At 42.4% G+C, this 71,789-nt stretch overlaps 2 protein-coding genes across 3 annotated transcripts; both read left to right on the top strand.

The window, feature by feature from the left end:
• Positions 1–3,098: 3,098 nt before the first annotated feature.
• LOC100757746 (rho GTPase-activating protein 11A) lies at positions 3,099–20,612 on the top strand. Of its 2 annotated transcripts, XM_035446233.1 has the most exons (12): positions 3,099–3,253; positions 5,835–5,905; positions 7,818–7,914; positions 8,217–8,470; positions 9,360–9,523; positions 9,684–9,830; positions 11,333–11,407; positions 12,427–12,594; positions 14,888–15,014; positions 15,465–15,570; positions 17,777–17,915; positions 18,224–20,612. In XM_035446233.1, the coding sequence occupies exons 1-12, from the start codon at positions 3,125–3,127 to the stop codon at positions 19,750–19,752; spliced, it is 3,006 nt and encodes a 1,001-aa protein (XP_035302124.1). In that variant the 5' UTR covers positions 3,099–3,124; the 3' UTR covers positions 19,753–20,612. The 2 variants fall into 2 exon arrangements, with proteins under 2 accessions (XP_035302124.1, XP_027278068.1); XM_027422267.2 differs by lacking the exon at positions 12,427–12,594.
• Positions 20,613–47,402: 26,790 nt separating this feature from the next.
• On the top strand, positions 47,403–70,596 carry LOC100758036 (neuroendocrine protein 7B2). The gene is made up of 5 exons (XM_035447051.1): positions 47,403–47,412; positions 55,955–56,140; positions 59,005–59,117; positions 66,500–66,553; positions 70,234–70,596. The coding sequence occupies exons 1-5, from the start codon at positions 47,403–47,405 to the stop codon at positions 70,327–70,329; spliced, it is 459 nt and encodes a 152-aa protein (XP_035302942.1). The 3' UTR covers positions 70,330–70,596.
• Positions 70,597–71,789: the final 1,193 nt, after the last annotated feature.

Below are 71,789 nucleotides of genomic sequence, written 5' to 3' on the forward strand. Positions count from 1 at the left end.
AAGTCCTTGCATAGTCCTCCCCAAAACATGATCAGGTCTATCACAGCAAAACCCACTACACTACTTGTTTTAGTTAGTGTTTCTATTGCTTCAGTGAAACACTATAACCAGAAAAGCAAGTTGGGAGAAAGGGTTTATTTGCCTTACACTTCCATATCACTGTTCATCATTGAAGGAAGTCAGGACAGGAACCTGGAGGCAGGAGCTGATGCAGAGCCCCTAGAGGAGTGCTGCTTACTAGCTTGCTCTTCTTGGCTTGTTCAACCTGCTGTCTTATAGAATCCAGAACCACCAGACCAGGGATGGCACCACTCACAATAGAAAGGGGCCTCCCTCATCAGTCACTAATTTTAAAAATGCCCTACAGCTGGAACTTGTGGGGGTATTTTCTCAAGTAAGGTTCCCTCCTGTCAGTTAACTCTGGCTTTTGTTAACTCTCAGTCACCAGTTGATGGCTGTCTGGGGAAGAGGGAGGTGTGGACTTGCTGGAGGAAGTATGTAAGTGGAGCTTTTTGTCAGACTGCCACCTTCCAATAAACACACAGAGACTTAATATTAATTATAAATTCTCAGCCAATAGCTTAGGTTTGTCTCCAGCCAGCCCTTGCAATGAAATAAACCCATTTCTGTTCATCTATGTGCTGCCCTGAGGCTGGCTTATCTCATCTGTGAACTTTCCATATTGCTTCTTCTGAGACTGGCCTGTGGCTCTTTAGACTCTGCCCCTCTTCTTCCCAGCATTTTCTCTGCCCTGAAAATGCTGCCTAGCTATCAGTCAATCAGATTTTTATTAACAATGAGAGCAACACATTTTCACAGTGTACAGAAGGGTTATTCCACAGTAGAAGTATGAAACTGGAGACAGAGGATGAGGTTTCAAAAGATTTGTGCCAGTAGGAGTTAGCTTTCTCTGTTTCCTGTTTGTGGAACAAGATGTGCGCTCTCAGCTACTGCTCCAGCACCGTGCCTACAAGCCTGCTGCTATGCTCACTGACTTGACAGTGGTGATGGACTCCCTCTGGAACATATCTAGCACATTTCTTTGTTGCTCTTATGTAGGTGTGTTCCAGCAGACCACTTGGGATTGGGTAACCTATGGGAGAGCTCATCTCTGGAGAAAACTGATTCTCCGTCTCTCGGTAGTCACGGATTGCTGGTTGCTCTTTGCCTGCCAATGTTTCTCAACCTATGAGTTGCTTTGAGTTGAATATCAGATATTTACATCACAATTCATAACAGTAACAAAGTTACCGTTTTGAAGTAGTAACACAGTAATTTTCTGGTTGGTTATGTGAGCCCCTGTCACCATAACATGAGGAACTGTATTAAAGGGTCACAGCATTAGGAAGGTTGAGAACCAGTGGAAGCCTTTATTATTTTTTATCCTCCTATTCCCATCAGCTCCCCAAGGTTGCTCGTACCAAGTCCTCATCCCTTTTCATGTTTTGTTTTTGTGTTTTTTTTTGTTTTGTTTTTGTAACTCATTGGAGAAACAAAATAACTGTTCGAAAACATTCCCTACCTAATTTAATTAACTAGTCAGCCCTTAACACTACACTGTTAGGTAACAATCTAAACACACATACACACACACACACACACACACACACACACACAGTGATTAAAAAAAAATTCCGTCGCTGTTTTGAGCTTGAATGGGGCATAAGTAAATGTATATATTATGCTATGTATTTGAGCACGTTTCCTGTCCTAAAATAATTACTTCCTCAGCAACAGAACTCGGTGGTGGGATTACTGGTGTTTGAAAAATGGAATGACAGCTTGGTAAACAGAAGCTGAGAGGGTGACGTCCTGCATGTAAATCAGACAGCCGCGGTTTCAGTAATGGCCATGGCAATGGAAAACAGGGCTGCTAGTCCTTTAATCAAATCCCGCAGATATTGCAGCAGCCGCCTTCTGAAGACTCCGTCTTCCTCCGCTACTCTTATAAGTCATCTGTGTTGTATTGATCTACGCAAGAAAATTTAACACTACTATCAATCTTCCAAATAAGGACCAATGGCTTAAGGTTCCAATTCCAAACAAGAACCTCGGGGCCGGGTCTCAAAAGACGGGCGTTTGTGATTTATAACTAAAGTAGATTCACCCCGGCTTCCGTACGAGCGGTTTCTAGGTAACAACGGGTCCTTCCGTTTCAGCCGAGAAAGGAGGAGGGGGAGGAGAAGCTATGAGGCGTCTACTCGAATCCCCGAAGTATATTGTCTAAAGAGCAACTATAGCCAGACACGCTTTAGGCATTTTCTTCACCTAGATATATTGGCAAAAAGAATGTGAAACTCACTCTCTTTCCACAGTTCTTAAGCCCGCGCACCACGCACGTTGTGCTCTCCGCTTCGCCGGAAGCTTTCAGTCAGGCAGCTCCTAGACGCCCGGAGGGGGTCCTCATTTTGAAAACAGGAGCGGGCCAATCAGATGCGGAGCGTCGTTTGGCGCTGGCGTTTGAGCAGAGCTGGGGCTGCCGAGGTGCGGCGGTGGCGGCGGCGGCTGGGTGTCTGCGGAGGAGGTGGGGCGGCGGCATGCACTGAGCCACTGAGCTGCAGCAGGCGGGGGCCGCACGCGGCCTGATGGGCTAGGGGAGAGGCAGCGTGGGACACGGGGTGACGGCGGGGACCAGCCCGGGCGGGGACCGGGACTGGGGGATCCCTGAGCAGCCGGCTGGCCCGGCTGGGGGGGACGGGTCTAAGGCTGCGGTTCCGTCTCTAAGATCCGAGCGGTCGGCGTCGTCCTGAGTGGAAGAGGCTAGGTGGGAGCGCCCGGAAGCGTGAGAAACCCGTCGGAGGGAACGGAAGAGTCTGAGAAGGAAGGGAAGGTTTGTGTACGTAGCTGACAGGGCCGAGTGACCCGGGAAGAAGGTCGGTGGAAGTGAAGCCAGAGGGCCGTGTGGCCGGAGAGAAGAAGAAGGTCTGTGTACGTGGATAGAGAGAGGGTCGAAGGAAAGCCGTGGAAGTGGCCGGGGTCTGGGGCCGGAAGAGAACCAGACGCGGTGGCCGGAAGGCATCGGGGGCAGAGCTCAAGCCTGAAGGTGTTTGGAAGTTGGAAGAGTTGGTGGCAGACGAAAGTCAGGACCCGGAGTCGGCCTCGGAGAGTGGGAGACGCGTTCGGGATGCGGGATCAGAGGGTGGTCAGATTGGCGCTGCTGCAGCAGCTTCGTGCCGTCTATGGCATTAAGGTCAAGGGTGGCCGCGGGCAGTGTGACCGCAGGAGACACGAAACTGCAGCCACGGAAATAAGGGTAAGTTAAAACGTGTCAGGAGGGGGACACACCTGGCTTGTTCTGGATAAGAAAGACACGTGGTCAGAAGTGTCAAATTCAGTCTGTGTGGTCGTTTGTCTATGTTTAAGTCCCCACCCCCCAGCAACTTTTCAGCACTGAAAATTGCTCTATTTCTCGCTGTAGCACCATTTTGGATCGGGACGCTACTAGATGTCAGTAGTATCTCTCCGTTGTGACAATCATCACGGCTCCTTATAATGCCGATCTATTTTTGCGACGCTAGGAATAGGATCCTGGGCCTCCAATTTAAACGCTGTACTACTGGCCTGATAATCTATTGTGTTTTAAACAAGCAGTATGTGGGGAGGGAAACAAACTACCTTCTGCCAGGCTGGGGTGGGCAGTCAGTTCATTGCAAAATGAATCAGTAGATGAGAAACTCAGCCTAAGCTTTAGAAATAGGCCTCATGTGGTCTTTCTGTATTCAGCAACTTATGAAAACAGGCCTGCTGCCTGACCATATCATACTTCCTGGTCTCTTTAGCAGTGTAAGCATTAGCCACAAACACCAGTCCTACACTGAAACAAACCTGGTTTTTGTGGGGTTTTTTAGTAAACAAATTGAGAATAGTGAGTTGTAGGTTTGTTTAGTGATTTATCACTGAGTTATATTTCTAAAGTTTCACGATCCCTCCCTCCAATTACTTCTGTGTGTGCACAGGCCCACTCATGCATCTAAGGGTCAGAGGACAACATGAATGAATTAGTTCTCTCCTGTATGTTATGTGGGCCTTGAGGCTCAAACTCAGGTTGTTAGGCTTGGCAGCAAATGCTCTCTACTCAAACTATTTTACTCCTCCCCCTCCCCTATTAATTTAGTGGTAGGAATTTGGGGTGAGATTTTATTTATTGAATATTCAAGACTTTAAATGTGAAGAACTGAATACAAGTCATTTTAAAAGTATGTGGGAAATTTATTAGTACTTCCGTAGTATTTGAAGACAAAAACTAATACAATTTGTATAATTGTGTTGTTTGATGAGTATTATGTAGCCCAGACTGAACTTGAACTCACTAGCTAAAGCTGCCTTGAGTTCCTGGTCCTCCTACCTCCACCCCCTAGTGTTGGGACAAAAGAGATATGTCACCACACCCATTCAATGTGTTTGTTTTATGGTTAAAAATTACAGTGGTTACTTGGGTTGGTAAAACTGCCTTTCCACAACCTTTAGTATAGGTATTTGCTTTTTTTTTCTTTCATTCCTTAACAAATCCTGACACTTGCCTTTCAGGCCCCAGTGGACTGCTGGTTAGGTTCTCAGGGAGTTTTAGTACCTTATTCTGTAAAGTGGTAATTCCTGGTAAGTTCTATAAGTTGGCCTAGCATAGTATCTGTCACTTGCCACATTTTCAACTGTGACAATTATCCATGTTCTAATTAATGGTTGTGTGATATAAATTCAGCAGTGAATGCTACTAACATTCTAATGAGATATAATTCTTTCTATAATACAATGACATAAGATTCAGGTTCAGACATGAGAGACAGAGAATGTTATAATGATTCCATTAAGGTTGCACAGCTAAAAGTTAGGAAAGCCAGGGTTTGAAAAGTGTCAGTCTTGCCAGTGGGAACCTAATTTCTAACTGTTCTCCACTGGGTGGGCTTTCTTGCTTGGAATATTTGTCAGGATAAGCCAGGTGGTAGAAACAGTACTGGTGAAATTTCATTACTGTGTTGAATCATTTGCCTAATGATCCCAATCAGAAGTGCATGGAGAGCAGGTTCATCTGAACTAAATCAGCACAAGAGAGATTAGTGTACACTGACTTACTTTTGAGTATGCAGGCCTATACAGGCTTGACTTTCAATCCACTGGAAAGCCACGGTCTTCATACTCATTGACACATTTTTAGGAAATTAGTTATCATGTAGGAAGAAATAGTAAGATAGTGGAAATGTAGAAAAAAATACCCAAACACGAGTGTACTTTTGGGATCCTCACTGTTTTAAACTGAATGAATGTCGATTCTTCAGAGTGAATCTCAGGATAGCTAAATGAAAATTGTCTGAAATGTTTGCAGTCTTGGCTTGATGTACCTCAGGATACAGGTGAAAAGCATGCTGCTGTACAATGTGGAAGAATTATAAGGTCTAAAAATATCCACATCTGATTCATTTTAGGAAGCACTCAAATGTGACAAGAATTCAGGAGTTACTGTTTTACTTACCAACTGATTTAGTCTTTTGTGTGAATTAGTAGGCTATAGAGACAAGTATAAATAAGGTCACTGAAGAAATGCATAGAGTAGGGAGGTATTAGTATTTGGACTAAATTTGGTCTAAGAATTAACCACTCATTGTATCAGTTTCCCATAATGAAGTGAAAGACTGACTGAAGGAACAAGATTTTATCTTGGTGTCTTCGTACTCAAAACATTTAGCTTCATGTCTGTAGGAGATACTTGTTTTGTGTTGACTGATAGCTTGGAATTCATTTCTGGTAATGTTTTCATTCCTGAAATCTTTTTTTGCCTGATGTTAAAGATTTTATTTTATGCCTAATACTGTGTTCAGTAACTGAGTTTGTCATTTTAGGGTAAGGTATTTGGAGTTCCTTTTAATTCACTGCCTCATTCAGTTGTTCCAGAATATGGACACATTCCAAGGTAAGCAGTCTTCAAAATGAAGAGAATATTTCAAACGGGTTTTAAAAATAGTTTCAAAGGTTTCAAAGTGGTTGATTGATGCATACATTTGCTTAAACCCACATTATTTCATCTCTGAACATCGCCTATTATAAAAAATAAAAACATGGGTCTAAAGATGACTTAGTGACTAAAGATGCTTGCATCATAAGCCTGGTGCTGAACCCATGTATAAAGGTGGGAGGAGAACACCCAGCTTCACAGAATTTTTCTCTGGCCTCTAATGTGGGTACTATGGCTCACTCGCACACACATACACATCATACATTTGTTGGTATAGCAGTTTCAGGGTCTTAGATCCAGGAGTAATGACTGAAAGTTTGTTGTAATCTCTGGACTACCTGTAAGTAAACAAAAACAACTGTCTTTACCCTCTTCTAGGACTGACATACAGGGACTCGGTGTCAGCACAACCAACTCTCATTGCTTGTAGCTGGCATACTTTCTAATTTCTTGATGCCAGCTGTTGAATCTAACATTGACATTGGTTGAGATCAGTTCATAGGTAAAATTGAACCTTCACCCCTTAATGTGAGAATGATTATAAGGACAGAGAAGGATTCTACTTTTCCAAGGAAAAAATGTTAGAATGGGAAAACCTTGGTGTTGTTTTGGGGAAAATGTAAAGCTGTGCATGCTATACCAGTTCACTACTCATGGAGAGACTGTGGATAGAGAAGCCTTGGGCCGGGTAGGCATGGTGGTGAATACTTGCAATCCCAACACTTGGCAGATGGAGATTGGAAGTCACCCTGGCTACATAGCAAGTGTGAGGACAGTCTGGGCTACATGAAATTTTGCCTTCAAAGTTGGACAAAACTCAAGTCATTCTACATGTAGACACTAGGTAGAGGGGAACATAAAAGGAGCTTGAGAAAGAACAGTTTAGGGAGATAGCAAAAAAAACAGGAGGAATGGCGAAAGGAACATTTTGGATCGGGGGAGCAGTCAGGTGTGTCACATGTGGATGAGTTAAGCAATATGAGGAGAAAATGAATTGACAGTTGATTTGGTGAGACAAAGGGCATTGGTGTCCTTGGTGGAAACTGTTTGACAGGAGTAGTGAGGGTGAATGTGGAGATGGGGATGTGATAAACAAGGCAAGTCTTGTGTTATGAAGAGAGACAGAAGAGTGCAGACTCGATAGTCTCAACACATTTGTGTTGAACAGAGAGAGCCTGGAGTATGTGGAGTCCTAGTGAGTGTGTGCTGTTCACATGGGCACAGTCATGTCAAGTCAAGGCCCCTAGCAAGGAATGGAAAGGCCTTTCCCACAGGGTGAGGCTCAGAGGGAAATGACAAAGCCTTCTTTGGGGGACTGAGGACAGGTATTGACGGAAAATGTCCACCATAGCCCTCTACCACCCAGAATGGAAACTGGTGTTCTTCAAAGACTGCTCTTTGGACAGTAGCTAAACTTGTCTCCCTTGATCCAGCTGTAGACTGCAAATCCTGCCTCTTTGTTTTTTTCTATGTAGTAACCCTGCCTGCTTATTCAGCAGGATGCAGTAACCTCACCTCCCTGTTCAAGTCTGTATAGTAATAAACACTGAGCCTGAGGGGGTTAGTCCACCTGACCCCACCTCTTTGTGTCTGCCTTTTCTTCATTCTTTTGCTACCCTTTGTTAATTCTTTCCCTGGAGCCTTGCTGGATTGAGCCTTTACTCATTGCCTTTGCCATGAGTAAAGCTATAGACCTTAGAGAAAAAGTTAGGAAGCAAGGAGAACAAGTAAATATTTTGTTACAAGGATCAAGTGCAATTTTGGCATTGGAGCTGGAAAAGCATAATGCCTGACCTGCCTATGTATTAGCAGTAGAATGAGGTTATTGAGGTGGATACCTGGACCCTTGAAAACATGGTTTCTCTTTCAGCTTTCTTGTTGATGCATGTACATCTTTAGAAGAGCATATTCACACAGAAGGGCTTTTTAGGAAGTCGGGATCTGTAACTCGTTTAAAGGCATTAAAGGTAAGCATAGTTTTGAACTATACTTTTTCCTTAGTACTGTTCCTGATTTGATTTTTACAGTTGAAACATTTTTCTAAAAGCCACTTAATACTGCTTTAAATATACAACATGCTTTCACATTTGTGTACTTCATTATTATGAAATACTAAAGTGAAAAGAAAACCCAGCTTTATTGTTTTTAGGCTTTTAAGGGACTAGTATTTTAAACAAAAGTTAGGAGAACCTTTTAGATATGACAACTATTACTGTATTTAATACACTCGTAAGTTTCTAGAGTGCCCCAGATTCCTGTGTCTTTTCAGAGTAAGCTGGACCATGGTGAAGCCTGCCTGTCTTCTGCACTTCCATGTGATGTGGCAGGTCTGCTGAAACAGTTCTTCAGGGAGCTGCCAGAGCCAGTCCTCCCAGCTTATCTGCATGAAGCACTGTTCAAAGCGCAACAGTTAGGGGCGGAGGAGAAGAATAAAGCTACATTGTTGCTGTCCTGTCTGGTGGCAGACCCTATAGTTGATGTATTAAGATACTTCTTTAACTTTCTCAAGAATGTTTCTCTTAGGTAAGTGCTAATTAAAAGCCTCAAGAATGAGTTTCATTTCTCAGTTACCTGAAGTTGTTCCTAGTAGTCAATAAATTTAATCTGGAATGAAAAAATTTTTAATGGGTCTTTACTATAGGAAATATACTCTGTCATTTAAGAAATAGTGTACCAACTGATTTAATATTTTGTTATCATTAGAGTCTTAATTAGGGATGTTTTAAGGGATTATTGGTATATATATATATTTTTTTTTTGGTTTTTCGAGACAGGGTTTCTCTGTGTAGCTTTGGAGCCTATCCTGACACTCTCACTGGAGACCAGGCTGGTTTCGAACTCACAGACATCCGCCTGCCTCCCAAGTGCTGGGATTAAAGGAGTGTGCCACCAACGCCCAGCGGCTTATTGGAATTTACGAGATTCATTTTCCACTGGATGGATTCTGATTTGATTACTGTGCTTTTAAAATATTTGTCTTTTGTTTCTTAATTTTCCTCCTCCTGCTTCCAGTGTACCTACTTGTTTTGTTTATACTTGATGCTATCTTCTAATACTTTATTTTCTATGTGTGGCTCTAAAAAGCAGATAAACAAACACAATCTGTGTGAAAGAATGAAGTGTGAACTGATTAGTGTGGTTTATATTTAAATCTGCGAGACCATATATTTTGGATTCTCATGTTCTTTTGTTTTGTGGTGCCTTCTGCATAGTAGATAGACTCTACATTTAAACCATACCCTTAGGGTTCCTTCTCTCTTTCCATTGTCCCTTGCTTCTTCTGGCCACTCTGGATGGATAGATGAGGGCTGTTTTTCTTGTAGGTGACAGGTAAAGTAAATATGTTCATATGTTATTTTAACTTCCTGGAGTTCTACCCTTTTCGCCATTTAATAAAGCCTTCTGTTATCAGGGCAAGTGAGAATAAAATGGATAGCAGCAATCTTGCAGTAATATTCGCACCAAATCTTCTTCAGACAAGTGAAGGCCATGAGAAGATGTCTGCTAACACAGAGAAAAAGCTACGATTGCAGGCAGCTGTAGTACAGACTCTCATTGATTGTGCATCGGATATTGGTAAGGGGTAGTTGCATTGTCAAGTAGTAGAACTGATTTATTTAAATGAGGGAGATCCTGGCTTCCAACTGAAGACCACTATTAGCAAGGGACTATATTATTACCTATACTTTAGGATGGGGAAGGAAAAAATAATTGTCTTATGCACATTTTGACTTAGGGCGTGTGCCAGATTTTATCCTGGAAAAGATACCGGCCATGTTAGGTATTGATGGTCTATGTAATACTCCATCCCTGGAAGGCTTTGAAGAAGGAGAATATGAAACTCCAGGTGAATGTAAGAGAAAAAGAAGACAAAGTGTTGGAGGTAATTGATGCTCTCATTTTAGGGTGGTACCGAGACTTCATCTAAAATGCAATTCAGCATTAGGTGTGGTGTGTGTGTCTTTTGAATGCCTAGTTGGAGAAATAAAACACAGGCATATTAGAAATTCAAATGATGATACAATTTGATATTAAGCACTAAGTCTTTAGCAGAAGATTACCTGGACTGTAATCACCAAGGACTTGTCAAAGAGAAGGTCAAACTAAGCCTTATTTATTGTGCTGGGAATTGAAACTAGGCCCTCATACAGGCTAGGCAAGCACTAAGCCTCTGAACTATATCCTCAGCCCTCAACATGGGTCTTCTTGAAGGGTCGGTAGAATACAGAGAAATTGAGTAAAAGAACAGAAAACTTGTATTTTGTATTAGTTGAGAGATGTAGAATAGACACACATCTATCCTAGGAACAGATCCATGTACTTGGAGTGATGTTCACTTGTGTACATTTGATGATATAATGTGGAACTAGAGTCCAGGCCAAAGACTGTTACCTGGGTGTTGGCTAAATGTTGAAGGGTTATAATTTGAGGTATGATGTGATTGAAGTATGTTGTAAATTTAATTTGCAAAACTGACACCCGCAGGTAGAGAATAGTAAGGTATGGCAACAATATGGGTACCAGATCTTTGATGCACTTAATTGTGTGAATGACGAGTGTGAAGTTAGTAGTGAAGGAAATGCTACTAAAGCAGATTCAAAACAAGCAAAATTCTATGGTGGTGATAGTAGTTCCTGTCTCCTCTCAGTCAGGAAGAGTAAGGCTTATCTCTTCCTTGGGAGACTCTCCCCAATGTGTTGTGCACACGTGTGTGTTTATGTGCAAGAGTAGTTATGGGGAAATCAGGACAACCTTGGAAGGCAGTCCTGCTTTCTACCTGTTTTGAGATGGGCTCCCCTGTTTACTGCTGTGCACTCCAGGCTAGCTGTCCCACAAGCTTCTGGGGATTCTGTTGTCTCTGCCTCCCAGTCGCCCCAAAGGAATACCAAGACAATAGATACTGCCTACAACCATAACCAGCTTTAACAGGGGTTCTAGGGATTTGAACTTAGATCCTCACACTTACACATAGCATGCACTTTATCCACTGATCCATTTCCTCACCTGATTTCTTATCTTTTGATTATCATTCCTTTTGGAATCTTTTGGCTCAGTTATTGCTTTCTTTCTGTTAGTTTTGTAGGAACCTTTTATTCTCTGTTATTTTCATAGGGCTGCTGTGTTGCAGTACACAATTTCAAAGGACACAAATTGAATGGCTTAGAAATCACAGTTCAAGAGGCCAGTCTAAAAGTGTCAGTTGGGCTCTGCAATCTGTAGGGCAGATAGCTTTCTTTCCTCTCCTGGCTTCTAGAACACAACTCTATCTATAAAACATCCTGCCACAAATGTAAATATTTCTTAGACATGGGTCATCTTTACTATTGGTACAAGGCAGATTAAATTACCTTTAATTTATGTAACTATATTTGCCTTGCATTTCAGATTTTGTTAATGGAGCCCTAAATAAATTTAAATCTAGCAGAACACCGTCTGTTACACCTCAACAAGATAGAACTGGTAGGTGTTTGTTATTTATAAACATTTAAATGAAAATGTATTTAGTACTGTGTAAAAACAATTATAATAACTGCCTAATTTTAATAATCAAATCTCAGTACTAATTTCCTTAAATTAGTATTGTACTTTGTATACTATGTTATGATATTATTAGTTACATTGCGTGTGATGACAGCAAAATTGTAAGAATGTTAGAATTTATCTGTTGTCTTGTTTTTGTTTTTTGTTTTGTTTTTTGAGACAGGGCTTCTCTGTATTGTTTTGGAGCCTGTCCTGGAACTCTCTGTAGACCAGGCTGGCCTCGAAAACTCAGAGATCCGCCTGCCTCTGCCTCCTGAGTTAAGGTATGCACCACCAACACCCAGCTTGTTGTCATTTTTAAAATAATCCTAATCATTTTCATTTGCTTATAATTTAGAGCATTTGAAAATGGTTCAACCTCACTTTGTGTCAGAATAAGAAAGTTATGCATCCTATATTCTGATGTTTATACCAGTTTGCTTGCTGGTAAATGTATTCAGCCAATACAGACAACATGATGCTTTGTTTTTCAGTGAAATGAATTGGTTAACATTCACTTATGAGAAGCAAATAGCAGAGTTAATTTTATCTTTATATCTAGAATGTAGTTCTTTTCCCTGTATTGATATTCTTTCATCTGTGTTATATATGTCCTTTGCTCTATTTAGTTTAAGTTACTGCTGCTTATTAAGAGCCTTGCCAAGCTCAATATGGTTGCTTCTGTCCTTCACCCCCAGTACTTGGGAGAACAAGGCAGAAGAATCTGATGTTTAAGTCCTGTCTAGGCAACATAGTAAGGAAGCCCCATCTCAATAAAGAAAAAAAAGAATCTTGCCTTTTTGTAGCTTTGCTATTTTTATTTTAAATAATTGCAAAACATTAATTTAGTTATCATGAAAATGTATCACTCACATTGTTTTGTTAACCTCTAAGAAATCAAAGCTTTTGTGTGTTTCCATCTGTGTGGAGAAGCAAGTTGTTTCTTGTGTGGTTTTCAGCCCAGGCCTCTGTATCACCATTGATTCTCACACCAAGTATTAAACGTAAACTGCCAGGAGAGTCTTCTCATGCCTTCTCAAGTAAGAAAAGGAAGTCCATCAAACACAACTTGAACTTTGAACTGTTGCCAAGTCATCTCTTCAGCAGCAATTCTACACCAGTATCAGGTAGCAAAGAGAATCTTTTCTCATTGGGTTGTAAACATTAACATGAGAACCTGGTCTCAACAAATAACTACTAAGATTAATACGACCCACAAGAGCTAGAAGTTACATTTTTCCTAGTTTCTGTATTTAATAAGGTCTACTCTTAAAATAAACATTAATTTAATAAAAATAAAATGTTTATGTTTTATGGGTAAGTCCAGTGAAGTTATGTGAATAACTGAGTATTTGGGCGTCTGCAGATGGCATGGGTACTCAGAGTTTATGTCACCAGACATGCTGGATCCTGTTTCCTCTGGATCTATATGTAGGGCTAAGCTAAGGTCAGAAGTTGCTCCAAGTAGGTTTATAAGCCTTAGTACTTGGCAAGACAATTAGCATATCATTTCAGACATTTGTTCTTTCTCCATTTCAGGTTACCAAAATCCTATTAGCTATTGGATATACCTTAGACTTAGTTTGTTCTTGAACACACAATATAAATTGGCTTATGTTAACTTTATCATCAACCAAAAGTGAAATGAAACCTAAAACCTAGGGGTCCCCTATCTCAAACTTGTCACATTTAGTCAATCTTAGTCTTTTAGATTTTAATAATTGTTTGTTTCAGGCACTATTGAATGTTTCATTTTGAGCTCATTAAGAGCTGACTTATGAGTTCTTCCCCAAAGTCTTTTGGAATTGTTTCTTTTGATGGTTCATACTTTGCTTAAATTGAACAGAATAGCAAGTTATGGTTTTCCAGAAGGAAAACCCTTCCTTAGGGGTTCTGCAGGGCTCATTACAGTAGAACAACAGGAAGGTTGATGACAAAGTGTCTTCAGTAATCACAGGTTGGAGACTTAAACTCTTTTTTGGTTTTTCGAGACCAGGTTTCTCTATGTAGCTTTGGAGTCTGTCCTGGCACTCACTATAGGTCAGACTGGCCGCAAACTAACATAGATCTGCCTGTGTGCTACCAATTCCTGGCACAGGACTAAAACACTTAAAGAAACTTCATACTATGTGATATTTAAAATCCCACCCAGAGTGCAAGACTTCCCAGTGGCCACTGGGAACTGTAGTCTTTCTGTTAGCTGCTCTCCAAAGTGGAAATATTCTTGTGTTACTTTGAACTGAGTTTGAGTTTGAATCACCAGTGAATTTTTTATGAAACATTCAGCAGTAATTCTATTGCTAGTAGCTTTGGCCTGCTTACTTAGTAATCAATAGGAAATATCTGTAAGGATGAAAATAGGTTGGTTTCTTCATTTGAGTTTTTAAAAGACCCTCTTTTTTTCCTCAGTGCATAAAGACATTATTCTACAGTTCATGTGCTACTATTTGTAACTTTGTGTGTGATTAATTTATATTATTTTTCCTATTCCAACTGCTTCTTGTGACTACATACCTTTTCAAGATGACTAAGTCACATTGTATGTGTTATATTGACTTCTGAAATGTTCTTTGTCTGATGCATGCAGAAGTCACTAAGATCATTATTTTTGTTAATAAACAAACTCATGAATGCCTCTTTGGACACTTTATGGATTTTTTTATTAGTAACTAATGAATTGATAATTTGTGTTTGTTGGAAGTTTACTGTATAGGACATAAGTCAAATGTACCTCTGTTTGTATTTTTTGTATAACAGATTGTATGATATAGGTAAGATTGAATAATGAAATTGAACATTGTTGTAAACATGAACTACTTACCTAGAACCTGGCAGGCAGAGCTTTAGATTACTAGTTTTTTGTTTGCTTGACAAAAATTATACTTGTAGATGTTTGGCTAGCAATTGTATCCTGAATGCCCACATTCAACATTTGCAAATAGATTAGTTTTTTTGTTTGTTTTTTAATAGCATATATTATGCATAATGGGTTCTATTATGTAATTTCCTTTCGTGTATATATCCCTTCCCACGTCTAACAATCCCTGACTAATATTTATGTTCATCAAGAAACCATATTTCCAGAGTCTGAAACCATTTAGCAAGTGATAGGTAAATTCTAATCTGTTTCCACAGCTTGCTCTTCAAAGTTTGGCAGGGTGTATCCCTCCCTTATTACTAAGTGTTTAAAGCAGGACTCATTTAAAATTAATAATCTAAACTTTTAATTGGCAACTGTTAAATAGGAGATTAATAGTTTCCTTTTTGGTCCGTCACTGATACCTGACACCTCTAACCCAGAAATTGTGTTTCTTGTTGCAGCTTTGGTGATAGAAATTAGACTTAAATCTACTTGCTGCAGTTTTATACTTTGAAAAGAAAGTAAGTATGTGTGATACATTGCCTGTCCTTCTTTTCTAGTTCACTTTGATACAAGCCCAGAAGGGTCATCTCAGAATTCGTTCTCACCTATCATCATGAGTGGAAACCACTTGATCAATACAGGCCTAAGGCGAAGTAAAAGGATTGCGAGCAAAAAAGTTTATAGGTAATCTGTCCGAGACATTGTCTTTTCACTGGGTGACCAATGTTGTGTGTGCTGTCATTCTACCAAAAATTACAGTTTAATCATATTTTTTAAATCCCTTTTTCTATATGTTCTTATTAATTATAGGCCATTTTTATACCATCAGAAAGAAGAAAAAAAGGAACTAAATTGAATTCACTGTCCTTGATAAAAATCCTTGTCTGTGTTGATTGTGTAATTTTAAATTGTTAGTTTTGCAAGTAATATGTTCTACTGACTCTGGTTTATAAGTGACTAAGGATGATAAGTCATTTTCATATGTAGATAAGCATTTATATATAGTATGTTCAAGTTTAAGTCATTTTTAAAATTTTTATTTAGTTAATAACATGATTTTGAACTTAGATTTTTATCTTGCAATAATTTCTGATATTTATGCCAGAAACTGACATTTTAAATTTCACTCTTCAGGGTAGAATCAGGAAAAGCAGGCTGCTTCTCTCCTAAAGTAAGTCGTAAAGAAAAGGTCCGAAGATCTCTTCGTCTGAAATTTAGTCTGGGAAAAAACAGAGATTCAGTAAGTGTCTTGTCCTTGGGACCGAATACCCAACAAGCTGCACAAAGGAGAAATTCTTTTGATCCATGTTTTTGGAAGTGTCAGTTCATTCTGGTGGGAAGAATGTGGCAAGCCCTTTACATCATGGTGGCTAGGAAACAGACAAAAGGAATGCAGAAAGGGGCCAGGGTGTCATCAAAATCTAACCACGTATCCTTCCCTCCAGCTCCCATTTTTCACCATTTCCCAATTATGCTATCAGATCATGAATCATTAATGGATGCATTCATTCATTGGGCCAGAACCCTCTTCTAATAACCTCTGGAAACATCGCAGATACCCCTAGAGGTGTGCCTATCTTATGTTACAGGCATTTCTTATTCAAGTCCACAATTAAGAACATCATAGTGGCATATGGCTTTATTAGTATGTTAGCATAACACATCATAGTAACATAGAGTTGTAGACTTAGAATACCCTCTCACATTTGCCTTCCTTCCAAAATAGTGAACCATGTACTACTACTCTTTATCGCCATTTTAATCTCAGAACTCCACTAAAACTGCTTTCATTGAGATGGGGGGCTGCACTCCAATTTCAGAACTTAGGAGGCAGAGGCAGGTAGATCTCTGTGAGTTCATGGCCAGCCTGGTCTTCAGAGTGAATTCTGGGACAGTCGGGGATACATAATGAGACTCTGTCTCAAAAACAAGCCTGGTGGTGGTGGTGCATGTCTTTGATCCCTGCACTCGGGAGGCAGAGGCACTCGGATCTCTGTGAGTTTGAGGACAGCCTGGTCTACAAAGTGAGTTCCAGGACAGGCTCCAAAGCTACACAGAAACCCTGTCTCAAAAAAACAAAAGCTAAACAAAATAAAGCAAAGCAGGATCGCCTGTGAGTTCAGTATTCTCAATCAAGCAGTCAAGAATTGCTGACTAATAGGCCTTCCTCTCCCCTCCTGTGGGCCTGTGGGCAGCATTTGGCTCCAGGCCCCTTTTGTTTACTTTCCTAGTTTCAAATTCCTTTGTAACAATATCCAATACTATTTGTCTAAGACATCCACATTAAGATCTCTGGATCACAATACTCTCCTAAAGTATTTGCTTGCAGGGTTTTTTGTTGTTTGGCTTGGTTTGGATTTGGGAAGTGTTTGTTTTTTTATCATGCTTAAGCATGAATTGTGGCACTGAACTCTGATTTCTGCTTATTCCATCCTTGGATATCTGTTTAGGTAAAACCTATTCTGCACACTGTTCCTTGTTCTGCTGTCCCTACAACCAAGCCCCCTTTTCCCAACTGTCACCCATTGCAGCTATGCAGCTTGCTCTTCCAGCCACTCAAGCCAGACTGCACGCTCTTGGTTCCTCTCTCACATTCTCATGTGCCACATCTTGTCTGTTAGAGAAGCCTGCTTCATTGCTGCTCTTAGCTATCTTTAAATTGTCTTTTCTCCTGGATAACTGCAGTTAATCACCTAGTAGGTCTGACTGTTTTCTGTGCACCACCACCACCCAGCTCAATGGTACTTTTTATTCTGATTGAGACCCCAACCTCCTACATTAAGCTGCAAGCTCCACATGATCTGTGCCCAGAGCACGTCTGGCGCTCTGCTCCTGGCATTCTGCCCCCTCACTCTGCTGCTTTCTTCCTGACTCGCTCCAGCTGTAGAGGCTGCACTGGTAACTTCTCCCTAAAATGCAGTTGTCCAAAAGGCTTTTATTGCTTTTGCCCTTTACCTTCTCATCACCCTGTGTGAAATTACACTCCCTCCATCACCAGCAATGTCCTCCTTACTATTTTACTGTTCTCCATATCACTTTTGACCTTGGATTATATTGATGTGATGTAATGAACTGTTTTGATCTAAATCTCATCTTCAAGTGTAAATACTGTGAGGGCAAAATTTTTACCATCCTAAACCCCCCCCCCACCCCACCCCACACACAATTTGTCAACAAGCCCTGGCACAGAAAGGAAGCAATACAAGAACTTATGCTTTTATAATAATGGCTATGTTGTGCTGTTTTTATTTTACTTCATAAAATATCGCCTAATGTTTACACATTTCACCAGCAGACAAGAATATTTGTGTTTCTTACGAAGTTATCCTTCAGTTACATAAGCCTTTTTAAGTTAGTTACTAATTTTAATACTTAATTGGTTTTAATATTTTTAACTAACTGGATTTACTTAACTAAACCATTTTCAAATTTTCTTTTCTGTACAGAATGGATGTTCTGTCACCAATAGATATGAAAATGTTGGTCGACGACTAGCGAATCAACAAAATCTAAAAAATAGGATTGAATCTGTAAAAACAGGTCTGCTTTTTAGCCCAGATACTGATGAAGGATTGCTAAAGAAAGGTACATTTACATGATACTGTAGAATTTTGTCCAAAATTTTAGTAGCAATTTAAGATAAAATATATTACTTTATGTTCTAGAAGTTTAAAGTTCTTATTTGAATGGTGAAAATATTTGACTTGACAGTGTAGTTTTCTGTCAACAGTTGGAAGATGCCTATAAATGTCAACATTGGACATTTCTTTCTTAAATTATAACATCTTCAATGCTTTGGAAATAATGCTTAGTACCTTTACTTGTGATGTGTTTGGATATTTCAAAACTAGGTAAGACGTAAAGTATTAAAATCATCAACTGGTTTATTTTAGATGCAGAAAAGATGAGCAAATCTGAGGAACACTTACTAACTCCAGATGGACTAGCTGGAACAGGTTATAGGATGTCTTGGACAGAACCCGGTAATTCAAGTTTTCAAGACATGGGTGCAAATGGAGCTTCTCCAGTCATGAGAAATCTTGAGGTGAAGCACTTTTCTTTGGAGTCCGATGTTACTGTTGAAAACTCACCGGCTGTGTCATGTGAGCTCAGACTGTCGACCTTCCCCAGCCAATCTGACAGCAGTGTGCTTGGGACTTCCCTCAGTGGGGATGAAGGTAACCTGACCTCTGAGACCTTGCTGAAGATTCAAAAAGCGTTTTCCGAATCGGGGAGTGATCTTAATACCCTGATAAGTCATGGGCAGTCGTCAGTAACAAATATAGGGGAAGAAAGTGGAGCCAGTGATGTGACTGTGAGAGAATCAAGAGAATCAAAGGAGAATGTTGGGAGCTACACCGAGAAAGATGAGAACTGTGTTCCAGAAAGAGATTTCTCATTGTATCAAAGTCCAAAATGTGGTGGAGAAGCAAGCATGAAGGTGGAATATGAAGAAGATATCCATTCACAAGTTCCAAAAGCTGACTTAATCCAGCAAGAGTTCCCCAGTGAGGAACAAACAAAAGGACCTCAGTCCCCAAGGAACCAACTGAATAGTCAGTCAGCCGGGAAGGAGACTGTGGCAGAGGAGAACTCCGTAGGATGTGAAGCCCCTGGGGAAGATGAGGCTCACTCTTCTTTAGAGCAGAGTACATGCAGTGTGGTAGTCCTTCCAAAACCTCAGCCCCAGAGGCTCGCTAAGCAGCAGTCAGTGGCCGGAAAGTGTGATGATGCAGTTCCTGGAGGTTTACAAACGACGGAGCATGGAAAGGTTTCTGATCACATACAATGGTTTAATAAACTTTCCCTAAATGAACCAAACAGAACAAAAGTGAAGTCACCTCTAAAATTTCAGCGTACTCCTGTCCGCCAATCTGTCAGAAGAATCAATTCTTTGTTGGAGTATGGCAGGCAGCCTGTGAGGCAGAAGTTGTCAATCCTTGGTGATGCAGCTTCTCCTCTGGTAAAATCAGTCAGCTGTGATGGTGCTCTTCCCTCTTGTGTAGAAAGTACATCAAAAGATTCCTCTGTTTCATGTACTAAATTAGGTCGTGAAGCACAGAAGTCTATGTCATTCGATAAGTCAAGTAATGCAATTTCAAAATCCAGTGTTGAATTAACTTCTAAATCTTTCTCAAAAGTGAAGACATATCCAGATACTCTGCATGCTTCTCTTGGAACTACTAGACTTTGTAAACAGGAGAGCAAATCTGATGGTCAAATTAAGTTTCCCTTGGATGATCTCACTAATCATGATAGATTAAAATTTGTTGTAAATAATAATACGGCCTTTTCTTGTGAAGTAAAAAGAAGAGTTCTTAGGAAACCACCAGAAAAAGAAAGGGTCTGGTACAAAGGTTCTCCCAAAAATCCTATTGGAAAAACTCAACTACTACCAACAAGTAAACCTGTAGACTTGTAACTGACAAATGTAGTGTTTGTCCTTAGTGTAAATAGTTAGCAATTGGTGGGATGACTTGCAGGATAATTGTGTGCTGTGTGTGCCTAAGGATGCTTGTTAAGCCGGTTTTCTCTGAAGCAATCTCACTGCTGGAACAATTTGGTTTTCATACTTGTACATAGGGCTACTTTGTCTTTGTTACAGAAACATTTAAACTTTATTGTGATTTCTTGAAGCAAAGGTTATAACTAAATTTTAAAAGAAATTGTTGGCTAGATTTATTTAAGTGGGGGGGGGTCATGATTTTTGTTTTGTATGCCTAATAGGAAGTTGTGCTTGTTTTTGGTTATTCCTCCAACCAAGTCAGAAATATTGTCCATTGTAAATCTGCTATGTAAAGGGATTGGGTAGTCCCTGCAAATCTTATGTCTTGAATTATATTCATGTTTGTTGTCTAAATCCTAAAAGTTGATTTGCTTCTACTCCTGCTTAGGGAGAGGAATTTGGTTAGTGTCTCCTGTAGGTGTATACATATACAAGGTTTCACTTGAATTTTGAGGTAAGGGCAGTGATTAAATCAGAATGATGACTAAGTTGCATTCATACATCATGGTATTGAAGTAATTTATTAATTTTAAGCCATACTTCATTTTGAAGGTAATTTTGGTCTATTTTGTCCAATATGAAAATGAAATTTTTAAGGAGGAATAATTAAACTTGAAAATTTTAATCAAGGTTTTTATCCTATGAAGAGGGTTGATTTTAGAATTTGAATTGTTAATGAACCTCTATACATTTTGCTTAGATAGTTTATCTGATAGTTTATCCTGTGTTTAAATGTTATTTATTTAGCATACACATTAAATGTAACTTCTGGAAAATGTCTTGCCTTAGAGTGTTGTGTTTTAGGTGCAAAGCATTGCATGTGAGGAACTTCAAGTCCTTAAGTTTGCTTGAAACTTCTACTTGAAGATGTGTCTATTGTTTAGACTTATGTGTGAGTGTTTTGTCTACATCTGTGTATGTAAACCCATATGAGTATAACACATGTGTGCCTGTTCTCCTCTGAGCTAAGAGGGGGTTGGATACTCTGGGTGATAGTTATTATGTCAGCTTCTGAGAACTGAACCCAGGTCTCTATATAGAGCTGAGAACCAAACATGTGTCCTCAACAAGAGAACCATGTGCTACAAGTGCTCTTAGACCATCTCTTCTGCCCCAAATTTCTGTTTTATTTCAAGGTTATTTCCTGTGTTCCTTATCCTTTCCCAGAACTAGTATATGGTTTACATAAAACTAAAACTCTCCAGCCTTAAACTTCATACAGTCTAGCCATACATTTTAGCTATGGCAGGAATAGGTTGTGGATCCCTTACCTAAAATTGATGAGAAGAGAAATCTCAGATTTTTTAATATTTGCTTTACTGATTAAACATCCCTGAAACAGAAAGCTGAAACATTTTGAACTAAAATCTCAACATATACTAAGAATTCCGTTATGATGTTAATATCTGTAGTTCCTGAGCAGTGCATGGTGGAGTATCCCTGTGAGACTAACACTTAGGAGATGAGATGTACGATGTGGAGCTCTTGTCTCAATTTTTTAAATGGAAAAAAAAATCTACAAAATCAACATTTAACATTCTAGATCATTTCATAATTGGGAGTTGGGAAAATTTTAAAATGTGGTTTCATCTTTGTATTTTTTTAATACATAATAAAGATGGTTAGTAATTTCATGAGCTATATGAACAGACAGTATACATTTGTCTTTTCCAAAGTGAAAAGTGATGTGTACAATAACTTTAAGAATTATTTAGTTAAGTGTACCAGCACATGTCTTTAGTGACAGTCTCTCAGGAGGCTGAGGTAAGTTAAGATGATTTAGATCAGCCTTGGTAAGAATCTTGTATTCCAGCTTGAATGTGAGATGTCACCCACAGGCTTTTGCTGAAAGCTTGGTTCCTATGTAGTGACACTATTCTGAGGCTGTAGAACCTTCAGGGATCCCCGGGGGTGTGCCTCTGAGCACATGTGTGCTCCCCTGACTCCATGTGCTCCCACCATCATGTTCTGACTCACTGGGTTCATAAACTAGTGGAGCCAAGGATCATGTACTGAAATCTCCAAAGTTGTGTGCCAAGATAAATGTTTTTCCTTTACCTCAGCATTTTGTAAGCAGAATAAAGGCTTACATACTCTGCCTCCAAAGTACAGTGAGTGCAAAGTGAATCATAGATATTTTTGGTGTGTTTCAGGCAGCTATACAGCCAGCAAAATGTAGTAACCCATTTTTCCAATCTTGACTATACTGAACAACTTGAGAATAAACAGTATTCATTAGCAGTAAATATTGTGTACCATCCTAAACTTGAGCCTGGAGCCAGCAGACTATTTGACAAAAAGCATCTGGGAAAGAAAAAAAAGGAAAAAAAAAAAAAAAAAACTATTGGGAACGATGCCTGGCTTTACACAGGAAGCCCTCTCACAAGTCTCACTACCTGCATTCATTGTATTAAAATGCTAATGGGTTTGCTGCTCCAAGCTGCAGTAAGAGCTGAATTCTAACTTCATCGTGGAAGTTCCTGTGTTTCCCGGAAATTTCCCCAAAGGACTCATTCCTCGTTGTTTGATGGGCTTTGTGGTGTCTACTCAGGTGTTTCTTTCCTTTTTCTTTCTTTCTTTTTTTTTTTGTTTGTTTTGTTTTTTGTTGTTTGAGACAGGGTTTCTCTGTGGCTTTGGAGACTGTGCTGGAACTAGCTCTTGTAGACCAGGCTGGTCTCAAACTCACAGAGATCCGCCTGCCTCTGCCTCCCCAGTGCTGGGATTAAAAACCTGCGCCACCACTGCCCAGCTCTGGTGTTTCTTTTAGGGCTGGAGTCTCATAAGACCCTGGCTTCCATCACCGGCACCACACAATATAACAAATTCAGGTTTGCTTAGGCAAGTTCTGCATGTCCTTCCCGTATGGTTTCTCTTGGTGAACTTTAGAAGCAATGCTGAGAGCTCTCAGAACCTCCAGGTGCCCTGAGGTGTTAAAGAAAGGTGCAGTAAAGGCATCACTGTCGCCACAAACCCTTTGGACTTGGATTTTTGTTAGTCACCCCTGCCATTGGCACATTCAGGATAAATGCACGTTTTGTCTCATAGATGGGTCTTTTATGTTTTCTGTGTGGATGTAGGTCATGAAACTAGATTGGACAGTGAAGGGGGAAAGCTTAAGTGAGGGGGGTTAAGGAAAAGATACTAGAAGAAATGTATAAAAATGCCAGCAGGAAGCCCGTTTGTATTCTAATTTAAAAATCTAGAAGATGCAGAATTAAAGGTGTGCTGCTTAGTGGTGGTCTACATTTAGGTAACTGCTTCAGACTGATAACGGAGGTGAATGACGTTTGTAGGGTTGATGCAGAAAGGGAGCACTGGAGAAATCATGAGATGCCTGGGCTGGAGTGGAGGCTTCAGGCCAGAGATGCAAGCCTCTGGAAAGCCTTTCAGGAACTCTGGGAAGTCTTCCACCTGCTGGGGGCGGGGCCTGGGTGGAGCTAGGATGCTGAGGGAGGTGACGTAGGAGCTATCCAGCTCGTCAGTCCCTGCTTTGGGCCAGATTGCAACAGGCTCGCCCGTGGCCCCACGGTATATTCTGCCTTGAAGCGGCCAGGCTAGACAGCCGGCAGAACGTGGGAGTTCATAAGGTAGGAGAGGATGTCCTCCAAAAATCCTTGAACTTGAGGCTGGGGTCAGACAAAGGATGGGTGTGGGGTTTACAAGGGTTGGCTTTAAATAAGGGGTGGGAGAAAGAGTTCCGAGTGCGGTGATTGGATAGTTCATCAGTTGGCTGGCCAGTAAAGAAAACATCCTGCATTCAGAGAGTTCATGGGGAAAGATGGAGATAATGGAGCCTGGTGCCTGCATCCGGTCCTTTCATCACGGCTGTAGACAGCCACCCTCAGCTCTTTGTGGAGCAAGGCTAGGAAAGACCTTTAGCTGGAGAAAAAGGACATTAAACGAAATTAATATTTCAATTTTAGGAGCAATGCTCGGCTTGTACCCCACTGTTCCAATCTCTACCCCTTTGGATGTTCAGAGGGGTTTATCTGGCTGTTGCCTGGAGCACCCATTCGAAACCAGCAGCTTCCAGGGACCCTGTGTGAATACTGTTTCTTTGCTCTGCAGGCATATCCACAGACACCAACATGTAGGGCAGGTTGACAGCCCACATAGTTCCCTCCCACCCCTCCCCCCAACCATCTCTCTCTTCCCTCTCCTCCCTGCCGCCTACGCAGACTCAACTTGTAGAACAGTGAACCAGAACAGTGAACCGATGCTGCCAGCATTGGAATAGAAGTGCAGGGGGCTCACTGTGTACCTGGCTTTGCTCCATGCTCCTATACATGATTTTGATCTTTATCTTAACAGTGACTCTATAAGATGGATTGTTACTATCCTCCTGCAGAAGAGGCTGAGGTACTTGCCCATGATCACCTAGGTAGTGCACAGAGAAGCAAGTGCCTTTCATATTGCCTTCCACATGGCAGGGCAGGACCTGAGCTCACAGTACTTCTCAGGATCTTATTGTATTGTTTGTCTGCTAAGTTAAAACACCCTCTGCCACCACTCTAGAACATTCCGTGGGCTTATTATTATTACTATTTATTGTTATTATTATTATTATTATTATTATTATTACTGTTTGAATATCCATAACCCCTTCTCATTACTCTTTTCTTCCTTTAAATTGGGAAAACTCAAAATACCACCCTCCTTTTCTCAAAACTGAAAGTGCTTAGATTACAAGAAAAACAGACCATAGGTGTGAGAACCATTACTCCGGCTTAGTCTTCTCAAGTAGCAAGTTAGAGGGGCTTGCTTAGCCTAGACTCTTTTGTCCCTTTACTTCCTTCCCACAGTGGTTTCCTGCCTGGCTTGAACACTTGACACAAAGCAAACCTCTAGGAATTTTTCACTGCAGTCTCCTTTCAGGGTGGTCCTTCAGCCTCAAGCTGTGATTCATCATTATAACCCCACAGTAGTGTTATTACAGTTGCCAATTTGGGCCGAGTTATAAACTTGGTCCTTTCTTCTGCAGGTGAAAAATGGCCTCAAGGATGATCTCTGCCCTGCTATCTGGCCTGTTGTTTTGGTTGATGATCGACTGGAATCCAGCATTTGCTTATAGTCCACGGACCCCTGATCGGGTCCCTGAAACAGACATTCAGAGGCTGCTCCATGGCGTTATGGAGCAGCTGGGCATTGCCAGGCCACGGGTGGAATACCCAGCTCACCAGGCCATGAATCTTGTTGGGCCACAGAGTATTGAAGGTATGCACTGTTCCTAACTGACCATGTATCCATTGCGTTTCTGAGGCTACTGTCTCCAGTTACCAGGGTTTTTTGTTTTGTGGGGTGGAGGGGGGGCTGTTTTTTTGTTTTGTTGGCAGTCTCATGTAGACCAGGCTCACCTTGAACTCCATGTGTAGCCAAGAATGACCTTGATCTCCTGATTCTCTTGCCTTTACCTCCCAAGTGCTAAGATTAGGGGGTAGGGATCCAACTTTCTGAGAAGCTGAGGAGGAAGCTGGGGCTGTGGACCACATATTAAGCAATCACTGTGCAGGCCTATTTCTCCTTCATGTTCTATATGGTGGTACATACATAACACATCCATGAGGATGGCAAGACTACCGCTCGTGAATTTTTCCAGTTTTCCAAGTTCCTGGTGTAAAAGGAGTTCTTAATTGGTCTAAATAATAAAACCTGGGGTCAGATATAGAGGAAAATTCTGAGTGATCAGAGAGAAAAAGGAGCAAGCCACAGTCACACCTTACCTCCTAATGTCTCGATGGACAAGAAGGCAAGTTCCTGTTTCTTCCCGCTTATATCTTCTCTTCAGCCCAGCCATCTCACTTCCTGTCTGTCTGTACAGACCTCCAGACCTCCAGACCTCCGTGGTTAGATAGTGGCAAGCTCCATTCTCTGATCTTCAGACAGGCTTTATTTGTACAATCGAGATAGCACCACATCCTGGTAATGTCCTTATAAAAATTTCATTTGTTTGCTGTTTACTTATATGTCAAAAGAGTCTTCCTCTTGGGAGTGGGCAATGTATTTCATAGAAAAATAGGAATTCTCTCTTTGGAGTCTCTCAAAAACCACATCTGGCAAGTGCTGTTTCTGATGGGTAGATGCTGCATAATGTTTCCTGCCGTGTGATTAGCTTAACAATGCTGTCTGCTCCAGAGGTCTGTGCTAATATATGATTCCCATTTTCTGTCTTGTTGCCCATCACATCAGAATGGCTGTGTATTTTGGTTGACATTTGTCGGGAGTAGCTTAGCCCAAATAATTTGAATATGCAAGCATGCAACTGTAGCAAATGCCTTGCAGCAAGATAAATCAGATAGGTCTCCTTGCCATTATTCTGTTAGGGAGAAGCTAAACCCTTATGGCATCAGCCACCTGTTCCTGTTTATTTAATGGTCTGTTTTTGAGATGGTAAATATATCTGCCCTTTCGCCACCAGTGAAGTGCACGGTTAATCACTCTGTCATGGAGAAGGTTCTTGCTGCTGCCATAAGCCTTGTTTGTTATGCAGAGCCTCATTTTATTCACTCCAAGTATGTATCATACTCTATGTGCCTGCCATTGTGCAGAACACCTGGACAGTTCTGCCTTAAATAACCCATGCTAACCAGGAGAAGGGAACTGGCAAAATGTCATTGCAGTGTATCCTGATACATACATGAAGACTGGTCAGGAATTGGGGGGGTGGGGGAAGCCTATAAGGAAATGCTTCTTAGAAGTAACATTGGGCCTGGGTTTTGAAGTTTGCATAGGAAACCCTCAGGGAAGCATGGTGAAAGGCAAGGAAGAATGAAATAGCATGGATTACAATAAATAGAGTTAATGAGTTCCTATCTTTATCCTTGAGGTAATGAACTGTCATAGAGTGAGGACAACTCTCCTCTCAGGGATGCCTGTGGACTTGGGCTTTCATTGACTATTGCTCTACAATGAACTACCCCAGCATTAGCCATTTACCAGGACACATTTAACTGGTCACAGCATTGACAGTCTCACTCCATTCAGAGTCACACCCAGGTGAATTCAGGTGTTGACCAGCAATGAAAGCAAGCTTGTGTGGGAGCATTTAAGCTCATGGTGGTGAGCGAAAGACTTCATTTCCATGCAGTTGTCAATCCAAGCTCCCTGTTGCTTGATGGCTGTCAGCTGGGTCCCTTTCAGCTCTCAGAGGCCACCCTTGGGTAGCATGCAGAATATCCTGAACAGGAGTGTTCTTTGCAGCGTTTTACTTCTCCATTACCAGCTCCGTTAGTGTGATAAGGGCCATATATCGGATCTTGGGAGTGATGTTATCTCACCACCTTTTATCTAAGATGATAACCCAGTTTTCTCCAGTCTCCACTGCAGGCAAGGGCAGAGACTCTTGCAAGCTCCTCAGCAGATAAGAACCTTGAAGCCATTTTAGAATTCTGACTCTTTTTTCTTTTCTTTTTTTTTTCGAGAATTCTACCACTGAACTACCCATGAGACAGGGTTTCCTCTGTGTAGCTTTGTAGACCAGGCTGGCCTCGAACTCACAGAGATTTGCCTACCGAGTGCTGGGATTAAAGGCGTGTACCACCACCACCCAGCAAGAATTCTGCCTCTTACAGCTGAGGTGAAAACTGACAGGAAATAGTCCAAAGACAGTGGGGGAAAAAAAAAACACAACTCCTGAGTTTTTCCCAGTCCATCTGGGTTTTAATTGAATGGCCTGATTCTTACTCAAGTAAATATATCATTGTTTCAACTCGTCTACCTGTCAGTTGTGCCATTTTCATTCTCTAATAGCATCAGAAAGAATCAGTTAAAGGTATGTCCCCCTGCCCTTAGCATTCCCCTCCCCAGTTTTTATAGAGAACATACATAGTACACATATTGTTGTATAAATCTTAACACATATTTAATGTGGCTACTAGTAAACATCTCCCTGGATTTAAATGCTAATTCATTTCCATGAATGACAAGTGGCTACCATACCACTTACTGGTGGTGTCATCTTTTAGCAACTTATTTAATTTCTTTGTTTCTGTTTAGCTTAAGTGCTTCTCTGAAGGTACCTTAAAAATAACTGAGTAGGAGCATCTTCCAAATGTATAAACTCTTGGCCAAAAGTAAGACAAGAGGACAAAGTAAAGACTACTAGAAAGTGGCCCTATGTAAAGGACAGCATGACCTTCAGTGGCAAAGAAACCGAATCTATGTCATGTTCACATTGTTTTCTGGCTGTGTGTGATCTCCATAACTTCTCTGGAATATGATTTTCTTAGGCTTCCTTCACACGCAGTCCCAAGAGCAGCGTGTGGGTTTTGCTGGTTTGTCAGGTTTATGTGCACATATGTCAGTGTGAGGATGCCCTGGAAATGGAGTTACAGACATTTGGGGGCTGTCATGTGGGTGCTGGGAATTGAACCCATGTCCTCTGGAAGAGCAGTCAGTGCTCTTAAGTCCTGAGCCATCCCTCCAGCCCCCTGGTTTGTCAGTCTTTGTTTGGTATTTGAGACAGGATCTCATATAGCCCACCCTGGCCTTGAATACCTCATGTTAGCCATGGATGACCTTGGGTTTCCCATGCTCCTGCCTCTACCTCCCGGGTTCCCGGTCCTGTTTCTGACCACTCACCGCAGTGTTCAGCCTTTCTGCACCTTATGCTTCTGCATCTTCTCCCAGCTTGTGGAGCAGAGCCCTGTGACATAGCTAAATGGAACTCTTGTCATTGTGCCCTCAGAAGCAAGACAAGCTAGTGGTTGTCACAAGGGCCGACCTGGAGAGCGTTTTTTCGAAGGTTGAGGTCTTGGGAGAGCGGAAGCTGCTGCTGCTCACTGACACAGTCTTAGTGAACTGGGGTGGATCAAACAGTCAAGCTCACAGAATGCTAACGACATCCAGTTAAAAATAAAAACCAAAGCAACACCAAACTGTTCTAAGGTGTCAGCTGTTTCTTTCCCCACACTTTAAGCCATTGGATATTAGCATTGTGATATCACTGGGTTTTAAACCATTAAGGCAGATATGTATAAGTATTAACATTTGATGGTTCTAAATAATTTATACTCAGATTACTAAACTTAAAAATGTCAAAAAACTTTTTTAGAAACACTGACTTGGAACTTCAATTTATTTTTTTTAATTAAGAGAACTGAAACTTTAAAAAAAATTATATCAAATAGGGGGAAAGTCCTTCCTAAGGATAGCATTCGTGAAAAGGCAGGCAGGTTTTAAGGAGCCTGCTACCCTTGGCCAGCCTTGCTGTGTAAAGGAGCTGCAGTACCTCCACCCTGCCACAAAGTGGCAATGTTTGCCTCCTGAACAAAGGCTGGAGGAAGGCAGGTTGTAAACTTGGAAGGGCTGAAGAGCAGCCTCACTTTGTTTCTAGATAGTCTCTGTCTGCATTTAGAGGAAGACAGAAAGGCTGTCTTTTGTTCCAGATGCCTTGACTAAAGTCTGTTTCTCAGTTTTTCCCATTCTAGAGGAATCAATGAGAACACCAGTTTGCAACTCACACCACCTACATCTGTTCCTCCAGTCTAGCTATCTTGAGATCACACACACTACTGTAATTCTTTAAAAAGAGCCTGGAAAATGATTTTAAGCATCCTTTATGTATCAGCTGCCTGGATAATAATAAGAAAAGTTTTAATGGTATGTAGGTTAGGGAAGATGAAAATGGTTGTTTGGCATTCCAGGGCCTCTGGAAAGGGGTGTGAAAGTGGTACTTTGGATATGCATAATCCAAGAGAGATGTCTGGGTGAAGGAGGGCTTTTTGGCATCATCTCTGTGTTAGCAGTGGCTGAGGCTGTGGCGTGAATGTGGTGTCCCAGGAAACATTGAATATGGAGACAGAGCACCTACTACAAACTCCCAAGAGCTCCACGAAGAAAAGCCAGGTAGACAAGAATCTGCAAAGGGAATTGGGGGACTGGGAAGTAGCTCCATAGTAGGCATTTGCCTAGCTAGCTTGCAGCCCTGAGTTTTCAAAATGTGGAAGGGCATGGGAAGAAGAAGCAAACAGACTGATCAGAAAGATGAGCACCAAGAAGAGCAGAGAAGAGAAACTCTTGTCTTCGGGGGGGGGGGGGAGCTATCGTTATGACTAAACAGAAATTATCAGAGCCTTAGACAGAGCAAGGCTGAGAAGAATCAGGGGTGTGAGGTGAATCCACAATGCAGTGGACTGAGACAATAGTGGGAAAAGGGGGAAGAAGATAAATGGAAAAAAACAAAAACAACAACCAAAAAACCTATCCCAGACTGAAGAGATGGCTCAGCAGTTAAGAGCACTCACTGCTCTTCCAGAGGACCTGGGTCCAATTTCCAGCACCCACATGGCAGCTCACACCTGTCTGTAACTTCATTTCCAGGGGATCTGACACCTTCACACCAATGCACATAAAATAAAGTTATTCATTTATTTTTTACATACCAATCCAATTCCCCCTCCTTCCCCTCCTCCCTCTACCCCCACCATCTCCCCACCCTGTCTCCTATCTACTCTAAGGAGGTTAAGCAAGGTTAAGGCCTCCCATTTGGAGTCAATGAAGTCTGTCCCACCACCATGTTGAGGAAGGGCCAAGGCCCTCCCCGCTGTGTCTAGGCTGAGCAACGTATCTCTCCATAGGAAGTGGTGCCAAAGAGCCAGTTCATACACTAGGGATAGATCATGGAGCCACTGCCAGTGGCCCCACAAACTACCCAAACCATCCACTGTCACCTGCATTGGGGGGAGGGGGGTTAGGTCAGTCCTATGCAAATTCCCCAGCTGTCAGTGCAGAGTTAAAAAAAAAAAAAAAAACTTATTCCTAGAATGGTTTAGTCAAGTCAGAGAGGTGGTAGGATTGGAGAGTTGTGATATAGAACTGGGGAGAATTTTTTATTAAGGTCATTATTTTCAGATATGAGAGTTTCAAAGTCATTTAAATGCTAATTGCCAGGGACTAGCGGAGAGAAAGAGTTGAAGATGAAGGGCAGGTAAGGGAGGACTTAAGGAAACTTTTTTTTTTTTTTTTTTTTAATGGGCATTGGTGTTTTGCCATGGGTGTCAGGTCTTCTGGAACTGGAATTATAAACAGTTGTGATCTGCCATGTGGGTGCTGGGAATTGAACCCGGGTTCTCTGGAAGAACAGTTGGTACTCTAAACCACTGAGCCATCTCTCTAGTCCCAGGAAAACCAATCTTAATAAACATTTTATGTCCTTACAACAGTGCAATAAAAATAGTCTTACTGTGTGCACAAAATATAGAGAAATAGGAATCACCTCAATAAAACAGTTTGTTAAGGAATATAGACCCGAGCCAGATGTGGCAGCACACACTTGCAATCCAAGAACTGGAAAATTGGGTGGAGGTAGGAGGATCATAAATTTGAGGGCAGCCTGCTTTATATAGTGAGTTCCAGGCCAGTCTGGGTACATAATGCAGCCTTGTCTCAAAAACAAAACCACAAATTTAAAATGATAAACTCAGTAGTTGTAAACAAGTTTTTTTTGCACTTTAATAAATAAGTAAAAATTGTCACTGTCTTTGATCAGACTTATGCTTAATTCATGCAAATTTAAAGAATATAAAATATTAGTTCATCCCCTAAATAAATATGAATTTTCTTTTGATGTTGTCTTAGGATTACCATTGCTGTGATGAAACATCATGACCAAAAGCAGGTTGGGGAGGAAAGGGTTTATTTGGCTTGTACTTCCACATTGTTGTCCATCATTGAAGGAAGCCAGGATAGGAATTCAAACAGGGCAGAAACCTGGAGGTAGGAGCTGCTGCGGAGGTCATGGAGGAGTGCTGCTTACTGGTTTGCTCAGCCTCTTCTAGGATCCAGGACCACCAGCCCAGGCATAACACCACTCACGATGGGCTGGGCTTTCCCCCATCAATCACTAATTAAGAAATGCCCTACAGCAGGATCTTATGTAGACACATTCGTTCTCAAATGAGTCTCCCTCCTCTCAGATAACTCTAGCTTGTGTCAAGTTGACATAAAATGAGCCAGCATAGATGCCAAAGATGGGCACAGAAAAGCAGCGATGTCAAAGATGGGTATAGAAAAGCAGCATAATTAGAGAGGTGAAGTTCACTGCATAACAGCTGCTGACCTAGAGAAGTTATTTATCTGGGGCCCAGCTTGTCTTAGTCTGCCTGGGGTGCACTAACAAGAATCCAGCAGACTGGTGTCTTCTGCTCTGCCTCTGCTCACAGCTCTTGAAAGTGTGGAGCAGGCACTGACCGAGGTGTTTGGTGAGAGCCTGCCTCATGTTTCACCAGCAACTGGCTCCTTGTAGTATCCTCTCACGGTAGAGGGAAAATAGAACTCTTGGAGGCCTCTTTCCTGTCACCCATTGGGTTTAGACTTCAACATATCATTATTGAAGGGACATAAACACGGAGGGTATATTACAGCTAGTGTCCATCCATGGGTTCAGGACCTGAGCTAGACCCTGCTGCTCCATCAAACCCTGCTTCTTGAAAGTTCTATGTTCTATTTCATTCATCTGAATGGACAATCAGGATTTAAACCATGCACCCATTCTATTTCTGTGACAATAGCCTGAGTGAACCAAGTGGGGAGCAGTGTACTTTGCTGCCTCTAAATCCTAGTGAGATGTTAAAAACATAATTTCCTTTTTTTTTAAGCCGTTTTCTCCCTTCCCACTTTCCATTTGGTTCCCATGAGGTTCCCAGGGAGGAAAATCTAAGCATTAAGCATAAAAGACCACATGTCCCTCCCCTCTCATCTACTTGTAAGCCATTACCTCAGGCTTGGCAGCCTAGGACTCCTCCCTCTTTCCTGTAGTATGGGCTTAACCCAGGATGGTTCCTTGTGAGCCTTGGCTCCTGGGGGCTTTCCTGCCAGGTATATCTGTGCAAAAACCATATCTGTGCAAAGCCCCTGGTGTTTAAACTAGAACCCTCTGCCATGTATGTCATCAGACTCACACCATCTGGAAAGAGACCCAGCCAAGGGGAAGCATGATGAGTCATCTGGGAGGCTGCGATGAATGATTTTCCACTGATTAATTGACCGAGTGGACTATGTACATGTAGGAAATGGAAGATCAGTATAACTAAATTTTATGTAACATTTATGGTTTGCAAAACTGCTTTCCTGTGACCTGTCTTATTTGATATAATCATCATAAAGATTGAAACTATTTAAGGTTTCCCACAATGGCTTGAGTTCTGTAAGTTTGTTGGCAAGCCAGCCGTGTGAGGCTTGAATACATCTGTCTCTGTGGACTTGTGTAATTCCGGGCTGTTTAACTGAGAAACTCTAACGATGCTGGGCATTATGGCAAACCACACGTGGATGTGGGTGGCTGGCATTTTGGGGACCTGAGGTTATAGGAAGTGACTGTTGTGACAAGTTTCCCTCTTGGAACAAATTGGTACAAACATCTTGGTCACCACGGTCCATAAAGAGTTAGTGAAGCAGGCTAGGTTTAGCAGACCACAGTTAAGCATGGCAATTAAATCTGAGTGTGCACATTGACCACTGTGGGTCATGTGATTTTCAGGATGGAGAGGCATGTGGGATTTGGGTTTAGTTATCTTAGGGTTTCTATTGCTGTGAAGAGACACATGACCACGGCAACTGTTATAAAAGGAAAACATTTAATTTTGGTGGCTCACTTATAGTTCAGAAGTCTAGTCCATTATCATCATGGTGGAGTGCAGGGCAGCACGCAGGCAGACATGGTGCTGGGGAAGGAGCTGGGAGTTCTTACATCTTGACTGACAGGCAACGACTCAACAGGCAAGGGTCTGTCTCACTGGGAGTTGCTTGAGCACATGTGAGACCTCAAAGCCTGCCTCCACAGTGCCACTCCCTTTGGGGGCCATTTTCTTTTCTCTCCTCACTCCACAGTGAGGGCATTTGCCATAATGCCCAGCATCGTTAGAGTTTCTCAGTTAAATAGCCCGGAATTATACAAGTCCACAGGGACAGATGTATTCAAGCCTCACACGGCTGGCTTGCCAACAAACTTACAGAACTCAAGCCACAGGGAGTGAGGAGAGGATGGATTGTACAGCTAGCAGAATGTATATTGAGGTAGGCCTCGGATTCTGGCTCCTGCTTGGATGAGTCATGAAGCAATAACATCGCTACACCATATAGTTTAGTTTCTCAGTTCAAAAATGGAGATCTGCTGTCTGGTCCATCTCACAGTGTTGATGTGACAGCTAAATTAAGGTACAGGAAGGCACTTTGAAAAATGTAAAAATGTTACACAAACACAAAGTATATTTGTTTGCTTGTTGAGTGATGCAGGGGATCAAACCTAGGTCCTTGCCCTTGCTAGGCAAGTGTGCTACCACTGGGCTCCATCCCTAACTCTCAAAGCTTCATTCTTATGCTTGTCACTTCTTTTGTCCTCCCATTTTTACTTCTAGTTGTAAATAGCTTGAGGTTTGAAAGGTGGTCCTTTTTTCCAGTTCCCTGTGTTCTGCTAAGCTCGGGTCTGAGAAAAACCACTCTTAATCTTTACCTAGTAATCTTTGGAGGAATCAGTTCCACTGGCCTTATCTTCACCCCAGTGGTGGTGACCAGGGAGTTAGGATCATGGGGCTGTAGGGAGGAGCAGTGCTTGGTGAAGATGGCAGAGCAGCAACTTTTCCTACTTGGACTTGCCTTTCCTGTTTCTTGCTCTCTGGACTGTATGGCCATCTCAGCGGATGCCAAATCAAATGTGAAACACGTCACAGGTGAACATCAGAGGGGCTGGTGAAAGACAAATGTGAGGATGAATCAGAGAACTGGCCTGCACGGAACTGGAAGCAGACTGTCTGCTTGCTGAGCTCTCTGGTCCTTTACACTTCCCTAACTAGCATCCCATCAGGGCGTCCTGTAGGATTATGGTCTCTTTATTTCAGAGGACAGCAAGGTGAAACACAGGCCAGAGCTAGGTTATAGAACCCAGCCAGCGCGGCCAGAACAAAAGGGGCCCCGGGTCCCCACGTGCAGCCCCTTAAGAAGCTCCCTTACGTCACCATGGCTTTCCTTCACCACGCCCTTCTGGGCGAGTCCCCGGATCCACCTGGTACCTGCCCCAGGACTATTGGGCGGGGCTAGGGTGACTCCCTACAATTCCCCTTTTAGTCTAAGAGAGGATTAAAACTTAATAGTGTAAAATATCCAAAACTAACAATCATAAGGGTGAAATACAAGAAGATACAATAATCTGCTATGGTACATCCTATGACTATTGGGCGGGGCTAGGGTGACTCCCTACAGCGTCCCTACTGTGTTTCTACTTTTATTCATTCAACAAGTAATTAGCAATTAGTCTGTATGCTGTTCCGGCAACTCTGGCCTTCATAGGTTTCAACACCTGTGTACACTGTCCTAATTTGCCTTTCCAGGATTTTGTAAACCAACTACAAGTCAGGTATTAGCTCTTTCTAGCCTCTTGTGAAGGATCAGCCCTGACTGGAGGGATCTAGCAGGTTTTGATTGCTGTGTTCCTTCCTATCCCCAGGGCAGTTCCCATTGGTCGTCAGTCTAGAGGCATCCACAGGGGTAAGAACGATTGGGAACTGTGAACTTGTTTTCGCTCAGCACTTCACTCCAGCCGGTGAAGTGGGCTGGTTAAAGGAGGACCCGCAAAGAGAAGAAACAGACCCGACAGCATCTCCTGCTATGACCTGCAGCCCTAGATTAAGGAGACTGAGAATGAGATGGGAGAAGGGACACAAGAAGTTTAGTGCATGTCTGTAGTGTACTGGGCTAGAAGCTGGGAGTCCTATATATGTGGATTGTTACAGAAACAGTTCTGTCGGGGACAGGGGACCAGGGAAGCTGCCACTTGGATAACCATCACACTGGAGCTGGAACTTCTCTGAGGATTTATGTCATGGGTACTCGAGTTTGAGTAGAAGAAGTAAAGAAAACAAAATCTTTTTAGTCACTGTGTCAATTACAGATGCCTATGGGGTGGGTGTGGCAGGGACGATGGGCATATTTGAGGCTGCCAACAGGTTTGGCTATGTCCGAACAATTGGTAAATGCCACAGACGGTCTATATTCCCTAGGCCCCTAAGGTCACACAGGGAAACTCCTGCCTCTCTAATAGCCCATCTTGTACTTCTGGCAGGGTGTCCTTTAATGCTTGTCCTTGCAGATAAGGCTTCCACATATCTGAATATCCCCTCAGTGGTGACAGCAGTAGTGCTCAGTGGTACTGGCTGGAAGACAGTCTACATGTATGTTTGTGTTGGTCAAATCACCAGCACCACTTCAAGGCCAGCAGATGGAGGCCGGTGTCTCTTTGGCTTGCTATTTAACTGTTACTCACCAGAGGTCACATTCTCTGTGACATGAACCTGTTCTTTTTGCAGGTGACACATTTGATCACACCCCACCCCGGGACCAAGCACAGACTCTTCATAGCATGTTAGAATATCCCTAGTACACAGATGGTTCAACCCACAGGAGAGAGACCGGACCAAGGCAGAGTGACACTCACCTAGGGCTGGGATGACTGTACTGAAGGGGATCTCCCAGGAGGGGACTTGGGAACTGTTAATCATTCTCCCCAGGAAACTGTCCTAATTTTTCTTTGCGTGAGGCAGAGGGGACAGCCTGTCTAGGTCACTAGCCTGCCTTGCAGAGGAAGACCCAGGAGACCTTCCTAATGCCATCCTCCTAATAGGACAGCTCGGAAGGCTTGTGTCAACAAGCCCTGCACAGTTTGGATAAACGTGAATGACTAACGTTTTCCCTACAAGCAGCAGGAACGGACGGGCCTGCTGGGAAGAATTCTTTTGCTGTAAACCACTGAGCGGGTCTGTCTCCTGAACCCAACCAGAGTGTCTTTTCTCTTGTCTCTCCCCTTCTTTCCATGTTTCCAGGCCTTCAGCAGATGATGGGAGGGACCATTTGTTGAGTCTGTCCAGACCCTAAATAGTTCTTGGTCACTGAAGTGTGTAAAAACATGGCAGTGATGCAGGTGCTATTGTCTAAAAGTGTTTACAAAGAAAGGGAGGGAAGAGCAGTTATTTGACAGAAAATGACACATTGCACTAATACTGTAAGGCTCTTGCTTTTAATGTGTGGTCAGTGAATAGGACTGTTGGCATCAGCTCCCATTTAACTAGGTCTGTATACAGCATGCTGGAGCCTGGTAAGTGCCTCTGGCTTTTTTTACAGGCAGCATTTTGGTGCCTTGGGGTCTGGGCCATGGACCAGCAAGATGTGCCTGCAGGCAGGGAGTGGTCAGAACTCCTAGCTGGCCAGATTGGGAGCTGTGGCTACAGTAAATTGTCAGTACCTATTCATGATCCTCCCGAAGCCTACTTTACCCTACTCTCGAGCCTTCTCATGCCCCTGCCTCAGGATGCCTGTGCCATAAGGCACATCTGATCACCTCCCTCATCCTCAGAGAAGGCATTGAATGTGAGAGAGGCTGAGAGGCAACTGCCAGAGTATGCCCTGCTCTGTTGGGCAGAAACAGCGCTGTTCTTATGGGGAATCAGTAAGAATGGGAGCACTTGGATTCTGAGCTCTTTCAGTAGCATTATTTTCATGTCTAGAAGCAGATCCATAGTGTTCATTCAACAAGGACAAAAACACAAGCAAACTAAATGGCTGGATGGCACCCAGAAGACTTACATACGGCTTTTGTGGATGATGGGAGAAACATGTGTGACACTGATATTTATGTCCTCTGGTACCCTGATGCCTCTCAGATAATCTGCAGCCTTCTGACTATGGGACACATCTTGTGTTGCCCCCTGTGCTCAGAACAGATGCCTCTGTGAGCTCGTGCTAAACAGTAGTATAGAATGGTGAATTCTTTTTCATCCTTTCCTCCCAAACTTTTTTAAAAAAACTTTTTATTTTATGTACATTGGTGTTTTGTCTGCTTGTTTGTCTGTGTGAGGGTGGCAGATCTTCTGGGACAGGAGGTACAGATGGTTGTGAGCTGTCATGTGGGTGCTGGGAATTGAATCCAGGTCCTCTGGAACAGCAGCCAGTGTTCTTAACCACTAAGCCATCTCTCCAGTCCCCGTTTTTATCCAATCTTAAAGCTCTAATATCTGTAGGAAATATAGTAGCACTTATCTAACTTCAAAAATATGTTTGAGCAAGGCTGGAGAGATGGATCAGTGCTTAAGAGCACTGGCTGCTCTTTCAGGGGACCAGGGCTCAGTTCTGAGCACCCATATGGTGGCCATCTATAACTCCAGTCCTGGGGATCTGATGCCCTTTTCAGGCCTCCACAGGTACTGGGCGCACACAGGATATGTTTATGTTTGTTTGTTTGTTTGTTTTTAAATATTTGTAATGGATAAAGACTCCATGAAAAGGGTAAAAAGAATCAGTAAACTACTTAGCCAAAGGGAAATGATCCAGTAGAAAGGAAATAATCCTCATCTGGGGTCTACTGAGTACTTTGTAGGTTACAGTTTTGTCCTCATAAATCCTTTGTGGGTGTTTCTGTGTATGAGCAATGTGCCAAGAATGAACAGCTCAAGGATATGGGATCTAGATTTGGATCCTTTGTGTTTGACTAGAGCAGAAGCAAAATTCCCCATTGATAACCTGTATCTCTCACCTTTGCCCACTAGAGGGCAGTAGATACCCCCCCACCCCAGTGAGCTAAAAACATCTCCAGATGATCAGATGATTTTAAATGTTCCTTTCAGGTTAAAATTTTCTGTTGAAGCATGCTGGTCCAGCTCTCTGTCTCTGTCTCTGTCTCTGTCTCTCTCTCTCTCTCTCTCCCTCTCCCTCCCCTCTTCCCCTCTCTCTCCCTCCCTCTCTCTCTCTCTCTGTCTGTCTCTGACTCTCTGCCCCCTTCTTGTTTCCTCTGCATCTCTGTCCCTTTCTTATCACCACTGAATACTCCAAACAAAATTTGGGGAGTAACTTTAAGGATTCAGTAATTATGCTTAAACATGTTTTTACCATAAAAGTGATAAAAAGCCATTGTGAATCATTAGGACAAAATAATAATAATAAAAAAAACTGTTTACAGTCTTACCACTTAGAAGTTTCCACTTTTGGCATCTGGGTTGGGGGGGGGTAGCCTTTTTACTTTAGTAATTTCCTCTTCACGGGTAGTCTTAAAAATAACGCTTCAAATAAAGGATCTAAATTATTTGTCTCTCTGTGTGTATGGTGGGGGAGCTATGTGCACAGGAGAGCAGAGGCCAGAAGACTGGGCCAGACTCTAGCAGCAGATGTTACAGAAGGTTGTAAGCTTCCTGTTGTGGGTGCTGGGAACCGGAACTCAGGTCCTCTGCAAGAACAAGTGTCCTTAACCACTGAGCCATCTCTCCAGACTTTATAAGTATTATTTATCTGTATTCTGTGGTAAATATTACTGAAAAAATATTATTCTACATCCTAACAGGTCAATGTCATTATTTTTAGCAACTGCATTATGTTCTATTGTATGCACAGTGCAAAAATTCCCCCAAGTGGTGGACATTTCGAGTTTTTTCCAATTTATTATCTCCATAAGTATTTCCTTAGTGAATATATATGCACTTGGCCCTTTATGTAGACTCCTGATAAATTCCTCAGGGTGTACATTTCTGAGAAAAGAATAACTCCGCCAAGATCTTTGTATTTTTAGTTTCAGTTTCCTAATTACTGTCAGATTGCTCTCAACGGTTTAAGTGATATATGTAGTGTTTCTCTCTCCCTCAGTCTCCCTCTTTCTCCTCTCCCTCTCCTCCCTTCTTGGGCAGTATTTTTCCACTTGTTTTCTGTGAGCACCATCCTTTAAAAATTCCACTGACAGATAAAAGTGGCATCTTACTGTTTTAATTAGTATTTATTTCATCGCTACAAACTTGAACATCTTTCCTTCCATGTGTTGCAAGTATTTGTTTTTCTTATGCGTTGAGGTGTTCAACACGATGCATTCCTTCTTTATCAGTTATAGCTGTGCCTGGCACTTTCATATTGCCTGCGGTGTGTTTTCACCTTCACATGTTAAGGTTTTAGTATGCATAGGATACTAGGATACGGCGGGTGGGGGTGGGGGTGGGGGTGGTGCCTGCGCATCGTGAAAATCCGGGAGAAGCAGTGGAATTGAGTGATGGCCACCAGGTGGTGCCATTGGCTCAGAATGGAATCACTGCTCTGGCAAGTGATCCTAAGATGAGTGAGGTGGTAAAGTGCCTGAGAGCTCTTGCCCCACACAGGACACCATTGGTCGAGTTTGTAATTAACCTGACAATGATCAGGAATGGGCCCAATGCGTTTGGTTTGTATGTGTTCTGGGGTAGAAGGTCAGGGCCTTTTTCTTTTTTGTTTAAAATATGTGACAGCTGTGAGATATTTTGCACCATATATAGTTGCCTAATAAAATATACAGTCTCACGGTTTTCAAGATATTTGTATCGCAACAATCCATTTTATAATATTTTGTCATCCCCTATCCCTGTCATTTCCCCAGCCCCCTCTCCCTTTCCCAAATCCCCAAGAACACTAACACAGCTTCTTGTCACAGTGATTCCATATAAATGGACCCTCCTGGAGGTGTTCTTCGTGATGAGGGGACTTTCTTACTGTTACTCCAGACTTGCCAGTACTGCCCTGCCTGACTTCCTGGCAGGAGACATGAGCACTTCCCTGTCTACCTAAAAACAGATGGCTCTTCAATGATTAGCCCAGAATGCTAAACTGGAAGATTTCTGAGCCCCAGGCCTCCCAGGAGCTTGGGTTTGGTGCAGTGGGCGTCCAAGGCTGGTGAGGATTGTTTGTCAGTAACTCACGTGACTCTACTGACAACAAAGCTGGTCATAGTGGGGAGGGCAAGCTGTGGAGAAGAAAACACCAGGTTTTAAATGAAGGCATAAGAACAGACCCTTTCCCTGAATCTTGCTGCACCAGCTCCAGCGAAGGTCCCTCTGTCCCTGAGCAGGCTGTAACGCTGCTTCCTATCAAATGGGCACTCTTGACTCGGCCTGACAACAGGACAGAGCTGAAGGCCATCAAAGCCAATGACATCAACCTTATTTACTGTTCAGTTGGCAAACACCTCAGCTCAGCATAGCAGAAAGACTACTCAGTCTGCTGCCTGAAGCTCACCAGAATATTCCACTGCCTGGTGCCTGGGGCTGTTGTAAATATTCGATGAGAAGTGACACATTCAAGCAAACCATCACCTTAGACAGAATCAAGGGACTGGGTGGGACCTGGGGGAACTTCCTGTCCACCGACCTCATTTCATAGTGAATGGAGTCTGCAGAGGAGAAGATCTTTGCTGAACACCATATGGCAGCTGTTGGTGCAAGGCCAACCGTGGATCTGGGAGCCACAGTTTTGTTTCCTCTCATCTTCCTTTCTGCCTCCTTCCCAAAATCCTGCCCTGGGGATCGGAAGACATTTCAGAATTAAATAGACTCTAGTCTCACTTATTTGTGGCTGCAGATTTGTAACCTTAATATTTGTGCTGAATGAGAAGGAGCTGAAATCCTGACAGCTGAAGAAGCCATGGCAGTCTTCACAGACGGCTTTAGGAACATGGAGCAGAGTCAAGGTCAGGAGGGCCTGAAGCTTGTGAAATTTGGAGCCCCTAAGCTAAGAAAAGCAATACAAACTTTCAATTTCCAAAGAGCTGGGAGAGATGGCTCAGTGATTAAGAGCACTGGCTGCTGTTGTAGATGACCAAAGTTGGATTCCCAGCACCTTTGTGGCACCTTACAACTGTCTCTAACTCCAGCTTTGGGGAACTCTGTGCCCTTTTCTGGTCTCTGCAGACATCGAACATATACAAGTTGCCTGTATGTATGTATATATGTATGTGTGTGTGTGTGTGTGTGTGTGTGTGTGTGTGTGTATGTGGTGTGTGTGTGTGTGTGTGTGTGTGTGTGTGTGTGTGTGTGTGTGTATAGTGTGTGTGTGTGTGTGTGTGTGTGTGTGTGTATAGGCAAAACACCCATATACATAGGATTAAAAACTAATAACAGTAGCTGCAAGGCCTTTAAAGCAGTTCATACAAATGAGGGGCCTCACTCCTCTTCACTGTTAATCCACTCTTAGGACTTGTGAGATGGGACCCGCCTTTTTGTTTATATAAATGACACCAGGTGTACTGAGAAGCATTTTATAACCCTCTTACCCTCATGGAATCAAGACCATCCTAGAAATATACACGCACTGATCGCCTGTTCCATGTGAGAAACACCAGAGAGAGCCGAGGTCAGGAAAGCACCGCCTCACTCTGTTGCTAAAGCCCAGGGTGAACAATTAGGCCAGTGTCCCTCCCAACTCTCCACATCTTTAGTTTCTTCTCAGAGACTTTCATGGCCATTCTTCTTCTGGATGCTTTGTCCAAAGGGGACTTACATACAGGTGTGAATGAGGCCCGTTAGCATCATAGGATGAAAATGCTTTTAAAATTTACACTGACTTTTGATGTTATCTCCTACCTGTCAGGTCCCTTAAATCCACATCACTGTCTTGAAGTGAACAGAAGGAATGCTTATGATCCGGGTGGCCTTTCCCTGAAGTGTGCCTAATGTCCCAAATCAATAGTAGAAATGAATACCCCAGGAATTTATGCCAACTCCCGCAAAATGTGTTCTCATTCTGGAAAACATCCATTCTGTCTATTTAAACAATAACGTCAGCATTAGACTTTCCCTTTTCTTGTTTTTTAACCTGCTCTTACCACATTCCAAATAACACAACTTGGAACTAGATTTAAATCTGGGCTCAAAAAAGCTTGGTTACTTGAAGAAATGTCATTGTGTTTGCTTCATTCATTCTTCATTGTTGGCTCCGGCTTTGCTGAGTTTCTGTGAAGAGGACAGTCATTTGTTGAAGGTGAGTCCCACTAGGTAAACACAGCCATGTTTCCCTTTCTTCAGAGTTCCCTTGGATTTCAGGGAGAAATGACAAGGGATTTTGTGTCATCGTTGCCTTTGCAGGTTTGCCAGCTTGGATGGCAGTTTGAGCATTCTTCAGAAATGAGCCTCTGAGAACTTGAAATACAGAGGGTAGTGATTCACAACCCCTCCGTGAAGTGCAGGGTGGAGGGCTCTGAACCCTGTGGTTCATTTCTGATGTCATAACAAATCGTGTCACTTGGGTGTCCCCCTGTTTTGAATCATAGGTTTCAAACATCCTCGGAAGGCTTCCTGGCTAATTCCTAAACTTTTAACACATCAATCCTAAGGGGTGGGGGGAGGAGATAAACAACAATACAGAAAAGCGGAAGGGTTTTAATCTTAAAAAAAAAATTAAATCAAATCCTGTATGAGCCATTAAACAAACTGCTTAGTAGAAAAGCATCAAAAGCCACTTCCATTAGAGATTTTGAAACTGAGATTAGTTGGTCTTGGGCAATTGCGCAGGGCTATCCCTTTAAAATGCTAACTCCAGGGGCCCAGGAGATGACTCAGCAGGTAAAGGCAGCTTGCTGTGCAAGCCTCACAACCTGAGTTTGATTCTTGGAACCACATAAATTTGGAAGAAGAAAATGGACTGACCTACACACACACACACACACACACACACACACACACACACACACACACACACACACACTGTGGCACACACTCATATGTCAATACACACGATAATGGTAAATAAAGCTAAAACCCCAACCACATTCTGTAAGATAGAAACACCCTGTGGGTCAGCCTGGAGAAAAGTGACTTTGCTTGCTGTTGAGGAGTTTCCAGTAGGCAGATTATAAAAGACGCTCACAGAGACAGGCTGGCACCTTCTGGACACTGTCTTCCACTCTGTCACCTTGCAGTTTGCCCAGGCGCATTTACCTCCACCCGCACTCAGCTTGTCATTGGCTATTTCTTCATTCACACCTGAGTCTGAGGGTGAGGAAGTAGACATTTAATAAGGTAATAAGGGTGCTATTATTATCACCTGTTTATAGAGAAGGACACTTGTAAGCAAAGAGGAAAGAGTGTTTGTTCAGGATCACATACAACAGTGCTTCTCAAACTTCCCAGTGCTGCAACCCTTTAATACATGTGGTGCCCCCCACCATAAAATTATTTTTGTTGCCACTTCATAACTATCATTTTGCTACTGTTATGAATTGTAATGTAAATAAGCAACCCCTGTGGGAGCTTGCAACCCACAGGTGCGAACAGCTGACACAGGTCTTGTGCATTATAAAATGATGACTACAACTGACTTTTATTAAACACCTAATATTGGCCAGAATTCACGCAAAAAGCCTTAAAAAGCATATTTTATCCTTATACTGTCCCAAATGTTGGTATTTTTAGTTTCTTTATTTTACACACGAGGCCATACAGCAATTCTGATGAAGCCAAGATTCCAACCCAAACAGCCAGACTACAGAGGCTGTGCTGTGAGGGCCTAACCTCCTGTGTATGCCTGGCCACTCCACACACTGGTCACCAACCCCATGTGGCTCCTAGGCATGTGCCATATGGGTCACTTGAACTGCATAATTCCCTAAGTACTAACTACACAAAATATATTGAAGATAGTGTGGAAAAAGAATGTAAAACATCTCAATGGTAGCTTTTATACCCATTGTATTTTGAATAACAGCAATCTGGATATACAGAGATAAGCTAAAATGAATTCTTAAAACTTAGTTTCACCTGCACATATCATCATGTGTAGGTAAGAGAGAAATCAACGGGATTAGCTAGGTGATGTCCCCTTTGCCAGGCAGAGATTACATGGGTGCATAAGGAAGAAGTTGGGAGTGTTTGTGGAGAAGGGAAAGCCACAAGCTAGAGAAACATCACCAAAGCTTGGTAGAGGATTTATTTTAAGCATCCATCCCTGTAGCACACATATCACACACACATGCTTTCCCCACTCCCCTCCCCCAGGACAATTTTTTTTTTAATGGTAATATCTGCTAAAAGTCAGAAACAGAAAAGAATGTTCTGTCCGTCCAAAGTAAATGTTTGTGTTAGCAATTTACAAAGGATACTTACTTATCCACAGCAGCTTTGGGTGGAGAGAGGGGACGGGACATTGCTGCTTATTGCAGTCACTACTGGGTAAAGTCAAGTTCGAGTACTCTGCCATGATGCAGAAGCCTTTCCTGACCCAAACTGAGTCCCTTGTCTTATACTGAAGACGAGGGTTGGGGGTCAGGGATGGACACTGACATTGCGGGATGATTATTTTTCCAAGCTGTGTACCCTTAGTCTATGCTGGTGTGGGGCTTGGTACCCCAGGGTTGCTGGCAGAGTAGGACCGTGGTCTGGCACAGTAGTGCTGGGCCCGCTACCTCTCTGTCCATTTTGTGCCACTGGGATTTTACTGTGTCGTGACCCTAACCCTGTGGCCTGCTTCCCTTTAAAAGTCCAGGCTAGCTGGAAAGCTGAACTTGGGTAGAGACTGTTAAATAACCTTGAGCCTGGGACAGAGGGTCACATCCACCTTCCTGGGTCTTGAGTCCACCCCTACTCATCACTGCCCTTTCCTGAGGTTTCTGTGGCTCTCCTTTATTTGTTGGAAGTTTTAACCATGGACCTTTCTTCTCTGATTAGGTGTTTCTTAACTGTTTCCCTGGGTCTAGTTTGGCCTCTGATATCTGCTCACCTTGATTTCTGTCTGCCTACCAGACTTAACTTTGGTCATGTACTCTCTCCCACCTGAGACCTGAGACCCTGACACAGCCCCACTAGATTCATTAGCTGGTAAAGCAGGGGGTCTGGAACTCCTGTGAGCCAATCACCTCTTGAACAGCAAACCATCTTAAAAGTCCGCTAAGATGTAGATACGTTATGCAGTGGGTTACAGTTTATTAATCATGACTCGTGGCTGTGATAATTACTCATTATCATATAGTTTATTAGTCAGCACTCATTATTGTAGAATGACACATAGGCCTCGAGGATAAAACAGAAAGCAAAGTGCAGCTGGGGGTGGAACCAGATGCTGGAGCACGGAGACTTAGCATAGTCTCTCACCTTCTATATCCTTACCTAATCCCCACCATCTCCATGATGGATACATCATTTTACTTTCATAACTACTGATACCATAACATGGGGTCCACTCTGATGGGCCATAGAACTTTACACTGGAATAAGAATAAAGTTTTTAAAGCATCAAATGTGGGCCTTTGACATCAGTAGAAAGGTATGCCTGGCCTCTATATAATTCAATGAGAGCCGATTCTTCATTTCAGATAAAAAATAAAAGTTATATGAAGGAGCTAGAAGCGCTTCTGCACATCACTTACTCAAAATGGCTTTCCTTAAACCTACCAGGTTCTCAAGTCTCCCAGAAACTGTCTCATATCCAGAGTATTCTGTTTTATTCTTTGTGTTTTGTATGTAGAGAGAGAGGCAGGACTCATGGTGGCTTCACGAAAATTAAATTCATAGAATAAAATTTGAACTTTGGCAATTGAGTAAACAGCCAAAACAAACACACTTTGGTGAAAAAAAAAGAAATGGACATTTTTCTTCTTTTGAAAAGCAAGCAGTGTCTAAGCAAAATACCTTAAAAGTGAACTGAAAAGCCTTTCTAAAATAAACAACTTTGCCTGGGATCCTAAATTGGGACCACATGGAGCTGTGGAACCTCCAAATGCCATGCACCCAGGCTCCTCCATCCTGCATTCACTGCTCGAGTGGCCTTGAGTAGCTCTTGTAGCCTCTGGTCTTGAAGGGTTTTAGATCCTAGTATGAGTTTTAGCTCCTAGTATGAGGGGGAGAAGGCAGAGGCAAGAAGAGGAATGAAAACAAGTGCTTTTCAACCCAAACATCTGAAAAATAAGCATCACTTGTGGGTCTGCCAGACTCACCCCAAGCAGATATCTCCCTGTGGGCTTGTGGGACTGAACTTGGGAAAGGCCAGGCTTAAACTTGAGAGTGGGGTGCAAGGATTGTAAGCAAACTGCCCAGGCCAGGCCCTGCCCTGAGGCAAATCAAGGAGAAGTCAAGTGGGCATAGATAGAATCATCCCTTTGTTTTTCTCCCCTATTTACCAATGTTGTGTGCTTTAGGGTCATATATCATGAGTCAAAGGAATGTATAATTATTGCCATCTAAGCCCTGTCCATTTTAAACATCTTTCACTAATAGGGTGGAGGACAACACCCATGTTCGAAGAGGGAAGGGTGGCATGCTCATTTCCTCATGAACATGTCTTTCTTCCTCCATGTGCTCATGCTCTGCCCTACCAGCTGGGCACTTTTGTCAATGTTTGTCCAAATGGGCATCTTTTGTCCCCTTTAATGAGAGGGGGGCTCCTCAAGAGCAGTGTAAGTTTGGGAAGGACTGCTCTGAGAACAATGAGTAGAACGAGCTCACATAGTAATATAGCTAGTTTTAACTGATGAGGGCTCATGGATGTCAGCAAAATGTTCCAACTGTTTTGAGCTGCTATAGCTCCAAACCTCAGATACAGAGATGTAACTGTTTTGTGGTACTACAGTGGCTTTAGAATGAAAGATATGTAGGATGATTAAATTTGGTTCTGTGAATTGTGCTGTTGGGAAATGATGACTGCGTAGTAGTAAAAAGCAGCTAATACCTACTAAGTGCTTGGTGAGCCATAGCACGGAGGTGAGCATTTTGTGTAACACATAGTGTCCGATTTCATTCTCCTTCAAGCATCTCATTCCCATGTTAGACTGGAGGAAACTGGGATCTAACTGGTAGATTAAGGAATTGCACGATATGGCAGCAGGTATGCTTGAAGCCAGTGCCAAAGCAAAACATCAGGAATCCATAATGGTTCTTCCTGTTGTCTGTGCCTTCTTAGCTAAGGAAATAGTGTCTTTTCATAATGTGCCTGAATTTTAGAACATTCGTTATTGTGTGTTGTGTTTTTTTTACCCCCCCCCTCTCTCTCTCTCTCTCTCTCTCTCACACACACACACACACACACACACACACACACACACACACACACACACACACCTTTTTGAGGGATCCACCACCCAAATAAATCACACATGGAGGCTTATTCTTAGAATGCCCAACCATAGCTTGTTTTGTTTCTGGCCAGGTTTTCTTAAATTAACCCATCTACCTTTTCCCTCTGGGCTTTTATCTTTCTAACTGCTGTATATCTTACTTTCCTCCTTATTCTGTGATTGGCTGGCTAGCTGGCTGACTGGCTGGCTGGGTGGATGCCTAGTCCCTGAAGTCCTCCTCCTCTCCTGTTTTCTTCTTGCTGCTCCTCACTTCCTTGTTCCTCTTTCTGTTTATACTCTCTGCCTGCCAGCCCCGCCTATCCTTGCTCCTGCCTTGCTATTGGCTGCTTTATTAGACCATCAGATGTTTTAGACAGGCAAAGAACCACAGCTTCACAGAGTTAAACAAATGCAACATAAACAAAAGTCACACACCTTAAAGTGTGTGTGTGTGTGTGTGTGTGTGTGTGTGTGTGTGTGTGTGTGTGTGTACATCAAGTTGTGTGTATGTGGGGCAGGGACAATTTCCAAACTATCAGAGCAAAGGAGATGGTCTTGAGTAAAACCTCAGAGTTCCTGGATCACGAGTCCATCTTAGTGCCTTTGTGTCTCCTAATACTTCACATGCACAGTGTCCAGCCTCCTCACCCTCCACACCTGGTCTGTGGCCTCTAGAAGGAGAACTCAGATACCTCTACCCTCTTTACTTCTTTTTGTCCTAGTTGCAGGCTGAGAGCCCCCATTTCTCTCCTCACTTCTCCAATGTCTAATAGAGGCGAGGCCTCTCTTGTCCCTTCAGCTCTCTCTGAAGAGTCTGAAAGGGAGGGAGAGAGAGAGAGAGAAGATGAAGTTTGGCCACCTTTAACAGCTTTTGTGGTTGCTCCAGTCTCCCAGACATTAACAAAAGAAAGCTGGTGGTGGCTTCCTAGGCGATGGATGGAGGCGCTGATGGAACTCAGGACGGGACTGCAGAGTGTATTTTTAGTGCCTGCAGCTTGTGGCAACATAAGTGAAAACTGCTGGATCCCTTCCCTTCCACTGAATGGCTGGTATTGAAGAGTCTATGCACTCTCCCTGCCAGGCTCTCCTCACGGAACTCCCCTTTTATGAGGTGGGTGACTAGCTCCTTGGCACCAGGCTGCCCCGCCACAATTCTCCTTTATTGCCCAGCACTGATGCCCAGCTACATGACTCCACAGACAGCCTCGGCATGGGGCATGGGGTACTGCTGGATCTCTGCTGGCTGTAAGCTTGTCAGGGTGTTACCAAATTGTGAGGCGAAGTCTGCCGGGCAGGGGTGCCGTCTGGACATGCTGAGCCTTCTGGCATGAGGCTACAATCAGAGATTGTGGGAAGGAACTGTGGGAGCGAGGACAGGGGCTGGCTTCCCATCTCAGAGTGTTTCTGCTGTTATCTTATTCTGCAGTGGGAAGACAAACCCCCTGGTCACTGACATATTTTGGACCCCTGAGGGAGCTAGAAACTACCAGAGACCCCAGGTATCCTGACAAGCCATTGTTGCTCCAGAGTGAAAGCTGATCTTAACCACTGGGGAACCTCTGGAGAGAGAGTGCATGCACTGCACAAGGCCCCATAGCATGTTCCTGGTGTCATTCAGAGTGCACAGCGTGCTGGAGCCTCAGAATACTACACGGCAGACTATAAACTTGCTGAAGGGCTTTAGGCAAATAACCATATTCCAGAATTCTCTTATTTAAGAGAAGTAGCCCTTGCTCTACTGACCTCAATAGAGCTCTCCACAGAATAGAAAAGGGCTTTGGAACTCCTGAAACCATAACATGACCCAAAGTGAGCATGGGGGTGGGGGTGAAGGGGGTGGAGGAGGAGGGAACGAGGGGAGGCAAGATCTGTCTGCTTATTTGAGCTTGTTTCTGACCAACATGGAACTGTACATGGAGATTCGTCTTCTCTAACAAAGTGAGATGAAACACCAAAACTGAGAACCTCACTTTGGATTTTCTGCATTCAAAATTTGCTCACAGGAGTCAAATGACTTCAGAGTACTGTGTGATGCTATAGATCTACTGTATGAAAACCTTAGAAATCATTTCAGTGAACCAGAAAGCCCATACCTGGTCAAGGCTAGATAAAATTTGGTGATTTGTTGCTATTCAGTTTTTATGATTTTTTCCCTTATTTTCCCTTATTACATACTGACAGTGAGCCCAAATCGCTTAAATATGAAAGTGAATTAGAAGCTAAAAGCAGTTTTTAATTAACCAGGAAAATTCCATTCCAGTCAATGAGATTTGGAGGTACTGGACTCTGAGGGGTGTCTCTTGCCATCATTGCTGTGTGGAGACAGACAAGTACATTGGTGGGGAAGCAGGGAACTGAGGTTGTCAGGAAGCAGAGTCTAGGGAGAGGCTGAAACTAAGAAGCACTGCTGAGCTGCCGCTTAAAGGGGTGTGAGCAGAATCCAGGAAAAAATCATGGGATAGAGGTGTAGGAGAGAGTAGGGTGTGCTTGAAAGAGTGGCAGACTCTGATGGAGTACTCCAGAACAGGCAACCATGGAAATGTTGCAACAGGGCTCTTGCTGCATAGTTGTATGTCAGCTTGATGCAAGCTAGGATCATCAGAGAGGAAGGAGCCTCAACTGAGAAAATGTCTCCATAAGATTGGGCTGCAGGCAAGCCTGTGGGGCATCTTCTTCATTAGTGATTATGTGGGAGAGTTCAATCCATTGTGGGTGGGGCCACCCTTGAGCTGTGGTCCTGGGTTCTAGAAGAAAGTAGGCTAAGCAAGCCATAAGGAGCAAGCCAGTAAGAAGCACTCCTCCACGGCTTCTGCATCAGCTCCTGCCTCCAAGTTCCTACCGTGTCTGAGTTCCTGTCCTGACTTCTTTCAGTGATGAACAGTGATGTTGAAGTGTAAGCCAAATAAATGCTTGCCTCCCCAAATTGCTTTTGGTCATGGTGTTTCAACACTGCAATGGGAACCCTAACTAAGACAGGCTTTCATGCAGATCAGTCCAACTCAGGTGACCTTTGCTTATTTTTTACATCCCTTCCATCCACCCACTTAAAGTCCTAGATTACATTAGTTATAACTAAATACAATGTCACTGCTGTGACAACACACACACACACACACACACACACACACACACACACACACACACACACACACACGCACACGCACGCACGCACGCACACACACACACACACACACACACCTGTCAATGAGTCTGTATTATCAAAATTTTGGAAATGGGGGTCTGGTACCAATTTTACTACATAAACTTTATACAAATAAAACTGGCCTCAAATCTCATTTAACAAGAATTAGGTATTATTTCTTCCAGAGTTATTTGTAGAGTGTTACAGGTGTAATGTCTCATCACAGGACAGAATTAATTATCTGAAATAATTTCAAAGGTGTTAGTAAAAAAGATCTTGTTTTTACCACTGGTATTTTCTCAAACCCCTCAGATCACTACTGTTTGGAAGCTTCACAGACTTCTGACTGCTTTGTGTGTATTGCTAGAAACTTCAATTCCTGCTGTGGTCATCCTGATCCTGGTCCTGGTAATTTCGCTCCTGAGCCTCAACAGCATTCTTAAAGCAGGCTTCTTTTCCTTGCAGCTTACCCCTGCACAGTGATGTCATGATACCTATGCCATGCATAGCCACACTGGATTGCATATCCTGTTCGTTGTTTCATTGTGTTATTTTGAATAACCAAGTAGACTGTAGAAATAGCTAGAGAACAGAAACCACCACATTGTCACAGTTTCATGTTCTATAGCACTAATAAAATAATTGGCGTGTTGTTTCCTGCAGAAAGACCTTCATGCCCCTGAGACCGGGCTACATACTTCTCTATACAATGGTAACATCCTGTAGCTTCCCAGTTTTGTGATACATGCATTGCAGCTGGCTGTGTTGTGCATGTCTGTCTCCACACCCCCTCACTAAATACTAGAACTCAATGAAAGCAGCATCCACAATAATCTGGTTTACAGCTGACTCTCTGCCTTAGTCACAGCAACGCTTACAGAAGAAAACATTTAATTGGAGCTGGCTTACAGCTTCAGAAGTTTAGTCCATTATTGCCGTGGCATGAAGCATGGTGGCATGCAGGCAGACATGGTGCTGGGGATGTAGCTGAGAGTTCTACATCCTGGTGCAGGTAGCAGAAAAGGAAAGCCACTGAGTCTGGTCTGGGATTTTGCAAACCTCAGAACCCACCTCCAGTGATACATCACCTTCAACAAGGTTTTACCTCCCAATCCTTTCAAATAGTATCACTTCCTTGGTAACCAAGCATTCAAATCTATGAGCCTATGGGGGCCATTTTCATTCAAACCACCACACCGTCTAATACTCAATCTAGATAATCTGTTTTGTCTAAATCTTGATACATAGACTATGTTCAATAAGTAGTTTAAATTGATTGAAAATGATTTTTAAACGCATGTTTGGATAATGTCAGAGGATTAAGGAAGCTGAGGTAAACCGACAGAGCAGAACCCGTGGTATCACAGCACTTTGGCTGATTTAGCATGTGATGTCACAGACCTGTTCTAAACGATGTACCAAATCAGAAAAGCAGCATTTGGTTGCACATGCCACTATTTTCAAGCTTATTTTCTAGATGTGCGCAGGACAGTGTCTTTGACATCTGCATGTCCCCCAGGGTTCCTGCCTCAGTGAGTGCATCTGGATTTGATGTCGTTAAGTACGGTTTGAAAAGAAGTTTGTGTTCCAGTAGATCTACCTGGTTCTAAACATCTGTTGCTTCCTAACAAGTGCTACATTCATGTAAGTGGCACCGGCACAGAGGTAAACAGAGCTCTGGCAGGCTTTCCATGAAGGAAACTATGTTTGCTTCCTTCATTAATTACTAATGGAGCATTAAGACATGCGTTCTCTCTGAGCCAAGTTGGATAATTCCTGGCACTTAAGTCGAGGGCGCTTTCAGAAGCAGAGACATGTATTGACATACCAGAGAGCTTGCCCTGTAACAAGCACAGTGGTGGTTACAGAGCCAAGGTTATACTAAGCTTCAAGTATATCAATACCAAATGCACTGATCTATTGGTTTAACCTTTGCAGTTTGTAGGTTAATTTGGAAAAACAAATTAATTCAGGGAAAAAAAAGCAAGTATTCCCAGAGTACTTCTGAAAGCACTGTGTGACTTAGATAACACTTTATGAAGATCCAGAGTGGTTAAAAATAAAGACAGATCAAATTAGAGGAATGAGAGTAACAAGCTAATAACAGAATTACAAATCATAACAATTACCTACAGAATTAAAATGAAGAATTTTATTCCTGTGGGCACACTAACTAACATAGCATTAGAGTGCTGGCTTGAAAATAGTAAGAAATAAGAGGCTGACAGATACTTATTAGTCATAGTAGATTTTTAGCAAATATATTTTAATGTGAATTATGATGAAATATGAAAAAGGACATAAAACTATATAAATAATGTTGAATATTGGCTATATTTACACAAAATAGCTTACTTTAAATGTTCACATAATTAAAGTGATCCACAAAAGGAATGCCTGTTTGTTGATTGGTTTCTTTGGTTTTCAAGGTGGGGTTTCTCTGGCTGTCCTGGAACTCACTCTGTAGAAAAGACTGATCTCAAACTCAGAGATCTGCCTGCCTCTGCCTCTCATGTGCTGGGATTAAAGGTGTGTGCCACCACTGCCCAGAAACAAAACAAAACAGAACTTTGAACTTATTTTATTTTATATGTGTGGGTGTTCTGCCAGCGTGTATGTGTGTGCAATGTACATGCAGTGCCCATGGATGCTAGAACGACATTTTAGATGCCTTAGGACTGGAGCTATAGATGGTTCTGAGTCATTGTGTGGGTGCTGAGAATTAAACTCGGCTCCTCTGGAAGAGCTACCACTTCTTTTAACCACTGAGCAAGTTTGCAAGCCCCAACCATTTTTTTTTTTTAATATATAAATCTTGTAGACATCCACTCTTATTGTGGAGTAATGGAATACAGTATAAGTACAAGCAAAGTAACCCAGCATGTTGGCAGTGTCTATATTTGAAGGCTAATGCTACTAAGGGAAGTAAGTTTGTCCCTTTAAGGTTAAACTTGAATCAAACATAACAGAGACAGTGATGGAAAAATACCTCAGAGAGATGCCAAGGTCTAGCCATGATGATCCTAGTTGGATATGTTTACAACCCCAAAGAAAACAACATGCCTATCCAAAGAGGATCGGGTTTGGCCAAAAAGACAACACCAGTGTAGTCACACAGGGTCAAGGGAGCTTTGCCTGGCTGGACTTAGTTAGGTAAGGTGGACAAAGGGGAAGGTCATGCTTCTTGTGGACATGGAATTAATGCACAACAGGTCATCCGATGATTTAAAGTAGAACCCCCCACTTTGGACGTCTGTGGCCACCACATACATAGATTAATGCAGCTATGAGGGAGGGGCACCAGTTTCCTAACAGTTGAAAATACGAAGTCTTCCTAAGAAAGGGTCTGGCCAAAGGAAATTTCCCAACCTTGTAAAGTGTCAGTGTTACGGAGTGGGAGGAAAGGAGAGAGGAGGAACTGTGATTGGAATGTAAAAAGCAAATTAATTAAAAAAAAAAAAGTCAATCTTACAAGTGAAGTAGTCCTGCAGTCAAAAGGCACAGTAGGTACAGTAAAATAAGTTACCATGGGAACTTCGTCTGGTTCACTGCCCTGTCTGTGTATGTATGGATCAGGCGCTTGGACTTCTGTTGCTGGCACGAAGGAAATGAAAACAGTCATTGGACAAATGAGATGGGATAATAGGTTATCTATTTTAAACAGCTAAAATAAATAATGGATTATAGAGTTAATTTTTTAAAAGTAAACTAAAATATCCAAATGTTAGTCATAACTCTGAAGAGGCAATGATTTTACAAGTCTAGACAGTTAAAAAGAAATTACAAAGGAGATTTAAAAACAACTCGGACTATGCAAATATTAAAAGCTTATGTTAGCAAAATATTATAATAGCAACCAGAATTCAAAGTTAGACAATGTGGGGAATGCTAGCAGAGAATGTGACAAAGGCCTGATATCTTTATTAAGTGAAATGTTTGTACAAGTTGATAAGAGAAACATTGTAATTCTAGAAGCATAAACAAACAAGTCATAAAAAGGCAAATAAAACCAGTAAATAAACATATGGAAGATATTCGTTTGATTTGGCAGTCAAATCCATTTAAATGAGCAAGAAAAATATGAAATTTTATGAAACCCAGTGTTAGTGAGGATGTTGTAAAAATGGTACTTTCATGTTTTGGCGATATTTTATAAATTAGTACCTCCTTTTTGGAAAACATTTGGCAGTACAGTATCATGAGCCATAAAAATGTTTATAGCATCTGACCTAGTAATTTGACTTACTTCTGGGAACTTATCCTGATGAAAATTAATCCAAAATATGGAAAAAATTAAGGTCCAAAAGTAAATTGGGAAATACTAAGTGTCTCACAATAGAGGAATAGTGAATGTGTCATGGTACACTGATGAGATAGAAAACAACATTGTCCTTCATAAATTCAGAAATGGGGCACAGGCCTGCAAATGGAAAGAATCTTGTGATTTAATATGAAATAAAAATTATAAAATATTTACATTTTTTACATTTATTTGTGTGTGTGTGTGTGTGTGTGTGTGTGTGTGTGTGTGTGTGTGCGCACGAGTGCGCACATAAGGGTGGCTACCTACTAATGCCACACGAGGCTGTCAGATTTCTAGAGCTGGAGTTACAGATAGTTGTCACTTCTGACTGTGGACGCTGGGAACCCAACTCAGATCCTCTGGAAGAGCAGCAAACACTCTGAACCATTGAGCCACTGCCTCTGCCCCTGTAAAGATTTATGTAGAAAAAATATATACAGAAGAGAACAGTTGGAACAATCAAATTTTCAGTTGTTAAGTTGGGGTGGCAGGATGCTAGTGAGATTTTCTTTAATCCCCCCCCCCATTATGTCTTTCCATCTATCAGGCCTCTGTGACAATTGCCTCTAAGTGTGACCCTCGTTCCCACTCACATCCATACTCAACTCCAGAGACCTGGTCACCTATGTGAGCATCCAAAAAACCCAATCATCCCACCAGCTAAAGGGAACTGTCTCTCCTCTAAGCTCCATAACCCGGTTTTAACATTTCTGTGAGAGCCATGTGCAATTCACATTCTGAAGAAATGATCGATGTATACTGTGTGTCCGTTTCTGCAGCTAAATCCCAAACCTCAAGGTGGCAGGAAGCATCTGCTGTATTTCCCTTGCTCACCAAGCACAGTGCTTTGTCCACACTGTCTGCTGAGTAAATGTCAATTTCAAGACGTTTCCTCCCACTGCAGGTGGAGCTCATGAGGGTCTCCAGCACCTAGGTCCTTTTGGCAACATCCCTAACATAGTGGCAGAGTTGACTGGTGACAACATTCCTAAGGACTTCAGCGAGGATCAAGGCTACCCAGACCCTCCAAATCCCTGTCCTCTTGGGAAGACTGGTAAGGAACATGGCCTTGGGTTATAACGGGAGGTAACTGGAAATTCTGACCCCAGTTACAATGTGAGCTCTCTCTGAAGAGTTTTCCTCCTTTTATTTAGGGTGAGGCTTCTCTCTTCCCTGAAGCACAGAGCTCCCATGTTGGGTGGAGCAACATGGGAGTTGGATATGACTGGGCCAGTGTGAGGTGGCTGGCCCCAGATGACAGGAAATCTTTAGTCACTGCCTGGCAGCAAGCCCATCAGCCACCTTTTACTTGCTTGTAGGGTGCTGGATAGGCAGGAAGAGAGACTGTCTCAGAGTGGGGGTTCTGGAAAAGTTGGTAAGATAGAGTATAGCACAGAGGTTCTTGAAGTGGGGGCCCTGGGCCAGCAGCAGCAGCATAGCCTGGGAATTTGCTAGAAATGCAGATCTCCTGGCTGAATCAGACTTACTGAAGCAGACGCTGTATGCCTGTGTGTGTAGTGACTGGCCTTGGGGCACACTGAAGTTTGAAAACTACTTTTAGAAGATAAGGGAAAGAGATCCAGAGTGTGAGCCAAGAGATCTGAGTCCCAGGGTTAACCACACAGTGTGTCTTTAGGCTTCAGTCTCTTCATCTATAGAAATATGACCCACCCAAAACCTTAAAGAAATATACAGTGTGGTTCCGGGTTATCCCAAGCAAGACCTGAGTGACATAGCACTCTGTGTATGCACTTAGGACACAAACAAGAGCAAACCAGAGTGATCCCAGCGCTAGGCTCTGCCTCAGAATCTGCTTTTGCCTTCGCTGCCGTTCCATGTAGCTGACATACACCACATTGTTTTGCTGACACAACTGGCAATCTAAAACTAGAAATTGTTTACTAAATTTAGCAACTCTTGGAGAAGAATCTCTTGAGACCACCTTCCAACATTTGTGATACAGAACAGCACAGTTGACTAACACAAACTAGAACTTTGGCCCTGCCCTGACCTGCCCTGCTCTTGCCTGAATCATCACCCATCTCCCTGCATAGAGCAGTGCAGCTCCTAGAATCCAACTCTTGACTGCAGGGCTAGAAGGTGACTTCTAGAGCACATTTTCAGCCCCCCAAATCTCAGCCAGGCCCCCCAGCAAGGCTTCATCACTACTGCTCAATCTCAAGGTACTTGAGAAAGAGTTACCAAAAGGTTACAAAACTGCTGCTGCATTCCCACACTCTGCCTGGTATCCCATTCCCACATGATAAAGACATTAGAAATGGCTCAGTGAGAAGTGGGGAGTCACATTGGGGAATTGTTTGCAGAACTAATAACTTCCACACCAGCTTCCTGGTGCTCAGGACTGAGACACTGCATGTCTAGAGACTTTAGTCCCTCCCAAGAGCTAGACAGCCTCCCTAATTGCAAATAGATCTCCTCTCAGTGTTGACTTTGACAGGTCATTATCCCTTTGAAAGAGCAGGAGGGGGCGGGGCTTCCTTCCTACCCTGGCCTTGCACAAAATTTCTCAGCCTCTGTCTTCACCTCTCCTTCTATACCTTGTTTTTATGATGCTGGGACTTGAACTCAGGGTCCTATATATACCCTCAACCATTGAGATGGATCTTCTGCACCTATTTCTCTCCTCTTTTTAAAGATGTTGTCTAAAATACATTGGAAGCAGGAAGTTTTAAAAACTCACTTTTAGGGGACCATACCAGCTATCATGGATCTTCTAGAAGAAGAATAGAAGCAGGAAAGATAATGGTTTGAATGGGAAGTACTTCAGTGACCCATCAAGCTGGGCACTATGGCATAGCCCTGTAATCGAAGCCTCAGCAGGCAGTGACAGCAGGAAGATTATGAGTTTGAAGCCAGTCTGAGCCACAGAGTAAGGCTCTCTGTAAGGTAGCAATCAAAATGAAAGCAAAATAAACAATAACAACAAAAGAGCTATCTTGGAAGAAACTTTCATTTAAAAGGAGGTGGCTGAAAGGGGCTTTAATTATACTGCAAACCTCCCATTTGACAATAGTACCATACTTGGTCACCTTCATTTCTTAGGGCAACTAGGTAAATATTTGATTATTTGTATCTCACAGGTAAGTGAACAGAATTAGAGAAGCCAGGTTAATTTTTAAAAACCCCACAAGTGCTGGGATTTGATCATTAAGCTTGACTGTAAAACACATGCCACTGCTGCTGTAATACACAGCACCAAGACCTGTCTGAAGGCACTAGAGTGGTCATGAAGACATCACCCAAGAGAAACAGAGGGATTCATGTGGGTGGAAAGGCATCTCCTAAGGAAACACTTGACATTGAAGTAAATGAAATATTCTAGAAGTTCTTTCCAATAGAAACTTGTTTCTCACTATGTGAAGTCCTGTCACAGGGAGGTAAGGAAATGATAGAGGTAGATTAACAGTGATCTACTTCATAGTCTTGTGGACTCCATCAGTAGATGGTTCTGCTTTCTTGACTCTTGATGTCCCCACTCCATGCCCTGGCTGGCTACATGCATACTGACTGGCACATGGGGTAGAGTTGGGGAAAGTGGACTATCACAAGGAGGTTTTTGGGGACAGGCCTGGAAGTAGAATATATCACTTCTACCTACATTCCATTGCCCTGGGCTCAGGCAAATGATTCCACCTTATTGTAAAGAAAGGCTGGAAAATTAGCCTTGCTGTGTGCCAAGGAGAAAAGGGAAGTGGATTTGGAGGGAAGCCAACAGGTCTTTGCTTCTGGAGTGGTTGCTTGTGACAAGCAGAGGGGGATTGGAACCCAGAAAGAACATGATTTGGAGTGTCTGATATGAACAGACTATGACCTTTGTGTGTCTAATTGTTTCTGATAAGTTAACTTATAGAATGACAACAGATGTGTTGACCATTTCTCAAAAACCTTTGTCCACAGCCAATGATGGATGTCTAGAAAATGCCCCTGACACTGCAGAATTCAGTCGAGAATTCCAGCTAAACCAGCACCTTTTTGATCCAGAACATGACTACCCAGGCTTGGGCAAGTGGGTAAGTGCCTCTTCAGTGGCTGGTAGTTTTCCCTTTGATCTCTTGGAGCTGGTAATACCAGAGATGAATAGTATGCATGGCGATGGGGAGGAAAAATTATTTAGGAGTTGATTCCTCAGAAATCTCTGGCTGAGGTGGACTCCATGCAATTATTATTCCAGAGCACACTTGTATGTCTATGGAGCAGTATACTGAGTGCATTGAAAGGGACACTCTCCAGAAGCTTCTATTTTGCTACACCCCACAGCCTGAGTCATAACATCCTCATGTCTCTCTAGTGCTTCATGCCACCCCATAGGACTCCATGAAAAGGAAAAGACTTTTTCAAAGGAAAAGACACTGAGAAAATATGTAATGTGGACCCCTAGACGAAGGGAGAAGATATGTGCATATCTTTGCAGAATCGAGGAAATAAAGACATCCAGAGTTGCAAACAGGCACACATCAGTCTGTTTTGTGGAAAGAGAGACAATCTCCAGATGTGTGGCAGTGAGCTTGCTGTCGGTTGCATGCAACCATGGGTAGCTGTCAATGAAGGGTGTTGTTTTTATAAGCATTTGGAAAGAGAAATCATGGCCACTTGGCACTGATGTGCTAAAAACAAGTTTTGTCGATCTGCTCATATTATTCCCCTGCCAGCATTATGTATCTTTGTGCCAGCTTAATGAGGGAAATGAAGTGGGCATGGTGCACTTGGACTTCATCGAAGTATTTGACAAGATCTTTTATGATCTCCCATTGGAAGAGGTGAAGAGACACAGCCAAGTCAACATAAAATCACCAGAAGACAGATTGTTGGAGAATTCATCAGGAGGGGAGGGAGATGGTAGAGGGTACCCTGCCTATTTGAGTGCTACCCCACTCCACATTTTTAATCAATGTTTCTAAGAAAAACACAGATCACATACCTCTTAGATTCTCAGTGGTTGACACAAAGTTGGAAAAGAGCACTCTGGGATGACCAAGTCGGTATTCAAGAAGATCCCAACAGGCTGGAACAATGAGCCAAGGAAGATTAAAACTGAATGGGAATGTGTCTAGGTGCCCGTGGTTGGGCCTGTGTAATCCAATGCTGAAGCCATGTGAGAAAAGCAGTGTTAATTCACATATGAAAGTAGGTGGTCAATTCCTCTGTGAAAAGAGTGAATGAGGAGTCTTTCCTCCAAAGATACTGCAGGTGACAGAAGCCCCTCTGACCTCATCCATCCCTTCTCAAGACAGTGCTAATGACACTGTTGTGTTGCAATGTACACTTTAAGCCTTGGAAACAAACTTTTCCTTTCCTTCTGCATTGTTTTGGAGGAAGAAAGTTATCCTCATTAGTAATCACTTTGATTTTTTCCTAGAATCTTATTTCATGTTGCATTGAGTCAGTTGAGTTCCCTCTGGCTTGCAAATTAAGGGAGGAAAGCAACACTCTTGAGTTAACCTTGCATCTACAATTTGTATCATTCTCCCTCTTCCTCTGCCCCTCCCACTCTTTCTCGCTCTCCTCCTCCACATACATAGTTCTGTTAGGGAGAGTTGTCTTGTAGAACTCTTTTCAAGCCTTCTCCTACTGTTATAATTTAAACATAAAGAAAAAAATACCATGGATATTATGAAAATCTCTTCTAAAATGTATTCCAGTGGAATAGTAAGAGAAAATAGAGGGAGACTAAAGACAGAAAGATGATGGGGAAAGTAAAAAAGTAGTTCCATTTATGGTGGTCCTAAATGTAGTGGTGAAGGTAAGAATTTGTGCCATTTCAAAGGGAATAAGCTAAATAGGGTGGTGTAGACATAGCCTGGGAGATGAAGGGGGAGGGAGAGACAGAAAGACAGTCTATATGGAAGGGATAATAAAAACTCTTCTTGTGAGGCATTTTAAGGGGAGAGAGAGAGAGAGAGAGAGAGAGAGAGAGAGAGAGAGAGAGAGAGAGAGAAAGAGAATATGAGATGCATTGGGTATTTGTGTGCCAGCTAAAGGACTAAGGAAAAACAAGGAAAGAACAGATATTCCAGAGGACCACTGGCAAAGGACTCACAATAGATGGGCAAGGTATGGCCAGGCAGTAGCAAGGACCAGGTTCAGAAGGAAGCCAATGGGTTCCGAGCTTGCTTTACTCTAGATACTATGCAAGATGCTCAGTCTACAGTATTCATCAAGAAGTGGTGCTGTGCTTTCAACAAGTTCACAGTCTTGAAGCAGGTTGAAACGCAAGGCATGAAGATAAAATTAGCCCAGTTTTGCACTGATACAGTAAAAGGCCAGGTCCCATTGCTAGGAAAGATGGAAACCTAAGGCAGAGGACTATGTGAGACCAGTGGGGCTGATTGTTCCTTAGCTGCAGAAGATGAGGGACTAAGGAGAGCTAGTACTGAAGTCCTAGGGGAGGAGCATGGCTAACTGGAAGGCTGGATCTGAGAACAAGAAGAATGGAAATTGAGGAAATGTCTGAGTATGGGCAGGGCCTGTCTGGTGCTGTGATGGCAGGGAAGAGAGGGCAACTTCTCTTTCCCACATTGATTTATTTTTTATGTATGTATGTATGTATGTATGTATGTATGTATGTATGTACATATGTATGTATGTATGTTTAGAGGCAGGGTCTTTCTATGTAGCTCTTGCTGTCTTGGAACTCACTATGTAAACCAGGCTGGCCTAGATCTCAACTCACAGAACTCCACCTGCCTCTGCCTCAGGGCGCTGGGATTAATACAAACCACCATGTCCTCTTCCTCAGAAGATTCCTGTCACCAAATTCCACTCACATCCCCATTGCCCCCTTCCCTTTCCTTCCTTGGAACACTGCCTTGTGCTTCTCTCTGTCACCCGTGTTCACTGTCCACATCAGAGCTGGAGTAGAATTTACGACCAAGTATAAAAAGTGCTATCACAGATCATTGGCCAAGGAATGACATCTATGCCTCTTCTCAGCTCTAATTATGTGTTTGTTTACCCTTCAGTTTCCTTGTTTATTTTCTCATTACCAGCTAGCAATAAAACAGTGTTTGCTTGATCTTTGTATGGAAGTGTGAACTGAGTGTTTCTCTCTCTCTTTCTCTCTCTCTCTCTCTCTCTCTCTTTTTTTTTTTAAGAAGCTTGGGTGTTTATACAAAAGATGAGGCTCAAGCAAGTCTGCAGCTCAACTATCCTTTCAACTCGCAAAACCCTTACCTCCCAAACAAACTGCACACGAATCCCCCTGCCTCCTTCCTTGATGGTACCACCTCCCTGTTTCTTATATTAACTGGAGCTGAGTTGCATCTTTAGCAATGATTCACACGTTACAAATATCAGTGTATGACTTGTTTCCTGCATGGTTCTTTCCTTATTACTGCATCAAGACACATTTATAAATATACACCTTGTGACTTCTGGGCCCTGTGGTGGGTAATGGGACGGTACTAATAATTGCTATATAATAGGAAATCATAAAATTTGTGGAGCTCGTGCTACATGCCAGACACTACGCTAGCATTTTACCTCAATCACCCCATCTCATCATCTCAGCTGCTCATCCTCCTCACTGTCATTCTATCGAGGAGAAAATGCAAGGCAGGGATCTGGGTAGCCTTGTGATTGACAGACCTAGAAACTGAACCCCATCTTTACAAACAAACACAGTAAATATATGTATCTCTTCATAACTCATCCCTTATAATGTGGGCTATGGGGTCCTGTCCTAGGACTCGCTGCCTTCCCCACAGTGTACATAACTAACTCAATCCTGAGGGTCTATGACCAAAGGTTGATATTACCCCCTTGCCCCATTTCACTTACAATTTTCAAGGCCTGTGGCCAAAGGCTGGTGTTAGCCTTTAGCCTTAATACACTTTCTTCTGAATGCTCATCATGTCAGAAAAACAAATGTTTCTCCTTTTCCAGTGCTTTGTACAACTTTCATCAGAGCCTGAGCTGGGCCATGGGAGACAGGAAGAACATGGTCCCTCTCCGACTTTATCTTGCATGGCTCTGCCATGTTTGAATTTTGGAGTACTCTCCAGCCCTGGTTTCTCTTAGGTTTCCATATTATTAGACGTGAGCAATGTTTTTCATTTCTTCCTTGAGGTGACACATAATAATTGTACATATTCATAGAGTACAGTGTGTCATGTCAATGACAGGTCCCTGATGTGTGACAATCAGATCTGGGTGATTGGCCTATGTATAACTTCAGACTGCATTCATTTCTTTAAACATTTTACGATTTTATTTTATGTGTGTGGGTGCTATGCCTCCATGTACGTCTATGCAGCATGTGTGTGCGGTACACACACAGGCCAGAAGAGAGCACTGGATTCCCTGCAACTGGAGTTAGAGACAGTGTGAGCTGCCCTGTGAGTGCTGCGAATGGAACCTGGGTCCTCTGGAAGAGCAGGCAGTGCTCATAGCTGCTAAGTCATCTGTCCAGCTCCTTTGCTTTTATCTTGACATTGAAAATGTTTAGAGTACTCTCTCCCCACTGTTCTAACACATACAGTAATTGTTAAGATGGTTGCTCCACTGTGCTAAAGGGCTCTTGCAGTTGTTCCTCCTTCAACTACATGTACCTGTGGGTTGTCACCATGTCTCTCCATCTCCCTCACCCTCCCCAGCTCTGGCAGTCACTTATTCTCTCTGTTTTCGCATGATCAACTTTTTAGGTTGCTTCGTAGTCATGGTGTTTATGTATATCCTCAGCAGTTTGCATGGTGTCAGTTTGTCCCCTAACTGTTAGTGGTAACTTCAGTCCCTTCAATAAAGTGGTGTCCATGCATATAAATATTTGAAATTAATATTTAAATTATTTTACTTAATTTAATATATTTAAATTAATTAAATATAAAATCATTTGAAATTACTAGTTAACATGTGGGAAACTACTGTGAGACTGTAAATATTCTGATCTCCATGACACTGCTAACCGATATGTTTTGCCAATTTGCTAACCACTTCGTTGGTGGTGTTTACCAGAATCAATTATAACTATGGTAGTTGTAGATTCATGAGCTTTGCTCTCTTGTTCTTTCTTTATTTGCTAAGTTGCATCCTACTGAACCCCATCTTTACAAACAAACACAGTAAATATATGTATCTCTTCATAACTCATCCCTTATAATGTGGGCTATGGGGTCCTGTCCTAGGACTCGCTGCCTTCCCCACAGTGTACATAACTAACTCAATCCTGAGGGTCTATGACCAAAGGTTGATATTACCCTCTTGCCCCATTTCACTTACAATTTTCAAGGCCTGTGGCCAAAGGCTGGTGTTAGCCTTTAGCCTTAATACACTTTCTTCTGAATGCTTATAAACCTGCTTATTTATCTGGTACCTCTTTAGATTCATCATTACTGAGTTTGATGTTCAAAATGTCCTGTATTTAACAGGTAGGAATTTCTTCAAGCTGTCTTTTCCTTCCTTTGGACACAACTCTAGCACTTGTTTGAACACATTCTTACTTTCATGGCCAATCAGATATTTAGCATCACTAATCCTTGTACTTTCTATAGCCTAGCCCTCGGATCAGACAGTTCTCTAAAAAAGTTATCCATCCCCCCAGGGTTCTTTTAGGAATGGAACTGGGTTGTCCAAAATCTTGATGGCATAATGGAGAGCCTTTAATGAACTTAAACCAGCTGCGCTCCTGGAAATTAGGCCACTCCTCCCCAAGGAACTAACAAGTGGGTGTCAGGGAAGTGGCTGATTTATTTTCATTCATTTTGTGTACTTTTTTCATTCGCATCACACCTGCCAATCTCTGCCATCAAATCCCACTGACACAGAGCTAATGGACAAAGCCCAGACACATTCACCATGAAGGGGCTGGGGGCATGAGCGTGCTGGTCCTGACCTTAACTCTCCAGGAAAGCAGGGACATTTTTGAGAGGAAGATTTCCAGATCTTCTTTGCTTCTTCCTATAATTTTCCCCAAGATTCATAAGGGGGATTGAGATGTTGCTGCCTTCGTCTCATTTAGCAGCATGCTGGAACTGTGCCAGGACTGATGGGCAGTGGGCTCCACTGCACCAGCTGGCAGGCCCCTCTGTCCTCCCTCCAGTTCAGACAGTTGAAGGGAGTATTATATGTGAACAGTCGCTATCCTCACCCTCTTTACTCCAATCTCCTTTCCAACTTTGGCCTGCGCACCCAGAACATTCTATGTGCATTAGACTTGTCGTTTATATTCAGACACTGAAGTGGAGACCAGCTACAATATTCTGACTTCTCATGGGAAAAGGTAGGTCAGTAGACCTACCTTTTCTCCCTCCTGATATTTACTTGTTCCATACCCCAAGAGAGCCAGAGATAATGGCCCCAGGCAGTGCCTGTGGAGGTGCTGCTCCTGGCATACTCCCTGCTCCTGGATATTTGAGGTTAAGCAAAGCTGCGCATTTGTAAACGGCAGGTGGTGGGTTTTAATGAGCAAGAAAACAATGAAGCTCATTCTTGGCATTTGTCACTTTCATTTTCAAGTCTACCATTTAAATATTCAGTTAATAACCAGACAGTTCGGAGGATACAAATGATGTTTAAACTTGTTCTTCACCAGAACTCCGTCGGCTCTTTTTCTTACAAGTCAGTGTTAGGGTATTGTAGTTACAATTATGATTTGAAAATAAAAGAATACAAGTGAAACACCCACATCCCTTTCTCTGGTTCCACATTCAGGTTAAGTGTTCTCTGTCTTTTATTGTCTCAACTAGATGGCAATGTGCTGAGTCTGTGTCTGATATTCTAGAGCTCATTTAAGTTTGCCGTGCCTGACACACAGCAGTATGTGGGAACACTTAAACAAACTGTGGTCACAGAGAAGCACCCCCCCCCCCACACACACACACACTATAACTCTCCCTTCTGCCAAGAAGTTTTTTGGCAGTTTTTAAAAGGTTCACTCTATTAAAAATGTTATAGACCAAATGGTCCTGTGATTGGCTTGATGGGGGCACTCACATGAGCCATGGGAGGGATGGCTGCAGAAGTCAGCATCTCATTTATTTATACAGACGATTGTTGTTAATGGCCGGACACTGCTCCAGAGTACAGTCATGTGTGTAGTTCATAAAAAGGGAATTAGATACTGAGATAAAGTTATTTATTTTAAACAAAGACGGTTCAAAGTGAGGAGATGAGCTTCCCACACCCTGCTATTTTAGCATGCCATCTTTCCCTGTTTATGAGATTGTTGATGACACTGTGTGCCTCGAGGCACTGCAGAGGACTTTGTGAAAAGCGCCACAGTCACCAGCTTTTCTCTTGTGGTCTGTCATTCTGACACGACATTCCTTTCATCTAGCTTTGTTTCCAAAATATGTGTATGCAAATATCCAGGGGACACACCAAGTGTCGCTTTAAAATAGACAGTTACCAAATGCAATCCATACTTGTACATTTGTGTTTTCTTTTCTCTCCACTCTAGAACAAGAAACTCCTTTATGAGAAGATGAAGGGAGGGCAGAGGCGGAAGCGAAGGGTAAGTCACACAAGGGCCGGGTGCTGCTGGGGCATTTAGTGCTTCTGAGTAGGGCAATTGAAGCGTTTGGTTTGGGGAAAGTGGCAGAATCTTTTCTGATGCAAAACCAAAGAACAGATCAGAAATCCTGTATGGCAAGGGCCACACCTAGCAGATATACCCTTGGTTTCTAGGGTGGCATGGCTTCCTCCCTAAGCTTTAGGACATGATGTGGAATACTCATTACTTCCCTTCTGGCCAGCAACCAGGAATGGTACCTCACAAAGGGAGGGTAGGAGTGTGCAGGGAGGATTTGAGGGCATAGCTTTCCTCACATACACTGAAGCCAGTGGAGGAAATGGCTCACACATCTGCATCAGTTATGTAAGTCACATGATGGAAAACAAAGTGTGAAAGTACATACTGCAGGCTGTCATTCTGAATTTCTTCTACATATCTACATACACCTAGCCAGGATGGTGTAACATGCATTGCACCTTTCTCATTTGCTGACTGCTAAGTCTAGTGCTGGCTTAGTTAGCTCTTCTTGGGAGGATTGTCCAAGACGGCCTTTGGTCTCTATGTTTTCATTTTGCTACTCCTTATACGGTGTTGCTTGGTATAAATCTGAATGTCAAGTCATATTTGGTTTCTGGTGCATGTTATAGCCCTGAGACTTAACAGTGGTCAATGTCCATCTTACTATTCTACTGGTACCTTACTGGACAGAAGGATCAGAACACGGCCTCTTATCTGACCCAACAAGAGGGCTAAAAGACCTGCTATTGTACAGTACATTACTACTATAGCAATTATTTTACTTAAAATAGGCAAACTAACCTGTATACCCAAGGCCACTGATGATTTGTTTGGAATAACAAGTACCTGGATCTCAGGGGAAATTGGGAATCTAGACAGTGGCAATTGTGCCCAATCTAAAGAGCTTAGCCAAGTTCAATCAGAAAATGTTTTCAGAAGTGTGGAGTTTCTGGCCTTGGTATTAATCAAAAGGCCCCAGCTGTCTGACAAACACAAAAGACCCACAGACCATTTCCTACTCAAGAAGCAGAAAGCTGTTACATCTGGAAGCAGATCTTCTCTGGGAGAATAAGCAGGGTTATTAGGGTTTTTCTTGGTGATTACAGCTTCCAATGGCAGATGGTGACAGGAAGGGTGTAATGTGTTCTTGAGAGAACATCAAGAAATTCTATTCTAGGAGCTCAGAATACACACAATTTACCAGGAAGATGGCTTGAATATCCCCCATGGTACAGCAAGGACATTTCCAAATAAGGCCAGTGACTGACCCCAAATAATAACAGTATGCAGTTTTAATTATCTCTAGTTGCTGGCCCACCGTGCCTTCTGCCATGACTTGGAGGAACTTAGGTTGACTTTAGATCATATTTCCATGAGACCAGTGATTACCAAAACTCAAGATTCTGGCTAAGACATATGTTGTAAAGGATTTTTACTTTGGCCTCAACTTCATCCACATAGACAAGGCTTAGTATTTAGGAAAATAAGAGTCACTGTGACCCAGGGTTTCAGGTTCCTTCTATTCCCAGACATCTATAAAGCCCATTCTCATTCCTTTAGCCCTGGGCCCCTGCAGACTTATGAGGAAGCAAAAGTCCTCCCCTCCCCCATTACCACGCCTCAGCTGCTGTTCCTATCTTGATTGGCGATCTTAACCACCCTCTCTGGAGCAAGAATCAATATAAAGAAATCATAGCTCACTTATTTGAAGAATTAAGGCTTACTCCAATGAAGTTCACCATCTACTGGGAGTTGAAAAGGACAGGAAGCAAGGTTCCATCCCAAGCTGTCCTTCCAGTTGTCAGATGTGAATAGCAATTTCTATATGACCTAACCATGAGTGACCATACATATGGAAGTATCATCATGAGGTCTTCAGAACACACTTAAAACAAAGCACTTGGTTTGATAATTGAACATTAACCAAAAAATGTCAAGGCTTGGCCTTGGCATCTCCCTCTTCCCTTTCCTCCAACTTTTGGCATTTCTGGGTCTAGATAGCCTATCTTGCACCATGACAGTTTCTTAGCAAGAACCTGGATCCCTAACATCTTTGGCATTACATGTGAACCTCCGACATAGATATCTCACATAAATGCAGAAGCATTTGCCACCTCCTTGTCAAATGATGGTTCCAGGTTATTTTGTGTGACTTTTTTCACTTACTCTAGGCCATTTGAATTTCTAGCTGCTTTGCAACTAAAAGATCAATGCACTTTTAAGTGATTCTGAAAAAAATTAACTCTAAAGCTGTGTCTTGTTACCATTTTGAATCCACTAATTATCTTAAACAGTCTATCAGCTGCTTAGTCCCACAATTGACAAATATGAATATTTGAAATTCTCTTTTAACATATTAGAATTTTAAGAATCAATACTGTTATGAAACTGAAAAGCATTTATAGTATTGAATATACTCTTTCCAAACACAGTACATCTGCCTACTCAGAGTTTCTTATATGAGTCCTTAGGTTGGGCCAGAGCACGCTATTTGACAAATTTCAACAGGAAGCGTACTATTTTGAATACTTTAGGGATATCTATCTTTTTGTGACATGCTTCTTTTCAAATATGTAAAGACACCGCTTGTTTTGTAGTCCTTACCTTGTTTGTGAGTCAGCTTTTCAGAGTGGCTGGGGTCCTCCCTGATTTACGTTTTTATACACCAGAATGTGAAGTCCATTGACAAGGGCTACTCATGTGTTCCAGTCCTTGCCTTTTGAAGACCTTTCAGGAGAACTGTGCAGGCCAGGCCCACACAAGAACTGCGTCTGTTCACTCACAGCAGCTTACCATTGTAATAGGATGGTTCCTCATCTGTAACCTCAGCCTGTTTCTTACATTTCTGTTGCACTGCTGGAAGGCAGCTTCAATAAACAAATACCTTCCAAAGCGTTTGAAATTTTTCCTGCTCACTAAAGATTATGTTGCACAGCTCCAGTTACCAGTTCAAATCCAAACCTCAAAAAAAAAAAATCATATTATTAGAGAAGCAATGGAAACTCTTTGACTCATTCAGCACATCAACAAATGAGATTCCAGAATATGGAGGCCTAAGTAAAAAACAAAGACCCTTCCCGGTGGCTTTGTGTTTTATTTTGCCTTTTAAGTTTGACCGAGGGAAGGTTGGATTTGATTGCTAAATCTCATAATGAATTGTGTTTAACAGAATGCATGCATAGAAGAGTTGCAGCCATGGGCCAGTCTTCAGACACTAACTCCCACTTGGCCCTATTTGTCTTTTCCTTTAACATGCTTCCTATGGATTAATTAAGGCATTTCAGATTCTCCCTCCCACTTAAATAGTACCACAGAATAATCATTTTCTTTCACATGAGATTTGGTACCTAAGGTAGTAGCAAGAATTTTTCTGGTTCACCCCAAACTTGTAAGCTAAATATAACAATAAAAAGGCTACATTGCATTTGATCAAGAACACTGTGGTTTTATGAAAGACACTATTGGTAACATCTGTCAGTGAGACTGTATACTGCATTATGGGGCACTGAGGTATTAACCAACTCCCTGGAACCATCATTTGGCAAAGGAGTGGTAAATGCTTCTACACTTATGTGTGAGATGTCTGTGTCGGAGGAGGTTCACGTGTAGTGCCAAAGGAGTGTAATGCCAAAGGATTTTTTGTTCTGTTTTGTTTTTTTCAGAGTGTCAATCCATATCTACAAGGAAAGAGGCTGGACAATGTTGTGGCAAAGAAATCTGTCCCTCACTTTTCAGAAGAGGAGAAGGAATCAGAATAAAGAGAAGACAATAGGTGGAAACCCACGCAGTGCTTTTGTGCATGTTACTAGAGCCCCCGTGAGTGGCAGCATGCGTCGAACATAGATAATTATGGATGGAAAGCAGCAGTCCTTGCCTTGCCTCCACACCAATGGTTGTGCTTTCTGCTAAATTAGAATAAAAGCTCCTTTTCTTTTGAGGGTTTTTTAAATGTGGATCTGCAAGAAGCATTACAATTAAAATGTATATGTCAAGTATAATAAAAACACGGATATGAAATACTCAAATTTCTTACAGTTTTTGGTTGTGCAGTTTGAGCCAAGTCTGTAAAAAGCTAGCATTTGATTTTGATTATGTAGTGCATCTAGCCCTTGGGCCTTGTTACACACCAATAAAGAAGGTTGAACTCAAGAGGAGGGGCTGACACATTTCTCTTGGCTGCTTCTTAATAAATGTGTGTGCAAGCATTGGCTTGTGAAGTTTTCTCTTTTTAAAATAACAGTATAAAATCAATTTCTTTGCTTAATACAGCAAAGTAACATGCATGACTATCTAATTTTAGGCATAATGCTATGAAGTTGATGATCCCCATTTCACATATGCTAGGACTGAGAATATTCAACACATGATGGGAATAATCAGCAAAATCCAGAATGGAAGGGTTTTCAAGGCAAGAAACACCTCCCACCCCTGTGCATGTGAAATGCTATAAATTTTAAAGGACTTAAGAGAAATATGAAGCAAAAGAAATCTGTGTAGGTGTTTCTTTGTTTCCTGATTCAAGTAAAACAATACTATCTATCAGACAGTTAGAGAAGCATGAGTCACTGCTGAGTATTTGGTGCAATTTGGTTATTACAAAATTTTATGGCAATCTTTTAAAGAGCTCGTGTGTCTTAGAGATGTCTATTGAAATTTGTGCAGATGGTATTTAGATTTGCTTTACAATGATTCATTAATAGTGATGGGGAGGGAACTGAAGATTTAGATGAATTGAATTAGCCACATATTGATAGCTGTTGAAGCTGGATTCAATGTACATTAGGATTTCCTGTCTACTTGCATATGTTTGGAACTTTCCACACTAGCAACGCAGGTAATACTCAACAGTAAGACAAGATTATGGTAAGCATTGATCTGGAAACATAGTAAATAAGATAGAAATCTTTATGCATATGGATATGAAGAATTAGTGGAGAACATTTTCTTGGCCATCATGGAAGGATATACTACAGGCTTCCATGGGGGAGAAAATTTGGTTTGGAATGAAGTGAATTGGATGGAGAGGGGCCAGAGTGACTAGGAGGAAAAGATTTTCATGGAAGAGGAAGGAAACTTAGATGAGACTTCATTAGACTAATAAACTTGAAAGGGATGTGCTTCTCCAGGTGGGTCCTGGATCACATCTACGGCAGAGACATTGCTCTTCCTTGGCTGAGAAGGGTCATTACCACCCATTCTATCATCAGTCTTTCCATAG

This window comes from Cricetulus griseus, chromosome 6 (genome assembly GCF_003668045.3).
Source record: "Cricetulus griseus strain 17A/GY chromosome 6, alternate assembly CriGri-PICRH-1.0, whole genome shotgun sequence".
Classification (NCBI taxonomy): Eukaryota; Metazoa; Chordata; class Mammalia; order Rodentia; family Cricetidae; genus Cricetulus; species Cricetulus griseus.

What these genes read in the sequence shown, in the direction of transcription:
- LOC100757746 (XM_035446233.1), top strand. Translation starts at nt 3,125, where the DNA reads ATGCGGGATCAGAGGGTGGTCAGATTGGCGCTGCTGCAGCAGCTTCGT. An exon ending in TGATTGTGCATCGGATATTG is followed by an intron (nt 9,524 to 9,683) that starts GTAAGGGGTAGT and finishes ATTTTGACTTAG; the next exon opens with GGCGTGTGCCAGATTTTATC. An exon ending in ACCTCAACAAGATAGAACTG is followed by an intron (nt 11,408 to 12,426) that starts GTAGGTGTTTGT and finishes TGTGGTTTTCAG; the next exon opens with CCCAGGCCTCTGTATCACCA.
- LOC100758036 (XM_035447051.1), top strand. An exon ending in CTGTCCTCTTGGGAAGACTG is followed by an intron (nt 56,141 to 59,004) that starts GTAAGGAACATG and finishes CTTTGTCCACAG; the next exon opens with CCAATGATGGATGTCTAGAA. An exon ending in GGCAGAGGCGGAAGCGAAGG is followed by an intron (nt 66,554 to 70,233) that starts GTAAGTCACACA and finishes TGTTTTTTTCAG; the next exon opens with AGTGTCAATCCATATCTACA.